This window comes from Nicotiana tomentosiformis, chromosome 12 (assembly GCF_000390325.3).
Source record: "Nicotiana tomentosiformis chromosome 12, ASM39032v3, whole genome shotgun sequence".
Lineage (NCBI taxonomy): Eukaryota > Viridiplantae > Streptophyta > Magnoliopsida > Solanales > Solanaceae > Nicotiana > Nicotiana tomentosiformis.
Window position 1 is genome coordinate 106,277,570 of NC_090823.1, and position 72,089 is coordinate 106,349,658.

Genomic DNA, 72,089 nt, shown 5'->3' on the forward strand with positions numbered 1-72,089 from the left:
AGCTAGTGAAAGAATAAAAGTTTTCTTTTACTTTAGGCAAGGTGATTTCTATTCTTTTATTTTAGGCAAGGTGAATGTTCGGTTTCCTATGGTGGATTGGACCGATGGAAACAACGAGGGTCTGATAGCACTTTGGGTTGCCTTCAATCTGAAGCTTGTGCTTAACACATTATAGTTTAGGCTTTCTTTAGTGGTCAAAGGCAAATTCTTCGATGTTGGTTCTTATTTTGTATGCTTTTCTGATACTTTATGTAACATTTCTCAAATCTATAAAAATTTTAAGACACGCTCAATATAGAATTTAATTTTTTTTATCTTGCCTTGAGTGCATAAAAAAAGAATTATATTTCTATTACGGATTTAAACCCCTTATGATTGACTTTTGAGTTACTTCTCTATTTATAAATAGTTGGATATACTACTAGGTGAATTTTAATAAAGTTAATATTATTAGTTATTAGAAGTGAGTATCATTAAGTACAAGTTAAGTGAAAAAAAAAGAGGGAGGAGGGGAGCTTGGGAGGTGGGGGAGGGGGGACAAGCCTATAACCCATAAAGTGGGCTGTTGGAAGGAAAAAGGCTTAAAGCCTTATACGAAAGTAGAAACAGACACGAAACAGAGGCAGCCTTGCTGCTTACTCACACATGCATCAGGGCCTACGTATTGACTCGAGAAATTTTGACGTGAGTTGATATAACTCTTTACTAAAGTGGTTTAACTCATAAAAGCACGCATACAAGGTATTTGATGAATTACCTAGAAGAGTTAATATGTACTTAATTGGAGCGAGTGAGTACTTATTAACTTAGAGTTGTTTTAGCTAAAGTTTAGATGATTTATTCTTACATATGTGCATAAATTTTCAGAAGTTTGTGTTATTCTTATATGACATTTTCATGTTGAAAATTAATGAAAAAGCAAGAATCTTTAGAAATAATTTTGAATGTTTATTTCATGCTTATGTCATGCTTTAAATTTAAAGATACCAGTATGAGTATGTATAGGTTGTTCGAGAAAAGATTTAATCTTGAATGGTCAAGAAAGTTGAGAAGTTGATTTAGACCCTAGCGAGGCACATAAAAGTTTATTATTAAAGTATTTTTGAGAGTATCCCCTATTCTGAGAAGGGGTCATCGTCCAGCCCGAGGGTCCTGATCAAGGTGTTGACTTCTTGAAACTACTTGTGCCAAAGTAGGGAGAACACGAGCCAAGGTTGTCGTAGCTGAGAATTTGCCTAGCCAGGCTAAGGTATGATACATGGGCGCCGAGAATCACGAAGCGAGTGGCACCTCGTGGATTGGGGCTATTCGATTAGGTTGGGATCGAACCCGTGCCGATCACACGGTGACTAAGACGGGAATAAGTCAGGATAATTGGAGCTCCGGAAGCATAAAGTGAAGTATTTATTTAGATAAGAAAGAAAAAGAAATGAATTTCTTTTAGAATATCTATAAACTGTTATGCAATTATTTTAGAATTGTTCTCAGAAGCCTTATGTTTTTCATGCATTTAGAATCTTTGTTTGTTTATTAAAGATTCGTTCCCTGCTTTAGTGGGGGGTCGTTGAGACTCACTGAGTATAATGGATGCTAATGACGTTCTCTTTTGGGAACCTGCGTTGGTCTGCGGTACAACATAGCAACCGGTTTTGCAGGCTAGTAGTCTACAGGTTAGGACTTCCCTCACTTCGAGTGCTATTGGTGAGCTCCGCTTTTGTTCGCGAAGTATTCCTTTGAGTCATCATTATTTAGCTATTTCTTTGTTTACTTGGAGAACTAGCCAGGAAATCTCATGTCTTGAGCAGTGCGTCAGTTTATCAGTAGAGACTTCGTAGACATAGTTGATGGGTTAAGATTAAGATATTTTTTATAATAACTTTGCAAAATTTCAGTAGTTACCACGAATAAAGTTTTGGAGTTGGTTTATTTTAGATATTCAAATTAATTAAAAGTATTTGATTAAAGTATTGCCTTGTTGCATATAAAGTTTGAAATGATAATAGTTTTGATAAGTGCAGATGGTTCGCTCGGTCAAATTAGCGATCGGATACCCGTCAAGGCTTGTTCAGAAAAATAGGTCGTGACAAACTTGGTATCAGAGCATCAAGTTTATGGAGTCTTAGGGGTCTATGAAGCTGTGTCAGTAGAGTCTTATTTGTGAGTACGAAGTGCGCCATACTTATAAATATGAGGCTACAAGCATTTAGGAAAAGTCTCATTTTTTTCATACTTTAGATCGTGTAGTAGAGCCTACCTCTAAGAAATTATCTAATGTATTCGTTTCTCCAAAAATCGAAGAAATGGCTCATACTCGCAACTCTGACACCGACACTCAGGAAGCTGCTCAAGAAACTATTGCTATTATTGTGGCTTAAGGTAGAACTAAGAAGGCTTCAACTCAGAAAAAGAATGGTAAATCCACAAAGGGGTTCAAGTACCCCGGGTTGAACATGAAGAAGGGGTGGAGCATGATGAGCAAGTAACTCAGGATCCATTGCCACCCCCAACATCAGTTCATGCTCAGACAACTATATTTCCAGAGGTGGGTAAGATGTTTAATGCTGTCAATAGTGCTATGGAGATGTTTAAAGCCTTCACGGCCAACCAGAACTAGAGAAGAGATGAGAATCCGCCTCAATCAAATAGACAGAATAATTCTGAGTCCTCAAGAGTGAATGAATTTTTGAAGTTGAGTCCTCCGTTGTTCCGTGGTACTATAGTTGATGAAGATCCAATGTTGTGGCTTGAGGGTGCTAAGAAAGCCCTTCGAGCGATGAAGGCATTTGATGATGAAGTTGTGGAACTGGCTGCCTACCAGCTTAGAGATGTGGCTGGCGCTTGGTTTAAGATATGGGAACGTGAAAGAGATGAAGATGATGGTCCGCTTACTTGGGAAAAATTTGAATAGGCCTTCATGGCTAATTTTATACCAGACAAGGATAGGGAAGCTAAGGCTACAAAGTCCGAGCAGTTCAAGCAAGGGAATAAAAGTGTGCGAGAGTACTACATAGAATTCATAAGTTTGGCCAAGCATGCTTCTCACATGGTTAAGACAAAAAAAGCAAAGATTCGGAGGTTTGTTGGCAGTTTGGATTACTAGATTAAGGATACGACATCAACTGCAGCGGTAGGAATGACAACTTTCTCTTTTGCTGTAGGTTTTGCCAAGCACTTAGAAAAAGACAGACAACAAAAGAGAGAAGAGAAATAACATAACAAGAAAGCCCGAACAATGGGCGGGCTTAGTGGTACATCTAGTGGAGGAGGAAGGAGTTCCTTCAGCAAGGAGTCATTAGCACCAGCTCAGTCCAATCATTAGTCAGGTGGCCGGTCTACCTTCAGACGCACTCAGAGTTATGGAAAACAGTCTCGCCAAAATCAAATTTTAGGACACCATCCTCATATAGCCAGAGTCATGTTGAGCAACATTCAAAACATCAATGTCTTTGTGGTACATGTAAGCGAAAACATTCATGTCAGTGCAAGCTAAGGTTTCAAGGTTGCTATCATTGCAGAGACAGTGGTCATATAAAGGCAAACTGCCCAAAGTTGCAATGTAATTTTAGTGAGGGATCATCTCGTCCTTCTAGTTCCTCAACTACTACAGTTGCACCACCTCAGGCTCGTGGTTCTTATAATCAGATCGGGCATGGGGTAGGAAGAGGTGCAAATCAAGTTACTCAGGGAGGGGGGACAACCCCGTTTGTTTGCTACACTTGATCATCAGAGTACAGAGGCATCTGCAGAAGTTATTACAGTTATACTTCTAGTCTGCTCACATAATGCTTATGCCATAATTGATCCAGGTTCAACGTTTTCGTACGTGACTCCATACTTTGCAATTAACCTCGGGCTAGAACCTGAACAACTTAGTGAGTCATTCCTAGTATCTACTCTAACTGGTGAGTCAGTGAAAGCCACAAGAGTCTATAGAGGTTGCACCGTTTCAGTCCAAGGTCATAGCACCAAGGTCGATCTCATAGAGTTAGAAATGGTAGATTTCGATGTGATCACAGGTATGGATTGGTTGTCTTCCTGCTATGCCATGTTATATTATCGTGCCAAGATAGTCAGGTTCCAATTTCCAAATGAAGAAGTCTTAGAGTGGAAGGGTAGTTCAACATCGCTTATAGGTAAGTTTATTTCTTACCTTAAGGCACAAAGAATGATCGGTAAGGGATGTCTCACCTATTTGGCTCACATCATTAATCCAGAATCAGAACTACCAGCTATTTAGTCTATGCCAGTTGTTAGAGAATTTCCAAAAGTTTTCCCAGATGACCTTCCCGGACTTCCTCCTGAAAGAATCATAGACTTTAGTATCGATCTCATGCCAGGCATTCAACCCATATCTAATCCTCCTTATAGGATGGATCCAGTAGAACTTAATGAGTTGAGAGAACAGTTGAAAGACCTTCTTGACAAGGGCTTCATCAGGCCGAGTGTTTCACTGTGGGGTGCCCTGGTCCTGTTTGTCGAGAAGAAAGATGGGTCTCGTAGAATGTGCATCGACTACCAATAGTTGAATAAAGTTATTTAAGAAAAAGTACCTACTGCCAAAAATTGATGATTTATTTGACCAACTCAAGGGTGCAAAGTACTTTTCAAAGATAGACTTGAGGTTGGGGTATCACCATTTGAGAATCAGAGAAGAAGATATATCTAAAATAGCCTTTAGGACTCGCTACATGTACTATGAATTTCTAGTGATATCCTTCGGGTTGACAAATGTTCCTGCTGCATTCATGGACCTCATGAACATTATTTTCAAGCCATTCCTTGATACCTTTATTATCGTGTTTATAGACGATATTCTGGTATACTCTAAAAGCAAGGAAGAACATATAGAACACCTCAAGATAGCCTTGCAGACCTTGAAGAAGAATGAGCTTTATGCCAAGTTTTCAAAATGTGAGTTCTGGTTGCAGTCAGTGGCATTCTTAGGACACGTGGTATTTAGTGAAGGTATAAAAGTAGACCCTCAGAAGACAGAATCAGTCAAGAACTAGCTAAGGCCAACAACGCCAACCGAAATCAGGAGTTTCTTGGGGTTAGCTGGCTACTATAGAAGGTTTGTAGAGGGATTTTCCTCACTTGCAGCTCCATTAACTAAGTTGACTTAGAAAGCAGTTAAGTTCCAGTGGCCAGACACTTGTGAGCAGAGTTTTCAAGAGTAAAGAAGAGGTTGATCACTGCACCTGTGTTAACCTTGCCAACAGGTTCGGGTGGGTTCACAGTGTATTGTGATGCCTCCAGAGTTGGTCTTGGTTGTGTTCTTATGTAAGACAGAAAAGTTATTGCTTATGCTTCCAGGAAGTTAAAGAATCATGAGAAGAATTACCCCACACATGACTTGGAGCTTGCAACAGTGGTGTTTTTATAAAAGATATGGCGACACTACATATATGGTGAGCATTCTGGAGTGTTTACAGATCACAAAAGCCTCTAGTACATTTTCAAGTAGAAAGAGTTAAATTTGAGACAAAGAAGGTGGCTCGAGTTATTGAAAGATTATGACATCAATATCCTTTATCACCCGGGCAAAGCTAATGAGGTAGCAGATGCACTTAATAGGAAGTCAATGGGTGTCTTGGCCCATCTTACAGTACAAAGGCGGCCTTTGGGTCGAGAAATTCAAAATCTGGCAAATAATGGAATTATATTGGATGAGGTCGAAGAAGGAGGTATAACTGCTTATGCCTTAGCGCAATCCTCTCTTGTTGCGCATGTTAAGGCTAAGCAAGACGAAGATCCGTAGTTAGTGAAGTTAAAAGAAAGAGTCAAAAACAAAGAAATCAATGCTTTCACTCTAGGAAGTGACAGAGTTTTGAAGTTGAATGATCGGTTATGTGTTCCTGATGTAGATGGTCTTAGAAAGGCCATAATGGAAGAAGCTCGCAGCTCGAGGTACTCTATCCACTCAGGTGCTACCAAAATGTATTTGGACTTGAAAGAGTTGTATTTGTGGAAAGGCATGAAGAAGCAAGTAGCAGATCATGTGGCCAAATGTTTGAATTTCCAGTTAGTCAAAGACGAACATCAGAGGCCTGGTGGCCTGTCTTATGATATAGAGATACCGCAATGGAAATGGGAGATGATTAATATGGATTTTGTAGTAGGTCTGCCTTGCACATACCGTAAGCATGATTCAATTTGGGTTATCGTAGAGAGATTCACAAAGTCTGCCCATTTCCTACCAGTAAAGATGACAGATTTCGCAGAGCAGTATACGCAGTTGTACATCAAAGAAATAGTCTGATTGCATGGTACTCCAGTTTCAATCATATCTAATAGAGGCCCTCAGTTTACAATGCATTTTTGGCAGGCATTTCAGAAAAGATTAGGTACCAAGGTCAATATGAGCACTGATTTCCATCCACAGACCGATGTTCAGGCAGAAAGGACCATTCAGACTCTCGAAGATATGCTTCGAGCATGTGATATAGATTTTGGAGGTAATTGGGATGATCACTTGGCACTTATAGAATTTGCTTACAATAACAGCTATCATGCTAGCATTGGTATGGCTCCTTATGAAGCGTTGTATGGGCGAAGATGTAGGTCTCCAGTGGGTTCTTTTGAACCAGCATAGGTGCCGTTGATCGGTACAGAGTTTGTTTGTGAGGCCTTAGAAAAAGTTCAGCTAATTAGAGAAAGACTGAGAGCGGTTTAGAGTTATTAGAAGTCCTATTCTGACAAGAGGCATCGTGACTTAGAGTTCATGGATGGTGACAAGGTATTTTTGGAAGTTTCACCAATGAAAGGAGTTATGAGGTTCGGTAAGAAAGGAAACCTTCGTCCTAGATTTATCGGACCTTATGAGATTATAGAAAAGAAGGGAAAAGGGGCTTATGAACTAGCGCTGTCCATTGAGTTATCCTCTATCCATTCTGTCTTTCATGTGCCTATGCTTAGAAAGTACATTCATGATGAGTCGCATATAATACATGCCGACACCATAGAAATTAAAAAAGGCTTGACTTATGAAGAGGTACCTATAGAAATTCTCGATAGGCAAGTAACAAAGTTAAGAACAAAAAATATAGCATCGGTAAAAGTTTTGTAGCGTAATCATGATTCAAAAGAGGCTACGTGGGAGGTCGAGGAAGATATGAGAAAGATATATCCTTATTTATTTGAGGGACAAGGTATGTGAACCTAGGTTTGGATTGACATTTATATTTTATTTATTAAATACAAGTTAGCATATTTATGTCCTTTCTAGATTATACTTAGTTGTTGAAATAATTTAGTTTCTGTCAGAGTATATTTAGTTATTAAATAATTTAGTACCATGCCAGAGTACATTTAATTCATTAAAGTGATTTACTTTTTTTGCTGAAGTGTTGTGCTTTAGATTTTGGTTGGTGATTGTGATACCTCCTTACCGGGATGTGCGTAATTAGTTTATGAGTTGTGTATGGTACCTATGAATGACCTGTTATGATATATTTGATTGTTGTTGGTGTAGTTGTGGTATTGGTGACAATGATAACCTTTTTGGATAGTCCAATTTACAGAGGAAAATCTGTTAAAAGTTTTAAAAATTTACGGAGTTAGCCAAAATTTTGACTCCTTTGGGAAAGTGAGTAGTGCTAAGAAAACTTAAGAAGTTCAAGGACTTAAGGAATGACTGTTGACTTAAGAATAAGGCCCTAGCAACAATCGATGACGAATGTTTTTAAGGTGGAAATATTGTAACATTCCTCAAATCTATAAAAGTTTCAAGACACACTCAATATAGAATTTAATTTTTATTTTTTTAATCTTGTCTTGAGTGCATAAAAAAATGATACTTCTATTACGGATTTAAACCCTTATGATTGACTTTTGAGTTACTTCTCTATTTATAAATAATTGGATATACAAATAGGAAAATTTTAATAAAGTTAATATTATTAGTTATTAGAAGTGAGTATCATTAAATACAAGTTAAGTCAAAAAAAAAAGGGGGGGGGGGGGGGGGGGGGGGGACAAGCCTAAAGCCCATAAAGTGTGTTGTTGGAAGGAAAAAGGCTTAAAGCCTTATACGAAACAGAACACTAGTTTTGTTTACTCAGCAGAAGCAGACACGAAACAGAGGCATCCTTGCTGCTTATTCACGCAGGCAACAAGAAGTTCTAGGTTTTTTTACAAATCACTAGTTCTTGAACTCAGGTATATAAAATTTCCTTTAGTGAATTATCCAACAGTAGTAGTGGGCAGGAATTGAATAGTTAATTCCATTCTTTCTCTATATCAACAGAGTTCCATGTTTAGGTGCAAAACTTTGAAATTAATTAAACTGCACTGGTTGTCATAGAATCGATTGTTTAACAAGTAAAAATTGGACCGGGGCCTACATATTGGCTCGGGGAGTTTTGAGGTGAGTTGATATAATCCTTTACTAAAGTGGTTTAACTCACAAAAGCACGCATATAAGGTGTAAGATGAATTGCTTGGAAGAATTAATATGTACTTAATTGGAGCGAGTGTGTACCTATTAACTTAGAATTGCTCTAGCTAAAATTTAGATGATTTATTCTGATATATGTGCATAAAATTTCAGAAGTTTGTTTTATTCTTACAGGCCGTTTTCATGTTGAAAATTCATGAAAAAGCAAGAATCTTTAGAAATACTTTTGAATGTTTATTTCATGCTTATGCCATGCTTTACATTTAAAGATACCAGTATGAGTATGTATAGGTTGTTCGAGAAAAGATTTAGACTTGAATGGTCAAGAAAGTTGAGAAGTTGATTTAGACCCTAGCGAGGTCACACAGAAAAGTTTATTATTAAAGTATTTTTGGGAGTATCTTTTATTCTGAGAAGGGTTCATTGTCTAGGCCGAGGGTCCTGACCAAGGCGTTGACTTTCTGAAACTACTTGTGCCAAAGTAGGGAGAATACGAGCTGAAGGTCTCGTTGCTGAGAATTTTTCTAGCCATGCTAAAGTATGATACATGGGCATTGAGAACCATGAAGCGAGTGGTACCTCGTGGATTGGGGCTATTTGATCAGGTTGGGATCGAACCCGTGCCGATCACACGGTGATTAAGATAAGAATAAGTCATGATAATTGGAACTCTCAAAGCATAAAGTGAAGTATTTTTTTTAGATAAGAAAGAAAAAGAAAGAATTTTTTTTATAATATTCATAAACTGTTGTTATGCAATTATTTTAGAATTGTTCTTAGATGCTTTATATTTTTCATGCATTTAGAATCTTTGTTTGTAATGTATATTTTATTAAAGTTTTGTTCTTTGATTTAGTGGGGGGACGTTGAGACTTACTGAGTACAATGGATGGTAATGATGTTCTCTTTTGGGAACCTGAGTTGGTATGCGGTACAATGTAGCAACCGATTTTGCAGGCGAGCAAGCTACAAGTTAGGGCTTCCCTCATTTCCAGTGCTATTGATGAGCTCCATTTTTGTTCGTGGTGTATTCCTTTGAGTCGTCATTGTTTAGCTATTTTTTTGTTTACTTGGAGAACTAGCCAGAAAATCTCATGTCTTGAGCAGTGCGTCAGTTTATCAGTAGAGACTTCGTAGACATAGTTGATGGGTTAAGATTAAGATGTTTTTTATAATAACTTTGCAAAATTTCAGTAGTTACCACGAATAAAGTTTTGGAGTTAGTTTATTTTAGGTATTCAAATTAATTAAAAGTATTTGATTAAAGTATTGCCTTATTGCATACAAAGTTTGAAGGGATAATAGTTTTGATAAGTGGAGATGGTTCGCTCGGTCAAATTTAGCAATCGGGTGCCGGTCACGGCTTGTTCGGATAATGGATCGTGATACTTAAGAGTAAAAATGATAGGTATTCTATAGGATCTTTTGCATTTTAATTTGGTAAAATACATAAAGACCGCATTAAACTTGTCTACAAAATAGGTTTGAACACTTAAACTACACGGGTGTTCTTTTACCCCCCTATTCTTGTTCATATGAAATTAATGCCTCCCTGTTATACCTAAATCCAATCATAAGTTGAGCAGTGTAGTACACTCGCTCTACATTATCTTCCACGTCAAAAAATCATTAAAAATTTAACAAATTAAATTCCCTTGGCCTAATCTACTTTCTTCCTCACCCCACCCTACCTGTTTCTTCCTCCTCTCCAAAATAATCCACCATTTCCACTCTTCTTCATACAAATCATCACATTTTCACTAAACCACCAACCCCGTCGCACCATTGTCCTCAGTACCTCTCCACCACCGTCCCCCTCCATCTTTACCAAAATCATAATTAACGTTCTCCCATATTTATGAGATAAATTCCACCATAATATTTCACAATAGTACCTATAATGAGGCTAATAGTGATTTTTTCCTTGCATCAAGACGACACGTGCGAGTAAAAAATTGACATAAATGAGCCAAGAAATGAAGCTCGATGAGAAGAAATATAAGTAATACCCAATTTGATTTATACTTCGGTGGTGTTAATGGTGAATATAAGAGGAAGAAATGTGCTTTCAGAAGTGAAAAATGCTGAAAGAAAATTTGGGAGTGGGTTTGTAAGGTGGTCGAGGAAGTGGAGGTTCCGGAGATGGCCATGGCAGTGGTGGAAGTAGTTGGGTGTTGCTGAATTTTGTTGAGTGCAATTTATGGAGTCTGTATCTTAAATTTGGGGCAATTTGGTGAAGGATTTTGGTGGCTTCGAGTTGGATTAAAGATTCAATAATCTATTGCACTATCTGTGAAGAAGAAAGGGACTAGGGGTAAGGAATAAGGAGACAAAAACTTTTTTATTTTTTTATTTTCTGTTATGTACGCGCTTTTAATTTGTCTACTTTTTATTTTTTGCCACATCAGTTGTTAAAGAGGAAAATAATTCACTTCAGATGTGTTTGGGGGTAAAAGAACACCCGTTTAGTTTACGCGTTCAAAACTATTTTTAGGATAGGTTTAATGGGGTCTTATTTATTTTGCCTTATAATTTCTATAAAGTTCTCTCTCATATCAAGTGTTGTATACTCCGATGTCTAATGTCTCCATTTGTTTTGATTTCTTTGGGTCATCCGATGAAAAAAAACAATTTCTTTTCTTTTTTTGTTTGTTTAATACTTAGAGTGGAAACTCGTGATGATTTTAGTGTAAGTAATGAACTAACTAGTTTAAAAGTGTATCTATTATATATATTTCACTTTTATTTATTGTATACGGTTGAAATAGATTTCGGACCTCGTACGTTTGATCGAGTTCAAATGGTAAGCGACCGAAGTAAGACTTTGAGATGAGTTCCGAAGATAGTACAAACAAGCTTCGAGCTCCAATACCGATTGAGGAGTCGGCTCGGTATCATTATCGAGCACATGACCAAATCGAAGACGCGCATGCCTATTAACACTCACCCCGAATGTCGAACTCGAACCAAGGCCGAGGGCTCGACACAATACCGAGCTTGAGTCAGTATCGAGCTCGCAGACAAGAGCCGTTGCAACCGCACTAGGGGAGAGAATCTTGGCGGGAATCGAGAAAGAGACAATTCATCATGGGTTCTCAACTATATATTTTTTTATTGTAAATAAAGTAAGATCTCCCTAATATAAAAGGAGAAATCCTTGTAAGCACAGGAGGTCGGCACATTGTAAGAAAAGACTACTTCTCTTATTGACGAATAAATCTCTTGAGCTTGTTTTACTCAGCATACTCACTCTTCTTATTCAATATTTCATATCCCGTTTTTATAGCCAAGAATATAAACATTTTCACCTCAATGTACGATTTATGTCAAACTATATCACATATCCTTAGAACTACTAATAAATTCAACTATATCTGATTTTCCGGGTAAACAGTTTGGCGCCTACCGTTGGGCTAAGGGTAACAGTGGTTGTTTGATACAAATCTGCAATACACACCAGTTTACAACTTCGAATCAACAATGGCAAACCCTCGATTAATGGATTTACCTATCGACCACGAAGCCGGCCTTCAAGATGGAACCATCAAATTGATACCCAGGGCCGGAAGGCCACTTAATGATGTCACCGAAGCTCGAGTCAAAGTACCGCTAGATATCAATTCACAAGTGGCTCTTGAGGTGAACCAACGTTCCGAACAGGAAAAAAACATTCAGGGCAGTACTCGATCCGTAGCTCGAGACACCCATAACGTGGAGGAGATCGGAGTCAGCCTACGGATGATCTTCGAGATGTTACAAGCCCAGCAAATAGCGATAGCTCAGTTGCAGAGCCAAACTCAAGTACAAAGTAGGCCGGAGCCCAATCCACTTCGAGAAATCACCCAAAGAACGGAGCCGGCCATAGTGAATCCAAACTAGCAAGAATCGGGGACTACTCCCGAAATTACTAAACTGCTCAAGGAACTCACAAAACGAGTCGAAGCCAACGATAAAAAAATAGAAACATATAATTCCAGGGTCGATCAGATCCGGGGAGCTCCACCAATGATAAAAGGGCTGGATTAAAAAAAATCGTACAAAAGCCTTTTCCCTCGAGTGCAACCCCAAATCCAATCCCCAAAAAATTTCGTATGCCCGAAATTCCCAAATATAACGGTACGACCGATCCTAACGAACACGTCACCTCTTACACGTGTGCCATCAAGGGTAACGATTTGTAAGACGATGAGATAGAATCCGTGTTATTGAAAAAGTTCGGAGAGACCCTCTCAAAGGGAGTGATGTGTATCATAATCTGCCACCAAATTCCATCGATTCTTTTGCCATGTTAGCGGATTCATTTGTAAAGGCACATGCTGGTGCCATAAAGGTTTCAACAAGGAAATCAGATCTCTTCAAGGTAAAACAAAGGGGTAATGAAATGCTGAGGGAGTTCGTTTCCCGATTTCAAATGGAACGCATGAAATTGCCACCGGTCACAGACGACTGGGCCGTCCAAGCTTTCACCCAAGGGTTGAACGAAAAAAGTTTAGTATCATCACGTCGGCTGAAGCAAAATTTGATCGAGTATCTAGCAATAACTTGGGCGGATGTACACAACCGATATCAGTCAAAAATTAGGGTCGAAGACGACCAGTTGGGAGCTCCTTCCGAATCCATGCATCAGAATAGGACATCTATTAAAAACCAGAGGGACATCGACAGAGAGAAAAGGTCGAACAAAGACCAATATCAACCATACATGGCAGATCGAATGAACAACGGTTCAACGTGCAATGCCGCTCAGAACAATCGAAGGAATGATCGAGGACAAAGTTCTCGGGGGCTTATGAGCAAGAGTGGATTTGATAAATATGCCGATCCTATAGAAGCACCTCAGCTATCGGAGTACAATTTCAGCGTCGACACATCAGGCATTGTATCGGCAATCGGAAGAATCAAAGATACTAGGTGGCCCAAACCCATGCAAACCGACCCTTCCCAAAGAAACCCGAATTTGATGTGCAAGTATCATGGTATGCATGGCCATAGGACCGATGATTGCAGACAATTGAGAGATGAGGTAGCCCGTCTATTCAATGAGGGCCACCTTCTAGAGTTCCTCAGTGACCTAGCCAAGAATCACTTCAGAGAAAAGGACGCCAACAAAAAAGATAAACAAGAGGAACCTCTGCATATCATTCATATGATCATAGGTGGGGTCGATATTCCATAGGGACCCGTGCTCAAATACGGAAAGATACCGGCCGCAGGGGAAAAACGAACTCGATGTTATGTACCCGAGGGCACTTTATCATTCGAATTTGAAGAAGCCGAGGGCATATCTCAACCTCACAACGACGCTCTAGTAATTTCTATCCTATTAAATAAAGTTCAAGTTAAGCGTGTCTTAGTGGATCCAGGTAGCTCTGCGAATATCATCTGATCTTGGGTAGTGGAGAAGCTCGGTTTACATAATCAAGTCGTGCCGGCAGATCGGGTCTTAAACGACTTTAATATGGCCAGTGAAACAACTAAAGGGGAAATTATTTTGCCCGTAAATGTAGCTGGAACCATCCAAAACACCAAGTTCATTACATAATCAAGTCGTGCCCGTAGATCGGAAGACCATGGATCCACAATATGAGGGCAGTGCCTTCGACTCTACACTAAGTGATGAAATTCCCTACTTCGGATGGCGTGAAGACAGTGTACGGGGAGCAACATGATGCGAAGGAAATGTTTGCGGTCGATGAGATAACACCGATACCAAGGTTATCGACCTCATAAAAGTCAAGCATAAAAGATAGGCGAGAAACCAAGTAGCAATCATAGCAACCAGTCTCGACCGAATCGGTGAAGCAGGAAATAGAAGATGACGAGGAAGAGTTTCCGACACCTCGGGCTCTCATCGTCCCTGACGACTCCGACGCCACCAAGTCAACGATCGAAGAACTGGAGAAGGTTATATTAATCGAACGTCTACTAAGAGAAAGGTATACTTAGGAACGGGGGTTGACCCCCGAACTCAGGCAAAAACTTATTCAATTTCTTATTGATAACATAGATTGTTTTGCTTGGTCCCATTTAGACATGACAGGGATCCCACCATCGATAACAACGCACCAGCTAATCTTGGACCCTAGGTTCAAACCGGTGAAGCAAAAAAGAAGACCTCAATCCGAGGTAAAACATGCATTTGTAAGAGATGAGGTAACTAACCTTCTAAAAATAGGGTCGATTCGGGAAGTAAAATATCCAGAATAGTTAGCCAATGTGGTTGTAGTCCCCAAAAAGGGGAATAAACTTAGAATGTGTGTATATTATAAAGATCTAAACAAATCATGCCCCAAAGATTCTTTTCCACTACCTAGCATCGATTACTTGATCGATGCCACAACCGACCATGAGATCCTTACTTTTCTCGACGCCTATTCCGGGTACAATCAAATTAGCATGAACCCGGAGGATCAAGAAAAAACTTCATTTGTCACTAAGTATGGAGCCTATTGCTATAATGTAATAAAATTTGGGCTAAAAAAGGCAGGGGCTACGTACCAACTCCTAGTGAATAAAATGTTCGAAGAAAAAATAGGTAAATCGATGGAAGTTTACATTGATGACATGCTAGTTAAGTCCCTGCGCGCAGAGGACCATTTGACTCATTTGCAGGAAACGTTCAAAATTTTAAGGAAATATAACATGAAGCTCAACCCCGAGAAATGTGCCTTCGGGGTTGGATCGAGCAAGTTCCTCGGGTTCATGGTGTTGGATCGGAGGATCGAGATCAACCCCGACAAAATCAAAGCCATTGAAGACATCACCGTCGTGGATAGTGTGAAAGCAGTGCAAAGGCTAACCGGACGGATAGCTGCCTTAGGCTGATTTATTTCAAGGTCGTTAGATCGAAGCCACGAATTCTTCTCTTTACTCAAAAAGAAGAACGATTTCACATGGACCCCAAAATGCCAACAGGCACTAGAACAACTGAAGCGGTACCTATCGAGCCCACCATTGCTTCACACTCCGAAGATAGATGAGAAGCTTTACTTATATTTAGCGGTATCGGAAATTGCGGTAAGTGGTGTCCTAGTTTGAGAAGAGCAAGGTACGTAGTTTCTTATTTATTATGTAAGTCGGACCTTAGGAGAGGCAGAGACTAGATACCCACACTTAGAGAAATTGGTTCATGCATTATTAAGAGCCTCTAGGAAGTTAAGACCACACTTTCAGTATCACCCCGTATGCGTTTTAAAAACTTACCCACTTCGAAACATTTTGCACAAGCCCGAACTATCGGGCCGACTGGCCAAATGGGCCATCGAACTCAGTGAGTACGATATTGAATATCAGTCTCGAATGGCCATCAAGTCCCAAATTTTAGCAGACTTCATGGCCGATTTCACACCAACCCTCGTACCCAAAGTTAAAAAGGAACTCTTGTTAAAATTAGGTACATCCTCGGGGGTTTGGACCCTCTACACAGATAGTGCTTCAAATGTGAAGGGATCCGGGCTAGACATCGTATTAAAACCTCCCACAGGTGGCATTATTAGGAAATCCATTAAAACTACTAGATTAACTAACAATGAGGTCGAATACGAGGCCATGATTCCAGGTCTCGAGCTAGCTAAAAGTTTGGGAGCAGAAGTCATTGAAGCCAAATGTGACTCTTTGCTAGTGGTGAACCAAGTGAACAAAACTTTCGAAGTCTGAGAAGATAGGATGCAGAGGTATTTGGACAAACTACAGGTAACTCTACACTATTTCAAAGAATGGACCCTACAACATGTTCCTCGAGAACAAAACAGTGAGGCCGACACACTCACAAATCTGGGTTCGTCGGTCGAAGAAGATAAGATCTACTCGGGGACTGTCGTTCAACTTTCAAGATCTATAATCGAGGGAGGGAATGCCGAGATAAATTCCATAAGCTTAACCTGGGATTGGAGGAATAAGTATATTGAATACTTAATGAACAGAAAACTCCCATCGAACTCTAAAGAATCGAGGGTTCTACTAGCCAAGGCTGCTCGATTCACGTTGGTTGAAGATGGAACATTATATAGAAGGACATTCGACGGACCACTGGTAGTATGCTTGGGACCAGGAGACACCGATTATGTTTTACGTGAGGTCCATGAAGGCACTTGTGGAAACCACTCCGGCCCCGAACCACTAATTCACAAAATCATCAGAGCAGGATACTACTGGGATAGCATGGAGAAGGACACTAAGGAGTTCATTCGAAAATGTGATAAATGTCAAAGGTTTGCACCAATGATCCATCAACCCGGAGAGCAGCTTCATTCAGTTATTTCTTCATGGCCATTCATGAAATGGGGAATGGATATCGTCGGCCCTCTACCATCGGCCCCAGGTAAAGCTAAATTCATTTTGTTTATGACTGACTATTTCTCTAAATGGGTTGAAGCACAGGCATTCAAAAACGTAAGAGAGAAAGAGGTTATAGATTTCATCTAGGATGACATCGTGTGAAGATTTGGTATACCAACAGAAATAACATGTGACAATGGTAAGCAATTTATCAGCGAAAAAGTGACAAAATTTCTCGAAGATCATAAAATAAAAAGGATATTGTCAATACCATATCATCCTAGTGGGAACAGACATGCCGAATCAACAAACAAGATTATCATCCAAAACATAAAGAAAAGATTGAACGAAGCCAAAAGAAAGTGGAGAGAAATTTTGCACGAAGTCCTTTGGGCATATCGGACAACATCTAAATCCAGTACAGGAGCGACTCCATTTTCCTTAGTGTATGGCTCAGAAGCTTTAATTCCGGTTGAAGTCGGGGAACCAAGCGCAAGGTTCCGACATACATCGGAAGAATCGAACTATGAGGCAATGAATACTAGCCTCGAATTATTAGATGAAAAACGAGAAGCGGCACTGGTTCGAATGGCTGCACAAAAATAACGAATCGAAAGGTACTACAACAGAAGAACCAACCTCCGCCATTTCAAGACCGGGGACTTGGTCCTAAGGAAATTCACCATCAACACTCGAAATCCTAATGGAGGGAAGCTCGACCCAAATTGGGAAGGACCCTATCTAGTCCTCGATATAGTCGAGAAAAGGGTCTTATAAACTTGGAGCAATGGATGGAAAACCATTACCAAACAATTGGAATATATCGCTTCTCAAACGATAATATTGTTAAGGTATGATTTTCTCTTCTCTATCATCTATCTACGTATACTCGACACTAACGCATTGCAGGAATTGGACAAAAAAAATCAAGACCTCTGGTTTCAAAGCACGCGATGTACTCTTTTTCCTTAGTTCGTCTTTTATCCCAAATGGGTTTTTCCGGCAAGGTTTTTAACGAGGCAACAACTATGTGCTACCCGAGGACAAATCAATAGTATCCGAGGCTCCTTCATAATCAACCTCGAATACTGGGGGCTACCAATCGGAATAAATCAAGTTCGGTGCAAGAAAGTTGTTTCATATCAAATTCATGTCGAGCATGGTCTCGATAGAGAAAAGTGTAAGGGCTAAATGGTCAAGACGAACCATGCCCACGTAGTTTGGCTCAAACTCTGGCACAAGATACAAACACATGTATAATGACTTATAAAGGAGAACTTCTTTTTTTCCCCCCAGATATCTCACACTTTGAAAAGATCTTCCTGCTTCATGATTCAAACAAGCTTAAAGGCCAACCACCATCAAAAGAATTTTTGATACAAACGGCCATAAAAAGCCTACGGGCTAAGATACTTTGAGTTCGAGTTCGAAACAATCACTCACTCAATTATCAAAGCCTAAGGTCTATCTTACTTCGAGTTCGATCAATCACTCACTCGATCATAAAAAGCCTACGGGCTAAGATACTTTGAGTTCGAGTTCGAAACAATCACTCACTCAATTATCAAAGCCTAAGGGCTATCTTACTTCGAGTTTGAGCAATCACTCACTCGATCATAAAAAGCTTACGGGCTAAGATACTTTGAGTTCGAGTTCGAAACAATCACTCACTCAATTATCAAAGCCTAAGGGCTATCTTACTTCGAGTTCGAGCAATCACTCACTCGATTGTAAAAAGCCTACGGGCTAAGATACCTTGAGTTCAAGTTCGAAAACAATCACTCACTCAATTATTAAAGCCTAAGGGCTATCTTACTTCGAGTTCGAGCAATCACTCACTCGATCATAAAAGCCTACGGGCTAAGATACTTTGAGTTCGAGTTTGAAACAATCACTCACTCAATTATTAAAGCCTAAGGGCTATCTTACTTCGAGTTCGAGCAACCACTCACTCATAAAAAGCCTAAGAGCCATCTTACTTTGAGTTCGAGCAATCACTCACTCGATCATAAAAAATATACGGGCTAAGATACTTTGAGTTCGAGTTCGAAACAATCACTCACTCAATTATCAAAGCCTAAGGGCTATCTTACTTCGAGTTTGAGCAATCACTCACTCGATCATAAAAAGCCTGCGAGCTAAGATACTTTGAGTTCGAGTTCAAAACAATCACTCACTCAATTATCAAAGCCTAAGGGCTATCTTACTTCGAGTTCGAGCAATCACTCACTCGATCGTAAAAAGCCTACGGGCTAAGATACTTTGAGTTCGAGTTCGAAAACAATCACTCACTCAATTATTAAAGCCTAAGGGCTATCTTACTTCGAGTTCGAGCAATCACTCACTCGATCATAAAGGCCTACGGGCTAAGATACTTTGAGTTCGAGTTCGAAACAATCACTCACTCAATTATTAAAGCCTAAGGGCTATCTTAATTCGATTTCGAGCAACCACTCACTCATAAAAAGCCTAAGAGCCATCTTACTTCGAGTTCGAGCAATCACTCACTCGATCATAAAAAACCTACGGGATACGATACTTTAAGTTCGAGTTCGAATCATTCACTTAACTGCTAAGCCTACGGGCTAATTTTATTTTGAGTTTGAGTAAACACCCACTCGACCATTACGCCTATGGGCTACTTTACTTCGAGTTTGAAACGTTCACTCGACTACTAAGCCTATGGGCTACTTTTATTTTCGAGTTCGGGGAAGCACCCACTTGACCATTATGGCTACGGGCTACTTTACTTCGAGTCCGAAACATTCACTTGACTACTAAGCCTCTAGGCTACTTTTATTTCGAGTTCGAGCAAACACTCACTCGGCCATAAAGGCTACAAAGGCCGAATTCGATGAAATCACCTAAATCCTTATAAAAACATCCGCAAGGCATGAATGAAATCTTCACGAAGCAAGTCAGTAAAAGAAAAAGATATTTGTATAGATATACAAATATGGTTTACATGAATAAATGTAACATAGAAGAAGCTAAGGGCTAAGCTTCTAGGTTATCATCGAGAGCGGTCTCTTCTCCACCGGGCTCCCCCCCATTTTCGGACCCGCTCTTGCTATCGTCATCATCATCATCATCATCGCCATCAGAAGCCAAGGCTTCAGCATCATCTTCGAGTTCTTTGGCCATTTTTATCTCTTCAGCAAGATCGAAACCTCGAGCGTGTATCTCCTCGAGGGTCTCCCTCCGAGTTCGACACTTAGCAAGTTCGGCAACCCAATGTGCTCGAGTGTCGGTAGTATCCGCTGCCTCTCTTGCCTCCATTTGAGTAGCCTCGGCATCATCCCGATACACGGTAGGACTTGTCCGCCATGACTTTTGATGACTCAATCTTCGCCTTGGCCTCAACAAGCTTTGTTTCAAGCTCCTCGATCCTCTTGGCCTGAGCCGAACCTTTTTGCTTGACGCTTCGAAGCTGAACATCAGCCGAAGATAATTTGGCCAAAATGGTTTCTTTTTCTGCAGCCAGGCGATCCATAGTCTCCTTCCACCGGTCACATTCGGCCTTGATTTGATCTATTTCTTCCCGAAGCAACCCGATCTTTTCAACCTTTTTGTTGCAGCTGAGATAACGAAGGGTTAGCTTACACAGTTGGGTCAAACCCATACTCTAACAGAACGAGGCTCACCTGCTTATCTAGTTCGACCTCTTCTTCACGAGCCTTAGCCAAATATACTTACAGGTCCTTTATAACCTCGTCCTTTTAGCTGCAAAGAAGCTGTAGAGCATTTCTCTCCCCCAAGACCTTATGAAGCTCAACCTCACACTGGCTGAGGTCGGCTCGAAACTTGCTAATGGCCTACATAGTAGGGAGAAAACACAAGTTAGGTTTAGAAAACATCGAAGAAACCAAGCGCAGTAAAATCATTACCCGAGAAATGAAATGTTGGGCCTCTTTTAGGAGAAGAGAAGCGTCACTAATATCGTAGGCATCATCAACTCCAGTAAAGCAATCCCGAAAAGGGTCTCCTACACTAGAGCCTCCGCCCATATAGGGGGTCTTCAATTCTCGAGCTTCATTTAACGCCTCCTCAGAAAAGGTCGAAAGAGAAGGCAAATAACCCACTATCATGGTCCCGAGCGAATTGCTCGGGACGCTATGATCGAGACTCGGGGTATCGGAACCGGCCCCAACCGATATAACCATCATTGGCTCAGAAGGTCTGGCGACCTCGATAGCTTTCGCAGATCAGATCACCAAAGCCGAAGCATCTTCTTCTTCTCTTAGTCGTTGGACCGAGTCCATCGAAAGAGCGATTGCCTTTCTCCTCACCCTTCGAGTTTTGGGCTTAGGGTCCTCTGACCGAGAGACAACTTTTCACTTTTTATCTTTCCCCGATTTCGGGACAGAGGACTTGGTTTCTTCCTCACCACTCGAAGGCCTTAAAATGACATCCTTGGTTACACCTGCATGAAAGGAAGTCAGTAAAGAATGGAGCATAAAAACATTTCGAAAAACATGAGAAGTGACCCTTACCGTGATTCTTGGCCTCCCATCTACCTTTTCCAAATCACGCCAAGCGCGTTCGGCATAAGAGGATGTCGAGGCTAACTTCCGAACCCAATCCTCAAGGTCGGGTACCGCTTGTGGCATCCAAGGGACAGCTGTATATCGGAGGGAGATATCAGATAGAATCAGAGAAAGATACGAAAAGCAATGCCTTATGAAAATCACTTACGGTCGAAATTCCATTCCTCAGGGAACGACATCTTCTTTTCCGGGATAAGGTCACGGGTCCTCACCCGAATATAATGGCCCATCCAACCCCGATCCTTGTCTTCATCGATGCTCGACATTAAAGCTTTTGATGCCCGACGATGGAGCCTGATTAGTCCTCGAATGATTTGAGGCTGATACAATCGTATGAGGTGATTTAGGGTGAAATCCAGCCCCCTGGCCTTATCGAAAAAGAAGCAAAGTAAGATTACTATACGCCATAAAGAAGGATGAATTTGACCGAGGGAGACCTGATATCTTTTGCAAAAATCAATGATCACTGGATCGACGGGACCCAACGCGAAGGGGTAAGTATAAACACTTAAAACCCCCTCCACATGAGTGATGATGCTCTCTTTGGAAGAGGAAATTTGCAATACAACCTCGGGACCCCAGTTGCAGTCTTTCCTCACAGCCGCGAGATGGTCCTCTGTTATCGAGCACTTGTACATCGACACATTCTCACATCGACCTGGAACCGATGAAGGATTTTTAACCTTAAAATCGATCTTTAGAGTACACGGGCCAGGAACATACTCGTAGGGAGGCGACTCCACCGGCGCCTTATCGTCGGAAGACCGTGAAGAGGAAGCCTTCTCCGTCTGAGGTATGATTTTTGAAGTTTTTTCCATTGACATAAGAAAAAGAAAAGCAAAGGAAGATGAAAGGCTGATGGTACCAAACGCTGGTGAAAGTGGCTCTACGAGTGGTGAAATAGAGGCAGAAAGAGTAAGAAAATTTAGAAGATTGAAAATGTAAAAGTGGTAAATGATAAATGGAGGGGTTATTTATAGGTTTCTACCGTGGCGGTTCAGTATCAACGGTATCCGACCACCATCTAACATGCATTAAATACCTTGAAAGACTAAATCGATGGGACAACTATCACGTACGTCATGATCGAGCCTGGTGAAAACGTTAGCTTATAACCCGATCGAGCCGATGAAAATCATATCGCTTCTCACCACATTCTTCCTGAGAAACGAGGGGACTATCTGTATACAGTCGAAATAGATTTCGGCCCTCGTACGTTTGATCGAGTTCAAATGGTAAGCGACCGAAGTAAGACTTCGAAATGAGTTCCGAAGATAGTACAAACAAGCTTCGAGCTCCAAGACCGATTGAGGAGTCGACTCGGTATCATTATCGAGCCCATGACCAAATCGAAGACGCGCAGGCCGATTAACACTCACCCCGAATGTTGAACTCGAACCAAGGCCGAGGGCTCGACCCAATACCGAGCTCGAGTCAGTATCGAGCTCGCAGACAAGAGCCGTTGCAACCGCACTAAGGGAGAGAATCTTGGCGAAAATCGAGGAAGAGATAATTCATCATGGGTTCTCCACTATATATTTTTTATTGTAAATAATGTAAGATCCCCCTAATATAAAAGGCGGAATCGTTGTAAGCATAGGTCGGCACATTGTAAGAAAAGACTACTTCTCTTATTGACGAATAAATCTCTTGAGCTTGTTTTACTCAACATACTCACTCTTCTTATTCAATAATTCATATCCTATTTTTATAGCCAATAATCTAAACATTTTTACCTCTACGTATGATTTATGTCAAGCTATATCACATATCCTTAGAACTACTAATAAATTCAACTATATCCGATTTTTCGGATAAACATTTATTTATTTGCTTAGTTAATTATTTCATGTACTCCTTTTTTTCCAAGGTCAGCACGAGAACTATTTTGTTGAAGGTCATGACGGTGAAGTTCGAATTCAAAACTCTATCGGCTTTGATACAAAATTTAAGTGTGTGAACTATCGCATTCAAGAACTTAAACAATCATAGATGGGGCATCTTTACTTATTTATTGGTTTCAACAATTTCTAGGTACGGCAGGAATTAAAGTGAAAGCTGGATTAGTCTGGCTTGTGTGTTTTCCGATACCAGATGGTTATACCAAGAAAGAAAAACAAAGTGAGAGTTGGTCATTTGGATGACTAAAGAAAGGATCCTAGTGCCCTCTTTCCTTTTGCTCCTGACTAATGTTTCTTATCAGGCAGGAAAAGAATTAACTGCTCTTTCTCTTTTTCCAATCCTACTCAATTTTCTCTTTTCAAAAGGAGCTGAAAGGTGGATGGTCCCCAAAATGCATCGTGAGATTGCATCAAAACTGCCATTTTTCCAATTTTTTTGGGAAATCGTCCTACATCTGCTCTCTTTCTTCTTCTGAAATGCATGAAAAACACTAAAGACTAAAGTTTTCAATGAATGTTGAATGTTTTATCGTAATGTACGTTTTTAGCAAATGTCGTTTCAAACGTTGGCATTCGATTTATATTAGTAACAACGACATCATAATGCCGCAACATGCAGAGCATTTATCCTTGATGATACTTATAGAAATGATATGTTGTATTTGTATACGGTCGAAATAGATTTCGGCCTTAGCACGTCCGATCGAGTTCGAACGGTGATCTATCGAAATAAGATCCCAAAGGAGGAACGAACTAACCTCCAACCCGGGGAGGCCGATCCGTGTCGAGTTCGATATCATTATCGAGCTCGAATCAAAATCGAACCATGATGCAAAGTAGATCTATCGTTCCAATAATCCAGAGACCAACCAACTTTGACCTCGAATCAATTCGAGGGCTCGAGCCAGGATCGGACTCGAACCAAGGTCATGAGTTCGAGCCGAGATCAAGCTCAAACCAAAATCAAGGGTTCTAAACAAGATCGAGCTCGCAGACAAAAACTATTGCAATCCCACTAGAGAGATTCTTGGCAGAAATTATGAAAAAACTAACTTATCATAGGCCTCCCACTGAATTTTTATTTTATTATGCTTAGAGCCAAATCTCTCCACTATAAAAGGGCTTGGTTACCATTCCTATAAAACAAGTTTTTCCAAGGCTTACATTGTAATAAAAGGGCTATATTCTTCTACAATAAAGAACCGTTCTTTCAGATTTCTTAGATTGATTCTATTTGTGGAATCTTGAGATTCATTGTTCCTGATAACCTTATCTATTTTAGCATTCTCCCCAATCTATATTTATATTTTTATTTATCCTTGTATTTTGTGTTAAGTTATACCACATATCCTCGGAACTGCGTATAAATTCAACTCTATCCATTTTTCGGGTAAACAGTTTGGCGCCCACCGTGGGGCCGAGGATAACAGTGGTCATTTGATACAAATCTGAAAAAAAACACGCCATTGTGCTTTGCACTTATTTCCGAAAACATCTTGAATTTCGGATCAGCTACGAATAACAACCAATCAAATGGCTTCACCGATCGATTACGAAGCCGACCTTCAAGATGAAATAACCAACTTGTCACCCGGGGCCGGAAGGCCAATTAACGATAACTTGGCACCCGAGGCTCGAATCGAAGTACCCGAAATTCGAGCCGGAATACCATTGGATGTCAATTCACAAATAGCTTTGGAGGCGAACCAACGTTCCGAACCGGAAAGAAACATTCAGGGCGGTACTTGATCCATAGCCCGAGACACCCAAAACACGGGAGAAATCGGGACCAGCTTACGTATGATCTTCGAGGTGCTACAAGCCCAACAAGTAGCGATAGCTCAGCTACAGAGCCAAACTCGCGCACAAAGCAGGTCGGATTCCAATCCACTTCGAGAAGTCACCCCCAGAACAGAGCCCGTCATAGTGAAATCTAACGAGCAAGAATTGGGGACTACTCCCGGAATTACTAAAATGCTTGAGGAACTCACAAAACGAGTCGAAGCCAATGACAAGAGGGTGGAAATGTACAATGCCAGGGTCGATCAAATCCCGGGAGCTCCACCAATGATAAAGGGGCTTGATTCGAAAAAATTCATACAAAAGCCTTTTTCGTCGAGTGCAGCACCGAAGCCAATCCCCAAAAAATTCCGTATGCCCGAAATTCCCAAATATAACGGTACGACCGATTCTAACGAACATGTCACCTCTTACACATGTGCTATAAAAGGAAAGGATTTGGAGGACGATGATATCGAATCCGTGTTGTTGAAAAAGTTTGGGGAGACCCTCTCGAAGGGAGCAATGATCTGGTACCACAATTTACCGCCGAATTCCATCAATTCTTTTGCCATGTTAGCAGATTCGTTCGTAAAAGCACATGCTGGTGCCATAGAGGTTACAACAAGGAAATCAGACCTCTTCAAAGTAAAGCAAAGGCAGGATGAAATGCTGAGGGAATTCGTATCCCGATTTCAAATGGAACGCATAGAATTACCCCTGGTCACGGACGATTGGGCCGTGCAAGCTTTCACCCAAGGGTTGAACGAGCTAAGTTCGACAGCATCACATCGGCTGAAACAAAATTTGATCGAGTATCCAGCGATAACTTGGGTAGACGTACACAACCGATATCAATCAAAAATTAGGGTCGAGGATGATCAGTTGGGAGCTCTGTACGGACCCGTTCATCAGAACAAGACAGTTACTAAAAACCAAAAGGATATCGACAGAGAACGAAGGTCGAACAGAGACCGATATCGACCATATGTCACGGATCGGGTGAACAACGGTTCAGCACGCAATGCAGTTCGTAACAATCAAAGGATTGATCAAGGACAAAGTTCTCGGGGGATTATGAGTAAGAGACACTTCGATAAATATGCCGCTCCTATAGAAGCACCTCGATTATCAGAATATAACTTCAGCGTTGGTGCATCCGCTCTCGTGTCAGCCATCGGACGCATCAAAGACACCAAATGGCCTCGACCCATGTAGACTGATCCTGCCCGAAGAAATCCCAATCAAACGTGCGAATATCATGGTACCCATGGCCACATAACGGAAGATTGCAAGCAACTAAGAGAGGAAATAGCTCGTTTGTTTAACAAAGGGCACCTTCGGGAATTCCTGAGTGATAGGGCGAAGAACCATTTTAAAAGCAGGGATTTCAGCAAGCAAAATGAGCAAGAAGAACCGCAGCACATCATCCACATGATCATCGGCGGCATCAATACCCTTCAGGGACCAGCACTTAAACGCACTAAAACATCGATAGTGAGGGAAAAGCGATCTCGGACTCAAGATTACATGCCCATGGGGACTTTGTCCTTTGATGATGAAGATGCAGAGGGGGTCATCCAACCTTATAACGACGCATTGGTAATATCCGTACTCATGAATAAAATTAAAATTAAGCGTGTGTTAATAGATCCAGGTACCTCGGCCGACATCATCCAATTGAAGGTAGTAGAGCAGCTCGGCCTACAGGATCAGATCATACCCGTAATTCTGGTCCTTATCGCGTTTAACATGGCATGCGAAACCACCAAAGGTGAGATAATCCTACCAATAAACGTTTCCAGGACCATCCAAGAAACAAATTTTCACGTGATCGAAGGCGATATGAGATATAACGCCCTTTTCGGAAGGCCATGGATCCACAACATAAGAGCTGTGCTTTCGACCCTACACCGGGCCCTCAAATTCCCGACATCGGGAGGTGTCAAAATGGTGTACGGAGAACAGCCAGCCGTAAAGGAAATGTTCGCCGTCGACGAAGCTAAACCAATGTCCTCACTTTCGCCGATAAAAGGATCGGGCCCGGAAGGAGAACGGGACACCAAATAGCAATCACAGACATCGGCTTCGACTCAGCCAGACAACCAGAAAATAGAAGAGGATGATGATCAAAGGGTCCCTCGATCTTTCGTGATTCCCGATGATTTCGATGCCACCAAATCAACAATCGAGGAGCTAGAGCAAGTCATATTGATCGAGTGTTGGCCCGAGCGAAAGGTATACTTGGGAACGGGGTTGAGCCCCGAACTCAGGAAGAAACTCATTCAATTTCTTATCGATAACATTGATTGTTTTGCATGGTCCTATTTAGATATAACAGGGATCCCGCCGGACATAACAACGCATCGGCTAAGTTTGGACCCCAGGTTCAGACCGGTGAAGCAAAAGAGAAGACCCCAGTCAGAGAGAAAACACGCATTCATAAAGGACGAGGTAACCAAGCTTCTCAAAATAGGGTCCATTCGGGAGGTGAAATATCCCGAATGGCTAGCCAACGCAGTTGTAGTCCCTAAAAAAGGGAACAAACTTAGAATGTGTGTGGACTATAAGGATTTTGACAAAGCATGCCCCAAAGATTCCTTTCCGCTGCCTAACATCGATCGCATGATTGATGCCACGGCCGGCCACGAGACCCTCACTTTTCTCGATGCCTATTCCGAGTATAATCAAATCCAGATGAACCTAGAGGACCAGGAAAAGACTTCGTTTGTCACCAAATATGGAACGTATTGTTATAATGTTATGCCCTTCGGGCTAAAAAACGCAAGGGCTACTTACCAACGCCTAGTAAATAAAATGTTCGAAGAGCAAATAGGAAAATCAATGGAAGTTTATATTGATGACATGTTAGTTAAATCCGTGCACGCAGAGGACCATTTGACCCATTTGCAGGAAACGTTTGAGATTTTAAGGAAATACAATATGAAGCTCAACCCCGAGAAATGTGCTTTCGGGGTCGGTTCGGGCAAGTTCCTCGGCTTCATGGTATCACATCGGGGAATAGAGATTAACCCCGATAAAATCAAGGTCATCGTAGACATCGTCGTTGTGGACAGCCTGACGGCCGTACAAAGGCTAACAGGTCGGATTGCAGCCTTAAGCCGGTTCATCTCAAGATGATCTGACCGAAGTCACAAATTTTTCTCTCTACTCAAAAAGAAGAACAATTTTGCTTGGACCCCGGAGTGCCAACAAGCATTAGAGGAACTAAAGCGATATCTATCAAGCCCACCACTACTTCACACTCCAAAAACAGACGAAAAACTTCTTTTGTACTTGGAAGTATCGAAAGTCGCCGTAAGCGGTGTCCTAGTTCGGGAAGAGTAAGGTACGCAATTCCCCATTTATTATATGAGTAGAACCTTAGGAGAAGCGGAAACTAGATATCCTCTCTTATAAAAATTGGCGCTTGCACAGATAAGCACCTCAAGAAAGTTAAGGCCGTACTTTCAATATCATCCCATATGTGTGTTAACCACTTACCCGCTTCGTAATATTTTGCACAAACCCGAGTTATCAGGCCGACTGGCCAAATGGGCCGTCAAACTCAGTGGGTACGATATTGAATATCAACCCCGCACGGCCATCAAGTCTCAAATTTTGGCAGACTTCGTGGCCGATTTCACGCCAACACTCGTACCCGAAGTCGAAAAAGAACTATTGAAATCAGGTACATCATCGGGGGTATGGATCCTTTTTACGGACGGGGCTTCTAACGTAAAAGGGTCCGGGCTGGGCATAGTTTTGAAACCACCCACGGGTAGTACTATTAGGCAATCTATTAAAACTGTCAGGTTGACTAATAACGAGGCCGAGTATGAAGCCATGATTGCAGGTCTCGAGCTAGCGAGAAACTTGGGAGCAGAAGTCATTGAAGCCAATTGCGACTCCTTGCTGGTGGTGAGTCAAGTAAACAAAATCTTCGAAGTTCGATAAAGTAGGATGCAAAGGTATTTAGATAAACTGCTTGTCACTTTGCACCATTTCAAACAATGGACTTTACGGCATGTACCACGGGAACAGAATAATAGGCCGATGCGCTTGCGAATTTGGGGTCGTCGGTCGAGGTAGATGATTCGGGGAATGTTGTTCAACTTTCGAGATCGGTAATCGAAGAAGGTCACGCCGAAATAAATTCTACAATGTTAACCAGGGATTGGAGAAATAAGTATATTCAATACTTGGAGAGCGGAAAACTCCCATCGGACCCTAAGGATTCCAGAACCCTACGGACTAAAGCTGCTCGATTCACATTGGCTCCGGACGGAACGTTGTACCGAAGAACGTTCGATGGACCGTTGGCAGTGTGCTTGGGTCCGGGAGATACCGATTATATCCTACGGGAAGTGCACGAGGGTACTTGCGGGAATCACTCTGGAACAGATACGTTAGTTCAAAAAATAATCAGAGTAGGGTATTATTGGGTCGATATGGGCAAAGATGCGAAGGAATTTGTTCGTAAATATGACAAATGCCAAAGGTTCGCACCGATGATCCACCAACCCGTAGAACAACTCCACTCGGTCCTATCCCCATGGCCATTCATGAAATGGGGAATGAATATCGTCGGCCCTCTGCCATCGACCCCAAGTAAAGCCAAATTCATTTTACTTATGACAGACTATTTTTCTAAATGGGTTGAAGCGCAGGCGTTCGAGAAAATAAGAGAGAAAGAAGTTATAGACTTTATTTGGGATCATATCATATGCCGATTCAGGATTCCTGCCAAAATAGTATGTGACAATGGAAAACAATTCATTGGCAGCAAAGTAACAAGATTCCTCGAAGACTACAAGATAAGAAAGATACTATCGACGCCATACCACCCCAGTGGGAATGGGCAGGCCGAATCAACAAACAAAACTGTCATTCAAAACTTAAAGAAGAGGTTGGACGACGCTAAAGGGAGATGGAGAGATATCCTGCCCGAAGTCCTTTGGGCATATCGAACAACGTCAAAATCCAGTACAAGGGCGACCCCATTCTCCTTAGTATATGGATCTGAAGCATTGATACCAGTTGAAGTAGGTGAACCCAGTGCCAGATTTTGATTCGCGATGGAAGAATCAAATAACAAGGCTATGAATACAAGCCTCGAACTATCGGACGAAAGACGAGAAGCTGCTCTCGTCCAATTGGCTGCCCAAAAGCAGCGAATCGAAAGATATTATAATCGAAGAACCAAGCTCCGCCATTTCATGCCTGGGGACTTAGTGTTGAGAAAAATTACCATTAGTACCCGAAATCCGAACGAAGGGAAACTAGGACCGAATTGGGAAGGACCATATCAGGTGCTCAAGAACATCGGAAAGGGATCGTATAGGCTCGGCATTATAAACGGCAAACAGCTATCAAGCAGCTGGAATGTATCACATCTAAAACGGTACTACTGCTAAGGTACAACCTTTCCATATCTGTTTATATCTAAAAAACTGACTCCTGCAGAAGTCCGAACAAGGGCTAAGACGGGTCTCTCTCTTGGAAGCACGCGTTGCACTCTTTTTCCCTTAGATTGGTTTTATCCCAAATGGGTTTTTCGGTAAGGTTTTTAATGAGGCAACCATTGATCGTACAACATTTACAACAATGTCCGAGATCTCGCAAGAAAGTTATTTCACAACAACAGGGTTTCAATAGGAAAAATTGTAAGAGCCAAATGGTCGAAACGAACCATGCTCATATAGATTGGCCCGAACCCAGGCATGTAATAACGTGCGAAGAAAGTTCTCTTCTTTATTGGCGTCTTATATCCAAGGAAAATTCCTCTATTTTAAGATTTATTAAGCAATCAGAATTAAGATAAACTCGACGACTAAGCCTACAGGCTATTTTTGTTTCGAGTTCGAGCAAACACTCACTCGACCATTAAGCCTACGGACTACATTACTTCGAGTCCGAATCATTCACTCGACTAAGCCTACATGCTATTTTTGTTTCGAGTTCGAGCAAACACTCACTCGACCATTAAGCCTACGGGCTACATTGCTTTGAGTTCGAATCATTCACTCGACTAAGACTATGGGCTATTTTTATTTTGAGTTCGAGCAAACACTCACTCGACCATTAAGCCTACGGGCTACATTGCTTCGAGTTCTACTCATTCACTCGACTAAGCCTACATGCTATTTTTATTTCGAGTTCGAGCAAACACTCACTCGACCATTAAGCCTACGGGCTACATTACTTCGAGTTCGAATTATTCACTCGACTAAGCCTACGGGCTATTTTTATTTCGAGTTCGAGCAAACACTCACTCGACCATTAAGCCTACGTGCTACATTACTTCGAGTTCGAATCATTCACTCGACTAAGCCTAGGGGCTATTTTTATTTCGAGTTTGAGCAAACACTCACTTGACCATTGCACTTACGGGCTACATTACTTCGAGTTTGAGCTGACACTCACTCGACCATTGCGCCTACGGGCTATATTTCTTCAAGATCGAATCCTTGACAACTAATAAGCCTAAAGGGCTGCATTGCCCCAAGTTTTGAGTAAGCGCTCGCTCGGTTACAGAAGCTACGAAGTCCAAATTTGATTAAGTTGTTTAAATCATTGTGAAAAGCAGAAGCAAGTCGGCAAAAAGGGAGATATGTCTATATACAAATTTATCTGCATGGGAGATTACAACGTAAAAACTAAGAACTAAACTTCTCAACCAGGAGCGGTCTCTTCTTTATCAGGCTCCCCCCCCCCCAATTTTCAGATACGCTATTGCTCTCATCGTCATCGCCATTTGAAACCAAGGATTCAGCATCGTCTTTGAGTTCTTTGGCCCTTTTTATCTCTTCAGCGAGATCAAAGCCACGAGCATGGATCTCCTTGAGAGTTTCCCTTCTGGATTGGCACTTAGCAAGTTCGGCGACCCAATGCGCTCGAATATCGGCGGACTCGGCTGCCTCTCTTGCCTGGACTTGGGTAGCTTTAGCATCGGCCCGATAGACGGCCACGAGCGCATCCACATCGGCCTTTGCCTTTTTGGCATCGAATTCGGCCTTGGCAAGTACAGAGGCCAACCGAGCCTCAAGCTCCTCAATTCTTCTTGCTTGAACCAAGCCTTTTTCCTTTATCTTCTGAAGTTGGGTTTCGGACGATGATAACTGGGCTCGAGCAATCTCTTTTTTTGTAGCAAAGCGCTCCATACCTTCTTTCCACCGCAAAGACTCCGTTCTTATCACGTTGACCTCCTCACGAAGCTTCCCGATCATCTCGATTTTTTGCTGCAGCTGTGAGATCGAAATGTTAGCTATCGTTCCGGTATCAAGCCCATAGGCCTTCAAAAGTATCATTACCTGCTCAGACAAATCGGTCTGATCTCGGTAAGCCTTAGCCATCTCAGCACAGAGGTCTTTTATTTCCTCCTCTCTCTGCCCTAAGGAAAGTCCAAGGGAGTTCCTCTCGTCAGTAGCCCGTTGTAGGTCGGCCGCGTATCGATACAGCTCGTTCTGGGACCGAGAAAATTATTCTCGATGAACTGCTGCTGCCTACAAAGAAACAAGAAGCGAAGTTAATGAAAAATGAACATGAAGATAGTACCGACAAAATAGTTTTAAAAGCTCACCTGATTCAAAGCCTGCCACAATCCGTGAAAAAGATCTGATTCATCACCAGCACCGGCAATATCCTCAATGCCAGTAAACAGGTCACGAAAGGAATTTTCTCCATCGTGAGGCCTGTCTAGATCGAGGGCTCCTAGAGCTTGAGCTTCCCGAATCACCCCTGCGGAAAAAGCGGGAAAGGTAGGCGAATTCTCGATTGCTGCTGCCCCAAATGGCTCGCCTGGAGCATTCCCCTTGGTTCGAAGAGGTTCGAGGGGCTCTTCGATCATATCCCCTGCTGGTTGATTCCGATGAGACGCGTCTTCTATATCCGATAGTTCGGGGACTCTACCCGAATCTTTCTTCGGTATATCTTCAGTTCGAGGCGGAGCCTCATAGAGCATCATCGATCCAGCCGGCGATGAGGCATCGGTGGTTCTCTATGTTCAGACCGCCAGAGCGCACTCATCGTTCTCTTCTTCTTCTTCTTCTTCTTCTTCATCTTAATACCTTAGACACAGAACGGATTCCACGGTCAAAGGAATGGCATTCTTGTTCAGCTTATGAGCCGTCCTCTTCTTCAGTTTTGGATATTCGGGAACCGAGGCTCTCTTCCTTTTATTTTCCTTCACCGGCTTTGGGACAGAGGCCAAAATTCCCTCTTCATTGGGCAAGGGCTTCAAAACCGCGTCTTTACCCAAGCCTGCATATGGGAACCCTTAATAAAATATTTTGAAAACCGCCTCGTTCGGATCATCAAAGAGTCCAAGAAATGAACTTACCGTGATTTTTGGCCTCCCACCGACCCTTTGACAAATCACGCCATGAGCGCTCGGCGTATGTAGAGGTCAAAACAAGGGCTCATACCCAGTTCTTGAGATCGGGAACTGCTCCGGGCATCCAGGGAACTGCTATATCACAAAAAAAAGATGAGTATCGATGAGAGAATAAATGAAAGAACAAAATAGAAGTAACAACAAGATCACACTTACGTTTCATATTCCACTCCTCGGGAAAGGGCATCTTTTCAATCGGAATCAGGTCTGAAGTCCTTACTCGAACGAACCTGCCCATCCAACCCCGGTCCCTGTCCTCGTCAATACTAGAGAACAGAGCCTTGGTAGCCTGACGCTGGAGTTTTATTAACCCTCCTCGAAAAAGTCGAGGATGATACAATCGGATAAGATGATCGAGGATGAACGGCATCCCCTCAATTTTGCTCACAAAATATCGGATCAAGATAATGATCCGCCACAAATAAGGATGGACCTGGCCTAGGGTTACCTGATATTATTGACAGAAGTCAATAATGACGGAATCGAGTGAACCTAAAGTGAAAGGGTAAGTATACACATTCAAAAACCCTTTCAAGTAAGAAGTGATATCTTCGTCAGGGGTAGGAATTATTATTTCTTTTCACCCCAATTGCAATCCTTCTTTAGCTGATCGAGGTGCTTCTCGATTATTGAACACATGTACCTCGATACCAGCTTACACCGGCCAGGGACCGATGAACCTTTATCGACCTTAAAATCTGAAGCAAGGACACACGCCCCGGGAACACACTCCTCAGGCTGTGGTTCTGTCGGTGTCTCCTCGGCGGCACACTATGAAGATGAAGCCTTCTCTTTCTGAGGAATGGTTTGCGATGTTTTTGCCATTTTCGAATTCAAAGGTGAGGAATAGAAGAAAGTGACAAAGATTTGGTAGAATTGAAGAGGGGTTTTTCGCGGAAAGAAATCACAGATTTACTGGTAAGTTGGAGAGTACGAAGAAGAACTTGGGAAATTTGGAAGATAGAAGATGTAAAAGTGGTAAAAGATAAAAGAAAGGGTTATTTATAGGTTCAAGCGATGGCGGTTCAGTATCAACAGTGGCCGGCCACCACCTGACATGCATTAAATGCCTTGAAAGACTAAATCAATGGGACAGCTACCAGATGCGTCATGATCGAACTCGATGGAAATGACATGGTATAATCAAAAGACCGCATAGCGCAATTGATTAGCGCGTTTGACTAAAATCATATCGTTTCTCGCCACATTCTTTCTAAGAAACGAGGGGACTATCTTTATACGGTCGAAATTGATTTCGGCCTTAGCACGTCCGATCGAGTTCGAACGGTGATCTATCGAAGTAAGATCCCGAAAGAGGAATGAACTAACCTCGAACCCGGGGAGGCCGATCCGTGTCGAGTTCGATATCATTATCGAGCTCGAATCAAAATCGAACCATGATACATAGTAGATCTATCGTTTCGATAATCCAGAGACCAACCAACTTTGACCTCGAATCAATTCGAGGGCTCGAGCCAGGATCGGGCTCGAACCAAGGTCATGAGTTCGAGCCGAGATCAAGCTCAAACCAAAATCAAGGGTTCTAAGCCAGATCGAGCTCGCAGACAAAAGCCGTTGCAATCCCACTAGAGAGAATCTTGGCAGAAATTATGGAAAAGCTGACTTATCATGGGTCTCCCACTGAATTTTTATTTTATTATGCTTAGAGCCAAATCCCTCCACTATAAAAGGGCTTGGTTACCATTCATGTAAAATAAGTTTTTCCAAGGCTTACATTATAATAAAAGGGCTATATTCTTCTACAATAAAGAACCGTTCTTTCAGATTTCTTAGATTGATTCTATTTGTTGAATCCTGAGATTCATTGTTCCTGATAACCTTATCTATTTTACCATTCTCCCCAATCTATATTTACACTTTTATTTATCCTTGCATTTTGTGTTAAGTTATGCCACATATTCTCGGAACTGCGTATAAATTCAACTCTATCTATTTTTCGGGTAAACAGTATTGTTATTTATTACTTTCCGTTCCACTTTATGTGACATGGTTCGAAGTATGAAAATTCAACTACCTAATTTTCAATGTGAATTTAAACATAGAATTATCACGTTATATGAAATAAAATTTACTTAGAAACTATATAAAAATTATTATAAGTTACAGTATTTAACAATTCAAAATAATTAAAAAGTATTTGAAAAAATCATAGTAAAAAAATAACTCATTTGACTTTCAAAATAGTAATTGTGCCACAAAAGTGGAACAAGGGGTATACATGTTAAATAAAAATAAATCTTATATATTCAGATGTTGAGATAACAAACCTATCTTAATTATTGATGACACTTAGATACGCATCCAAATATTCAAACATCTTAACCTTTAACGAAAACAAACGGCGTCGAAGATTCAATTTTGATTTGGGCGGCTTTGGCATTGACAGCTTCTCCTTGATTGTTATTTGTTTCTACTGATTGCGTCATCTTGATTGTACATATGTATGCAGGCCATATGCTTAGTAGAGTAAAAGTTTAAATCATAGTAAAAAGTAGGTGGGTAAATTTTGACATTTTTTCCATTCCATATGCTGTTAAAGTAAAAAAAAAGTACTAATGATAAAGGTATGAATGACACGAAATGTAACAGTAGATATAAAATTAAAATATTTCGTATAATAGTAAAGAGCAAATATGGATTTTTCTCAAAATATTAATCCGACCAGCTTATAAAAGCATGAGAGATCAAGGGTAGAGCTCAATAACAGACCTCAAACCCAGAGTCTGGTTAATTTTGTAGCTACTAAAACCAGCATCTAAGAAAAGTTTCTCCCATTCTTGCTTGTTCCTTTCTTTGCTACCTAAGAAAACCATTATCACCATGTCTATCAAGAGTTGTGCTTGGACAGATTCATCATCCATCTCTGGATTTTCCATCACCATCTCTATAATGATAGCTTTTCCCCTTCCTGTTATTGCCTTCTTGGAGTTTTTCAAAATTCTCACACACTCTTTGTCATTCCAATCGTGCAAAATTGACTGCTCAATTAACATGTCCGAAGTAGTAATAGAAGAAGAATGTATTGAGACATAATATAATTAAATTATTAAAAGTGTGCTCTTTATCTCTAACAGTTTAAACTTTAAAATGAATTGGTCACACTCTTCGGTATGTATGGTATCAAAAACCGCTACTCAAAAGTTAAAAAATTACGTGTTTGACACATGAAAAATAATCACGTTCACACATGAAAATGTGTCAAGACCATATATGGAGAAAACATCGCTCAACCAATGTGGGACAGTTAATAGTTGCGTATTGCTGAATGTACCAACTTACCTGTTAGAATACAGATCAAGACTAATGCTTGTACATTCCATTGTTTTGAAAAAAGTTTAAACATCAATTGTACAAAAATTGATGAAATAGGGGAATTATTAGGCAAAGTCCATACTGAATATTTACCTTGAGTAAGACAGCATTAGCTGGGGGAATTTTCTGGAACATATCTGCTGCTACAAACTCCAAGTTTTCGCTTCCCTGTAAGTTAGCCACCAGACGTGGAAGATCAAGTACTGTGCATTTCATGTCAGGGAAAGTTTTGGCTATGGCCATTGCAACAGTTCCAGTCCCTCCTCCAACATCCACTATAGATGTCAATCCGTCGAACACATCTTTATACTTATATTCCAATAACACTTTCATGAATGATCGCGATTCTTTAGCCATGATCTCGTTAAACCAATTACCAATGCTCGGATCTCTTGAAAGTTTATCCCAGAAAAGGTCTCCATATGCAGTGTAAAACGCACTTGGATCCTCATTCTTGAACCAATCACTCATAGAATTCCATGCTTTTAGAAAAAATGTATCTTGCTCTTCCATCAATTTCCAGGTTGCATTCTTCACTGCATAGCGATCAGCTGTTGCAAGTGAATAATACCCTTCATCATCATTTTCATTGTCGCGACCTTCAGATTTATGTAGAATTAACAAGCCATAATGAACTAATATTCGTGTAAGGCGGTGAAAGTAGTGAGATTTAGAAGGATTGATAGGGAGGGCAGCGATAAGTTCGGAAAGAGTCATTGGTTTGCTATGTTTGGTGATGGCATTAGGTATGCCCAATTGAAGTGCACACTTCAATGCTACAGGTTCTATGAAGTAATAAAGCTGGTTCCACGAATGAGCTTCAGCTCGAAGAAGTTCACTAGGAGTAAGGTTCTCATTATTATCAGCCATGTAAAGTTTCAATTAGTTTGTGATCTTTTAGATATGCTATGCATTTATATCTCAACTTGTATAAATCTAACAAGAAGTAACTTAACTCCATATGGAGTATTTGATTGTCCTTACTTTCTTTTGGAATTTATGAAGTGGAATATTCATGCAACTGTTGTGCAGAAGATCCAACTCCACAAGTAATATACTATCCTATTATTAATAGATATTCTAACCGTCCGCCAGCAGCAGAATCTTATTTAATTTTTGAAGTTTTCTCTAATCCGAATTGGCCGAGCAAGAGCTTGACCCCTTCATGAATTTTGTTGTTATTGTAAGTTTGGGCTAAACAGTACTCCTATTATATTGTTAATAGTTTAGAAACATCAAGTGCTTGTATTTGAAGAGTTGATTTGATACGTGATTGATATTCGGCTTAAAGTGGAATCAACCCTGCCTGAGTTAGAGTGCCAAACATGCTCAAGAACTGGGCAAGAGTCTCCTGAAGTGCAGGGTAGTAACAGGCATCTCAGGTGCCTGTTCTCCAACTAGAGCTACTGGTAGTTCTGATGCAGCAGCTCGTGCAGGTGCTCTGGCTGCACCACGTAGTCTTCCTCAGCCTCTGGCACGGCCTCTGCTCCGGCCGCGTCCTCTTGCGGCTCCAACAAGGGGCATGGATATCTGATCATCAGATCCAGTTGTGTGTGTCCTCACCATCTGTGAGAAAATAGAAAGACAAGAGTTTATAATTTTGAAGTCAACAATGCGCACTATAAGGAATCAAAGAAGTGAACATTTTCCTAACAGTTCCATAGCCTCCCGAAGATAAATACAGACGTCTCCGTACCGATCTGCGAGACTCTACTAAACCTGCTTGTGACTCATAACACCTATGAACGTAGAGCTCTTATACCAACTTGTCACGACCCCAAATTCCCTCCGTAGGATGTCGTGATGGCACCTAGTCTTTAAGACTAGATAAGCCTATCCATGCGGAATAACTGAATATAAATTGAAATTTAATCCTTAACAGTTGAACAAATAAGAACTGCAAATTTAACAATTTCAACTCCCAAAACCCTATAGGAATAAGTCACAATCTTCTAAGAATTTATTCCCAATGTCTCTATACATCAGAGTCTAAAGGAAATAAGGAAGACAACATAATAAGATAGAAGGGGACTCCGAAATTTGCGGACACTGATAGATATACCTCGAAGTCTTCTCGTACGGCTAATTCACTGATGCCTGGTCTGATAAGATGTACCTGGATCTGCACAAAAAGATGTGCAGAAATATAGTATGAGTGCATCACAACGGTACCCAATAAGTGTCAAGCCTAAACGCAGTAGAATAGTGACGAGGCCAGGTTAGAACCTACTGGAATAATAAAAGAAAGGGAGAAAAGTTTAACTATATAATAAGGCCAAATACATATATATAACCCCTTAAACTTACACCAATTTTTACCTAGGCACTTTAACTAAGACAATTTCCCATGAAACATTTTATCTATATTTAAACTGTCCGATTAGACACATTAATCTGATGCGGCACAATGCGTGTACCACGCTTCTTGTAATAGCGTGGAACACCTATATTTTGTTGTTCAATATTTTTCTCTCTCCTTCCGCCCCTCTCTCTCCCGTCCACTGATCTCTCCACCTTCACCATTATTACAGCTATCACCTCCATATTAACAACGAAACCACATGAACAAATTACTCTCTTTCTGTTTAATCCTTCTAGAAAGCTTCGAAAACCTCATATTTTAGGACAAAAGGCACCAATTTTCAAATTTACTTGGCAATATGATGGACCTTGGATGCAAGAGCTACAAAAATCAAACTCCACCACTTCCAGTGCAACTCCCAGAGGAAATTCCAGTGATGATATCTAATCGGACGGCGTCAACTTGCAGCACCGTGCTTTGAAAGTTTAGGCGGCTCGAAAAAATAGACGCCTCACCAAGACTTCTAAAACGTACCGCTGATTATTTCTCTAACGCCGTGAAGCCCTCATTGATACGTTCCGTTCTAACTTCACCATTACCCCGCCATTTTTCTTACAGTCGTGAATGTAATTTCAGCACTGTTTATCGAAAAAATCGGATAACGTTAGATTTTGTGTATGGTTCTAAAGATATGCGATACAATTCAATATAAATCGTGTAGAGAAATAGAGATACGTATATTCTTGACTATGAGAATAAAAATAGCGGGCAATAAGAATGAATGAGATAAAATAAAGCAAACACAAAGGGATATCTTTTAATCTGAGAAGTGATTTTTTGTCTCTGCCCTTTAGCTTACAAGGATTCCCCTTTTATAGAAGATGGTCATTACAAAAAATAATAAAATAAAACATATAGTGGAAGGCCCATGATAACTTGTCTCTTCCTTGATTCCCGCCAAGATTCTCTCTCTTGGTGCGGTCACAACGACTCTTGTCTGTGAGCTCGATACTGGCTCGAACTTGTTACTGGGTCGGGCCCTTCGGTCTTGGCTCAAGTTCGATCTTCGAGATGGGTGTCGCGCATTTTCGACCTCGAAGCAGTGCCTTGCGAATCGATTCGGTCACGGGCTCGATAGGGTTATCGAGCTGACTCCTCGAGCGACCTTCGGGCTCGAGGCTCGTTAGTACCGACTTCGGAGTTCACTCCTAAAATCTCATTCCTACTTTTTAACACTCGAACTCGATCGAACGTAGGAATGCCAAAATCTATTTCGACCGTATATAGATAGTCCCCTCGTTTCTCACGAAGGATGCGGTGAGAATCGATGTGATTTTGGTGGTTCGATCGGGTCATAAGCCGACGTTCTCACAGGGATCGATTATGACGTATATGATAGTTGTCCTATCGATTCAGCCTTTCAAAGTATTTAATGCTTGACAGATGGCGGTCAGCCACCTGTGATATTGAACCGTCACGATGCGAGCCTATAAATTGCTCTTCCATATATCATTTACTTCTTTCACGCGTTCACTCCCCCAAATTTTCTCATCTTTTATTCCTTTCTTGTTGCTACCAGAGTTTTGGTGTCGTTAATTTTTCACTTTTCTTTATCTTTCTTCCTCCCATATTAATGGCCAAGACTTCGAAAACTGTGCCTCAGAAGGAGAAAGCTTCTTCTTCATGGTCGTCCGGCGACAAGGCGCCAGTGAAGCCGTCCACCTATGACTACATTCCCGGCCCGTGTACTCTAAAGATCGATTTTAAGGTTGAGAATCCTTCATCCGTCCCGGGTCGATACGAGCACGTGTCGATGTATATGTGCTCTATAACGGAGGGTCATCTCGAGGCCGTTAGAAAAGACTGCAACTAGGGTTCCAAGGTTATGTTGCAAATTCCATCCCCCGAAGAGAGTGTCGTCACCCATGTGGAGGATTTTTTAAGTGTTTACACTTATCCCTTCACATTGGGTCCGGTCGACCCGGTGATCATCGATTTTTGCAAGAGATATCAGGTCACCCTTGGTGAGATTTTTCCCTTTCTGTGGCGTATAGTAATCCTACTTCGCTTCTTCTCCACCAAAGCCGGGGGGGACTGGATTTTTCCCTGAATCACCTCATACGGTTGTATCGACATCAAATCTTTCAAGGATTAATCATACTTCATCGTCGGACATCGAAGGCTTTGATGTCGAGCATCGACGAAGACAAGGATCGGGGTTGGATGGGGCGTTATATTCGGGTGAGGACCCGTGACCTTATTCCGGAAGAGAAGATGCCGTTCCCCGAGGAATGGAATTTCGACCGTAAGTTGTTCTCATAAGACGTTGCCTTTTGTATTTTTTTTATGTTTCTTCCCGATATACAGCTTCCCCTTGAATGCTACAAGCGGTGCCCAACCTCGAGGATTGGGTTCGGAAGTTAACCTCGACTTCCTCTTATGCCGAACACGCTTGGCGTGATTTGGCTAAAGGCAGATGAGAAGCCAAGAACCATGGTAAGGTTTTACTTCTCGTTTCCTTCGAAGCGCTCTTTGTGCTCCATTCGTTACCGATTTCCTTTCATGCAGGCGTAACCAAGGATGCCGTTTTGAGGCCTTCGAGCGGTGAAGAAGGAACCAAGTCCCCGGTCCCGAAATCGGGGAAAGACAAGAAGTGCAAAGCTGCCTCTCGATCAGAGGGCCCTAAGACCGAAACTCGAAGGGTGAGGAGGAAGGCAATTGCCCTTTAGATTGACTCGGTCCAACGATTGAGAGAAGAAGAAGATGAAGAAGAAGAAGAGAAAGAAGGAGGTGCCTTGACCTTGGTGTCCCGATCTGCCAGAGCTATCGAGGTCACCGAAGCTCCTGAACCGATGGCAGCTGTACCGGTCGGGGTTGACTTCGGGATCCCGAGTCTTGATCGGAACGCCCCGAGTGATTCACTTGGGACTATGACAGTGGGTTATTCGCCTTCTCTTCCCACCTTTTCTGAGGAGGCGTTAAAGGAAGCTCGAGAATTGAAGACCCCCGATATGGGCGGAGGCTCTAGTGCAGGGGATCCCTTTCGGGATTGCTTTACCGGAGTCGGTGATGCTTCCGATATCGGGGACGCTTCTCTTCTACTGGAAGAGGCCCAACGTTTCATTACTCGGGTAATGATTTTACTATACTTGGTTTCTTTGTTCTTTTCCGAATTTGACTCGTGTTCTTTCCCTACTGTGCAGGCCATTAGTAGATTTCGGGTCGACCTTAGACAGTGTGAGGTCGAGCTACAGAAGGTCTCGAGGGAGAGAGACGCCTTGCGGCTTCTTTGCAGCCAAAAGGACGAGGCTATAAAGGACTTCCAAGCGGATTTGGCTAAGGCTCGTGAAGAGGAGGCCGAACTTGACAAGCAGGTGAGCCTCGTTCTGTTAAAGTATGTGTTTGACTCGACTGTGGAAGTTAACCCTTTGTTGTCTCAGCTGCAGCAAAAGTTTGAAATGATCGGGTCACTTCGGGAAGAAGTCGATCAAATCAAAGCCGAATGTAATCGGTGGAAGGAGACTATCGATCGCCTGGCTACGAAAAAAGAGACCATTTTGACCAACTTATTATCGGCCGATGTACATCTTCGAAACGTTAAGCAAAAGAGTTCGGCTCAAGCGAAAAGGATCGAGGATCTTGAAACCCATCTTGCTGAGGCCAAGGCCGAGGTTGAGTCGTCGAAAATCTTGGCAGATAAGTCCATTGCCGTGTATCGGGCTGATGCGAGGCTGCTCAGATGGAGGCACGAGAGGCGGCGGATACTGCTAACACCCGAGCACATTAGATTGCCGAACTTGCCAAATGTAGGTCTCGGAGGGAGACCCTCGAGGAGATACATGTTCAGGGTTTCGACCTTACTGAAGAAATAAAAGGCTAAAGAGCTCGAAGCTGAAGCTCAAGCCTTGGCTTCTGATGGCGATGATGATGACGATGACGGTAGCAAGAGTGGATCCGAGGGTGATCAGGAAGCTTAACTCATAGTTATGTTTGTAATCATGTAGAAATTTTTGTATATAGACAACTTTGGCCGATTTGTGAAGACTTTATGCGTGCCTTTACAAATGTTTTCACAAGGATCTTAACAATTCAACCAAATTTGGATTTTGTAGTCTCTATTATTGATTTGTTCAATGTGATGTAGCCCTTGGGCTTACTAGTTGAGTTAGTGATTCGAACTTGAAGAAATATAATCCATAGGCGTAATAGTCGAGTGAGTGCTTTGCTTGAACTCGAAGTGAAAGTAGCCCGTAGGATTTAATTGTCGAGTGAATGATTCGAACTCGAAGTAATGTAGCCTGTAGGCATGATGGTCGAGTGAGTAATTGCTCGAACTCAAAATAAAAGTAGCCCATAGGCTTTAGTCGTCGAGTGAATAATTCGAACTCAATGCAATGCATCCCGTAGGCGTAATGGTCGAAGTAGCCCATAGGCTTAGTGGTCGGGTGAGTGCTTGCTCGAACTCGAAATAAAAAGTAGCCCGTAGGCTTATCAGTCGAGTGAATGATTCGAACTCGATGCAATATAGCCCGTAGGCATAACGATCGAAGTAGCCCGTAGGCTTAGTAGTCGAGTGAATGATTTGAACTCGATGCAATGTAGCCCGTAGGCATAATGGTCGAAGTAGCCCGTAGGCTTAGTGGTCGAGTGAGTGCTTGCTCAAACTCGATGCAATGTAGCCCGTAGGCATAACAGTCGAAGTAGCCCGTAGGCTTAGCAGTCGAGTGAATGATTCGAACTCGATGCAATGTAGCCCGTAGGCATAATGATCGAAGTAGCCCATAGGCTTAGCAGTCGAGTGAGTGCTTTCTAGAACTCGATGCAATGTAGCCCATATGCATAACGGTCGAAGTAGCCCGTAGGCTTAGCAGTCGAGTGAATGATTCAAACTCGATGCAATGTAGCCCGTAGGCATAACGATCGAAGTAGCCCGTAGGCTTAGCAGTCGAGTGAGTGCTTGCTAGAACTCGATGCAGTGTAGCCCGTATGCATAACGGTCGAAGTAGCCCGTAGGCTTAGAAGTCGAGTGAATGACTCGACCTCAATGCAATGTAGCCCGTAGGCGTAATTGGTCGAATTTAACTTGATTATGTTTGCATAATAAATCTCCAAATAGAGGAATTTTGCTTGGATATAAGATGCCGATATAGAAGAGAACTTTCTTCGCACGTTATTACACATGTGTTCATGTTTCGCGCCTGGGTTCGGGCCAATCTACATGAGCATGGTTCGTTTCGACCATTTGGCTCTTACAATTTTTCCTATTGGAACCTTGTTGTTGTGAAATAACTTTCTTGCATCTGAACTCGATGTATTTGAGGGCCTAATGCCCCCTCGATATTCGAGGTCAATTGTAAAGAGGCCTCGGATATTGTTGTAGGTGTAGCACGATCAATGGTTGCCTCATTAAAAACCTTGCCGAAAAACCCATTTGGGATAAAACCGGTCTAAGGGAAAAAGAATGCAACGTGTGCTTTCAAGCGAAAGATCCATCTTAGCTCTCTTTCGGACTTCTGCAGGGGTCAGTTTTGAAATGTAAATGAATATGGAAAGGTCGTACCTTCGCAGTAGTACCGTTTTAGATGTGATATATTCCAGCTGCTTGATAGCTGTTTGCCGTTTATAATGTCGAGCCTGTATGATCCCTTTCCGATGTTCTCGAGTACCTGATATGGTCTTTCCCAATTCGGTCCTAGTTTTCCTTCGTTCGGATTTCGGGTATTGATGGTAACTTTTCTTAACACTAAGTCCTCGGGCTTGAAATGGCGGAGCTTGGTTCTTCGATTATAATATCTTTCGATTCGCTACTTTTGGGCGGCCAATTGGACGAGAACAACTTCTCGTCTTTCGTCCGATAATTCGAGGCTGGTATTCATAGCCTCGCTATTTGATTCTTCCATCACGAATCAAAATCTGGCATTGTGTTCACCAACATCGACCGATATCAATGCTTCGGTCCCATATACTAAGGAGAATGGGGTCGCCCCCGTACTGGATTTTGACGTCGTCCGATATGCCCAAAGGACTTCGGGCAGGATTTCTCTCCATTTTCCTTTAGCGGCGTTTAACCTCTTCTTTAGGTTTTGAATGACAGTTTTGTTTGTTGATTCGGCCTGTCCATTACTGCTTGGGTGGTATGGCGTCGATAGTATCCTTCTTATTTTGTGGTCTTCGAGGAATCTTGTTACTTTGCTGCCAACGAATTATTTTCCATTGTCACATACTATTTTGGCGGGTATCCCGAATCAGCATATGATATGATCCCAAATAAAGTCTATAACTTCTTTCTCTCTTATTTTCTCGAATGCCTACGCTTCAACCCATTTAGAAAAATAGTCAGTCATAAATAAAATGAATTTGGCTCTACCTGGGGTCGATGGTAGAGGGCCGACGATATCCATTCCCCATTTCATGAACGGCCATGGGGATAGGACTGAGTGGAGTTTCTCTCCGGGTTGATGGATCATTGGTGCACACCTTTGACATTTGTCACATTTACGAACAAATTCCTTCGCATCTTTGCCCATATCAATCCAATAATACCCTGCTCTGATTATTTTTTGAACTAATGTATCGGCCCCAGAGTGATTCCCGCAAGTGCCCTCGTGCACTTCCCGTAGGATGTAATCGGTATCTCCAGGACCCAAGTATACTTCTAACGGTCCATCGAATATTCTACGGTACAATGTCCCGTCAGAAGCCAATGTGAATCGAGTAGCTTTAGTCTGTAGGGTCCTAGAATCTTTAGGGTCCGATGAGAGCTTTTCGCTTTTTAAGTATTCAATATATTTGTTTCTTCAATCCCAGGTTAAGCTTGTAGAATTTATCTCGGCGTGACCATCTTCGATTCCCGATCTCGAAAGTTGAACAACATTCCCCGAATCCAAGTCATCTACCTCGACCGATGATCCCAAATTCGCAAGCACATCGGCCTCATTATTCTGTTCTCGTGGAACATGCCATAAAGTCCATTGTTTGAAATGGTGCAAAGTGACAAGCAGTTTATCTAAATACCTTTGCATTCTACCTTCTCGAACTTCGAAGGTTTTGTTTACTTGACTCACCATCAGCAAAGAGTCACAATTGGCTTCAATGACTTTTGCTCCCAAGTTTCTAGCTAGCTCGAGACCTGCAATCATGGCTTCATACTCGGCCTCGTTGTTAGTCAACCTGATAGTTTTAATAGATTGCCTAATAGTGTTACCCGTGGGTGGTTTCAAAACTATGCCCAGCCCGGACCCTTTCACGTTCGAAGCCCTGTCCGTAAAAAGGATCCATACCCCCGATGATGTACCTGATTTCAACAGGAGTTCTTTTTCGACTACGGGTACGAGAGTTGGCGTGAAATCGGCCACGAAGTCTGCTAAAATTGGAGACTTGATGGCCGTACGGGGTTGATATTCGATATCGTACCCACTGAATTCGACGACCCATTTGGCCAGTCGGCCTGATAACTCGGGTTTGTGCAAAATATTACGAAGCGGGTAAGTGGTTAATACGCATATGGGATGACATTGAAAGTACAACCTTAACTTTCTAGAGGCGCTTATCAGTGCAAGTGCCAATTTTTCTAGGAGAGGATATCTAGTTTCCGCTTCTCCTAAGGTTCGGCTCATATAATAAACGGGAAATTACGTACCTTGCTCTTCTCGAACTAGGACACCGCTTACGGCGACTTCCGATACTGCCAAGTACAAACAATGTTTTTCGTCTATTTTTGGAGTGTGAAGTAGTGGTGGGCTTGATAGATATCGTTTTAGTTCCTCTAATGCTTGTTGGCACTCCGGGGTCTAAGCAAAATCGTTCTTCTTTTTGAGTAGAGTGAAAAATTTGTGACTTCAATCACATGATCTTGAAATGAACCGGCCTAAGGCTGCAATCCGACCCGTTAGCCTTTGTACGGCTTTCACGCTGTCCACAACGACGATGTCTTCAATGGCCTTGATTTTATCGGGGTTAAACTCTATTCCCCGATGTGACACCATGAAGCCGAGGAACTTGCCCGAACCGACCCCGAAAGCATATTTTTCGAGGTTGAGCTTCATGTTGTATTTCCTCAAAATGGGTCAAATGATCCTCTGCGTGTAGGGATTTAACTAGCATGTCATCAATATAAACTTCCATTGATTTTTCTATTTGTTCTTCGAACATTTTATTTACTAGGCATTGGTAAGTAGCCCCTGCATTCTTTAGCCCGAAGGGCATCACATTATAACAATACGTTCCATATTTGGTGACAAATGAAGTCTTTTCCTGGTCCTCCGGGTTCATCTGGATTTGATTATACCCGGAATAGGCAGCGAGAAAAGTGAGGATCTCGTGGCCGGCCGTGGCATCGATCATGCGATCGATGTTGGGCAGCAAAAAGGAATCTTTGGGGCATGCTTTGTTCAAATCCTTATAGTCCACACACATTCTAAGTTTGTTCCCTTTTTAGGCACTACAACTACGTTGGCTAACCATTCGGGATGTTTCACCTCCCGAATGGACCCTACTTTGAGAATCTTGGTTACCTCGTCCTTTATGAATGCGTTCTTTCCCTCGGACTAGGGTCTTCTCTTTTGCTTCACCAGTCTAAACCTAGGGTCCAAACTTAGCCGATGTGTCGTTATGTCCGGCGGGATCGCTGTTATATCTAAATGGGACCAGGCAAAACAATCGATGTTATCGATAAGAAATTGAATGAGTTTCTTCCTGAGTTCAGGGCTCAACCCCGTTCCCAAGTATACCTTTTGTTCGGGCCAGTGCTCGACTAATGTGACTTGCTCTAGTTCCTCGATTGTTGATTTGGTGGCATCGGATTCATTGAGAATCATGAAAGATCGAGGGAACCTTTGATCATCATCCTCTTCGATCTTCTGGTTATCTGGCTGGGTCGAAGCCGATGTCTGTGATTGCTATTTGGTGTCCCGTTCTCCTTCTGAGCCCGATCCTTTTATCGGCGAAGGTGAGGACATTGGTTTAGCTTCCTCGACGGTGAACATTTACTTTGCGGCTGGTTGTTCTCCGTACACCGTTTTGACACCTCTCGATGTTGGGAATTTGAGGGCCTGGTGTAGGGTCGAAGGTACAGCTCTCATGTTGTGGATCCATGGCCTTCCGAAAAAGGCGTTGTATCTCATATCGCCTTCGATCACGTGAAAATTTGTTTTCTAGATGGTTCCGGCCACATTTATTGGTAGGATTATCTCGCCTTTGGTGGTTTCACATGCCATATTGAACCCGTTTAGAACCAAAGTTGCGGGTAAGATCTGATCCTGTAGGCCGAGCTGCTCTACTACCTTCAATCAGATGATGTTGGTCGAGCTACCTGGATCGATTAACACATGCTTAATTTTAGTTTTATTTATGAGTACGGATATTACCAGCGCGTCATTATGAGGTTGGATGACCCCTTCTGCATCTTCATCATCGAAGGACAAAGTCCCCATGGGAGCGTAATCTTGAGTCCGAGATCGCTTTTTCCTCACAATCGATGTTTTAGTGCGTTTAAGCACGGGTCCCTGAGGGGTATCGATGCCGCCGATGATCATGTGAACGATGTGCTGCGGTTCTTCTTGCTCGTTTTGCTTGCTGAAATCCCTGTTTTTAAAATGGTTCTTCGCCCTATCACTCAGAAATTCCCGAAGGTGCCCCTTGTTAAATAAGCGGGTTATTTCCTCTCTTAGTTGCTTGCAATCTTCCATTCTGTGGCCATGATATTCGCACGTTTGATTGGGATTTCTTTGGGCAGGATCGGTCTACATGGGTCGAGGCCATTTAGTGTCTTTGATGCGTCCGATGGCCGACACGATAGCAAATGCACCAACGCTAAAGTTATATTCCGATAATCGAGGTGCTTCTATAGGATCGGCATAATTATCGAAGTCGCTCTTACTCATAAGTCCCCAAGAAATTTTCCCTCGATCAATCCTTCAATTGTTCCGAACTGTATTGCATGCTGAACCATTGTTCACCCGATCTGCGATGTACGGTCGATATCGGTCTCTGTTCGACCTTTGTTCTCTGTCGATCTCCTTTTGGTTTTTAGTAGCTGTCCTGTTCTGATGCACGGGTCCATACAGAGCTCCCAACTGATCATCCTCGACCCTAATTTTCGATTGGTATCGGTTGTGTACATCTGCCCAAGTTATCGCTAGATACTCGATCACATTTTGTTTCAGCCGATGTGATGCTGTCGAACTTAGCTCGTTCAACCCTTGGGTGAAAGCTTGTACGGCCCAATCGTCTGTGACCGGTGGTAATTCCATGCGTTCTATTTGAAATCGGTATACAAATTCCCTCAGCATTTCATTCTCCCTTTGCTTTACTTTGAAGAGGTCTGATTTCCTTGTTACAACCTTTATGGCACCAGCATGTGCCTTTACGAACGAATCTGCTAACATGGCAAAAGAATCGATGGAATTTGGTGGTAAATTATGATACCAGATCATCGCTCCCTTCGAGAGGGTCTCCCCAAACTTTTTTAACAACATAGATTCGATCTCATCGTCCTCCAAATTGTTACCTTTGATGGCACATGTGTAAGAGGTGACATGTTCATTAGGATCGGTCGTACCGTTATATTTGGGAATTTCGGGCATACGGAATTGTTTGGGGATTGGTTTCGGTACCGCACTCGAGGGAAAAGGCTTTTTTATGAATTTTTTCGAATCAAGCCCTTTTATCATTGGTGGAGCCCCCGGGATTTGATCGACCCTGGCATTGTATGTTTCCACTCTCTTGTCGTTGGCTTCGATTCATTTTGTGAGTTCCTCGAGCAATTTAGTAATTCCGGGAGTAGTCTCCGATTCTTGCTCGTTTGATTTCACTATGGCGGGCTCTGTTCTGGGGGTGATTTCTTGAAGTGGATTGGAATCCGGCCTGCTTTGTGCACGAGTTTGGCTCTATAACTGGGCTATCGTTACTTGTTGGGCTTGAAGCATCTCGAAGATCATACGTAAGCTGGCCCCGATTTCCCCCGTGTTTTGGGTGTCTCGGGCTACGGATCGAGTACCGCCCTGGATGCTTCTTTCTAGTTCGGAACGCTGATTCGCCTCCAAAGCTATTTGTGAATTGACATCCAATGGTATTTCGGCTCAAATTTCGGGTACTTCGATTCGAGCCTCGGTCCCATCGTTAATTGGCCTTACGGACCTGGGTGCCAAGTTGTTGGTTTTATCTTGAAGGTCGGCCTCGTGGTCGATAGGTAAAGCCATTGCTGATTTGAAGTTGCAAGCTGGCATGTACTTTAGATTTGTATCAAACGATCACTATTACCCTTAGCCCCACGGTGGGCACCAAACTGTTTACCGAAAAAATCGAATAACGTTAGATTTTGTGTATGGTTCTAAGGATATGCGATACAATTCAATATAAATCGTGTAGAGAAATAGAGATACGTATATTCTTGACTATGAGAATGCAAATAGTGGGCAATAAGAATGAATGAGATAAAATAAAGCAAACACAAAGGGATATCTTTCAATTTGAGAAGTGATTTTTTTGTTTCGGCCCTTTAGCTTACAAGGATTCCCCCTTTTATAGAAGAGGGTCATTACAAAAAATAATAAAATAAAACATATAGTGGAAGGCCCATGATGACTTGTCTCTTCCTTGAATCCCGCCAAGATTCTCTCTCTTGGTGCGGTCGCAACGGCTCTTGTCTGTGAGCTCGATACTGGCTCGAACTCGTTACTACGTCGGGCCCTTCGGTCTTGGCTCGAGTTCGGCCTTCGAGATGGGCATCGCGCATTTTCGACCTTGAAGCAGTACCTTGCAGATCGATTCGGTCACGGGCTTGATAGGGTTATCGAGCCGACTCCTCGAGCGTCCTTCGGGCTCGAGGCTCGTTAGTATCGACTTCGGAGCTCACTCCCAAAATCGCATTCCGACTTTTTAACACTAGAACTCGATCGAACGTAGGAAGGCTGAAATCTATTTCGACCGTATACAAGCACCTGTTTTGTTGCAGAGCAAGAAAACTCTGAAAATTCTAAAAAATAGTGAATGGGCCGGCGAGAGTTTTATATATTTATTTATTTTGTTCAAAAGTTTTTGAGTCAAAATCCATGTGGCGTTTTGTCATTAGTTATTTTTGCCAAGTCAGCACGTGTGAAGTTCACGCATTACATTTTGTGCACTGATTAGTCCTGGGGTGTTGAATTGTTACTCCCTCCGTTCCAATTTATGTGAACCTGTTTGATTGGGCACGGAGTTTAAGAAAAAATGAAGACTTTTGAAATTTGTGGTCCTAAACAATTCAAAAAAGGGCCCAGAGTATTTGTGTGGTTATAAAAGCTTCTCACTAAGGGTAGAATTGAAAGTTTAAGCAAAATTATTTCCAAATTTAGAAAGGGGTTATTCTTTTTGGAACGGACCAAAAAGAAAATAGGTTCACATAAACTGGAACGGAGGTAGTACAATTTATTGAAGTTAGAGTGTCTAATAGGAACAAGCTATAGTTAAAGTGTCTAAGCGAAAATTGATGCCAAGTTTAAGGGGTTGTCTATGTATTTGGCCATATAATAACAATAATGACAATGGGGATAAATCAAGTAAGTAGTATATCACAATTTAACTACACAGAATAAGGGCAATTAACACCTCGCGGAAGGGAAACAAAAATTTACAACTTTAAAAAAAATATCAAAAATAACCAAAGGCAATGCAGCCATAAAGAAATATCAACAAGGGCACTCCCGAGGTACTGCCGCGTAGTCTCAAATCATAAATAAATTTACAATATCTCATTTTCTTATATCACCGTGGGAGCCTTCACATTTAATTTTAAAGAAAATATTTTTCCCGAAATAGCATCCCGCGTTTTAGCCACCCTTATCACACCGCATGACTTCTAGTAGTTCCCCTACTAGCCACGCATATCAAGCCACTCTTATCTCACCGCATGCGTTTCAACACCCAGACCTTATACCACCGCATGCGTATCAATATCACAATATATCACAATTTGCACCTCAAGTTCCCAAGTATTTCAACTTACCAAAATAAATCAACAACAAGAATATTTTTTCACAATAAGGAGCTCACGGCTCAATCGCAATGAGTACAAAGTCTCACAAAATATTCAGCAAAATAATATCCATTATTTCCACAATACAGAGCTCACGGCTCAATCACAATGAATACAAAAATCTTCACAAAATATTCAGCAAAAATAATATTTCACAAATTTAACATCTTGACTTAACATCAAATTTTTAAATGTAAAATACTTCATTTTTAATAATATTAAAATTAAGAAATCCAACCTTCAAATAATGCACGGAATAAAAAAAATAGAGTTTCAACTAAACAGGTAAAACACTTAGCAGGAACAGGTCAGGCAAATTTAAAATACGAAAATATATTAATGATGATGAATATAACAGAATAAAATAATTTAATTAATATGCAACAATGCTCTACAAAATTTAAAGAAATAATCTTCCACATTTAGCCCATGTACACACTCGTCACCTCATGTACACGACTTTCAACACATCAACATTTTCATATCAATACCAATCCTAAGGAGAATTTCCTCCACACAAGGTTAGACAAGTCACTTACCTCAAACCACGCTCAATCAGTCAAGTAGTATGCCTTTTTCTCGATTTTCCAACTCCGATCGGCTCGAATCTAATCATAATTAATTCGATTCAATCAATACATTATTGGAATTTATTCCATATGAAAATATAAATTTTCCAACAAAATCCGAAATTTAACTCAAAAATCGCTCGTGCGGTCCACGAGTCCAACCATACTAGTTTCACTCAAATCCGACTCCGAATCGACATCGAAATCTCAAAAATTCATTTTATGAAAATTTTACAATCTTCCCCAAATTTTCATCTCAAAATACTAATTAAATGATGAAAACAATGATATATTAATGTATATTGACCAAATCCGAGTTAGAATCACTTCCCCCGATGTTTTTTCCTTGAAAATCTCTAAAGAATCGCCTCTCCCCAAGCTCCAATTTGTCAAAAATAAAAAATGGGACGAAGTCCCCTTTTTATAACTTAAAGTTTCTGTTCAGGTGCTTCCCTCGATCGCTGCCCCCGATCGCTGCCCTCGATTTCCTGCCTTTATTTCCTGCCCCCATTTTCCAACAGAAAAATTCCAGCAGCTATTTAAGTCCAAATTTTGATCCGTTAACCATGTGAAACTCACCCGAGACCCTCGAGACCTCAACCAAATACACCAACAAGTCCTAAAACATAATACGAACTTAGTCAAAACCTCAAATCACATAAAACAATGCTAAAACCATGAATCATATCCCAATTCAAGCTTAAGGAACTTAAGAATTTCCAACTTCTACATTCGATGTCGAAACCTATCAAATCAAGTCCGATTGACCTCAAATTTTGCACACAAGTCATAAATTACATAATGGAGTTACGAAAATTTTCAAAACTGAATTTCGACCCCGGTGTCAAAAAGTCAACTCCCCGGTCAAACTTTCCAAAAATTCAACTTTCGCCATTTCAAGTCAAATTCCACTACGGACTTTCAAATAATTTTCCGGACACGCTCCTAAGTCCAAATCACCATACAGAGCTATTGAAATCATCAAAACTCTATTCCAGGGTCGTTTACACATAAGTCGATATCCGGTCACTATTTCAACTTAAACTTTAAACCTTGGAACTAAGTATTCTAATTCATTCCTAAAACCTCACCGGACCCAAACTAATCACCCCGCTAAGTCACATAACAACTGTAAAGTATAAATTGAGCAGTAAATGGGGGAATGGGGCTACAACTCTCAAAACGACCGGTCGGGTCGTTACAACTACGAGTAATATTAACCCTGTCAATCAATAAACCAGATAAATTAATTAAACAATTTAAGTGAAAAATTCAATAGGATTGTTAGCTAACCCATAACTCTAGAATATCGTCTCTCATTGAATTCGTGTTTAATATCGCCAACTTGTTCCTTTAATTTCTTAGTTTGTTACTCTAGATTAATTTGAGTTAATTATTTATACTTTAGGATTCGCTTGAATAGATTAATTATTTGGGTTTAATTTAGTTGATAGTTAATCACAAGTCCCTGTGGGTACGATATCTGGACTTACAATCCTATATTACTTGTACGACCACGTATACTTGCATGTGCATTTGGGAGCAACAAGTTTTTGGCGCCGTTGCCGGGGACTTTGAAATTGACTGTTTTTCTAGATTAGATTTTTACTTTTTATCTATTCAAGTTTTAATTTTAGTTTAGTGTGGTACTTCTTTAATTTATTTTTTTACATGGCATCTTGGAATGAGAATTGGTCAAATATTGGTTATTCTTATTTTGGTGATCCCTGTCCATATTATGGAGGACCACACTTGTGGCAAAATTATAAATATCAATCTTTTACTTGGAATATTTGTAATGTGTGTGGTTGTCAAGGTGGCCATTGGGATGATTGTCCTAATTATTTTTACCCTTCCCTGAGCCCTTATTATGATATTTCTAATAATGTTTATGTGTTTGATAGGAGCAATGAAGTGGAGGATGTGGAACGTGTTACCCGTATTATGGACATGGTGAGGCAAGTAGCCAAGCAACAAGATGAAATTCACAAAAAAGACTGCCTTAGCGATAAAAGGACTGTAGACTAGAATGGAAGAACTAATGGCCAAGTTTCAAGAAGAACCTCAAATCGATGAAGAGAGCGAGTTCCCACAAGAAGATAACTTTGAAGAAGCAGATATCGTGAGCCAGTCTTGGCTAGAGGAACAAGCTCAACTGGCTCAATTGAATAAAAAGGTTGAGGAGTTTGATGCCCTACAACCAATTTTTGTGAATACTGGCCAGCTTGTGGAGTGGAAAGAAGAATTCCAACTATTTGACAAAAATATTATTAATGATGTCAAGGTTGAGGAAGTGTGCAAAAGTGAGGATGTCAAAAGTGAAGCAATTTTAGAGTTTGAGCGTATTGGACCTCATTTTAAACACTTTTTAACTTTGTGCTTGGTTGGTGACATGAGAATTGATCCATTCGAGCCTATGGAGGAGTCAATAGATGGGGGACAAAGTGCATATATTCTGAAACTTGCAATGCCAAGGAGACAAAACAACATCCCTCACTTAAGGGCCAAGAAGTGCAAGATGTGATATCTATTGCTTAGTTCCTTTATTTTCTTCACCACCGGCCCAGGAATATGACAGAAAAATGGATGCATAATTGGGGGTGCAATTCATATCCTCAAAGTGAAAGGAAAAGTGGTAAACGTGATAGAGTCGTGCCACGACTATAAATAAGGTGTTTGTTGGGAGGCAACCCAATTCTATTTTTTTCTTTGTAATTTTGTTTATTTTTTTGTGTTATCTTTGTTATGTGTTATTTTTGTGCTTTGTAGGAGTAAGAGCATGGAATAAAGCTATTAGGCATGTGAAAAATCGAGCAGGTGGTTAAATAAGTGTGGAGTGTCTGTACAAAGAATCATACCTGGGAGAAGTCTAAGTATCCCGTGAGCTGCTAATGGTTCGGCCTTTGGCCTACCAGGGAGTCTTTTTTACCCTCTTGTTATTTACAGTGTGCATTGAGGACATTGTACAATTTTAAGTGTGGGATAAGGAGATTGTCTAGGTAATTTTCTGTGCTATCCTAGCTTAATTGTAGTATTCATTTTTAGTGTAGTATTTTTTTGTCATTTAAAAAATAAAAATAAAAAAATAAAAACGAAAATTGAGAAAAGAAAAAAAAATCAGAAAAAAGTCGAACTTTTTCCGACGATGGATCTTTTGGACAATTTTCTTGAGGGATTAAAGTACGATTAAAAAATACCAAAAAGATTTTTTCTTAGGATAGTTAAGTAGGATATCTTGGTTTTTCTTTGGGCGCTGGTTCTTTTTCAAGGGTGTAGCTCAAACCGGGTACTTTATTTATTTTTAGGAATAGGATAGGAAGAAGTTGAGTTGCTCTGAGGTACCTATTGACGTGTTTGGTGCTGCCACATTAGGCTATGGCATGAGCCCTGTCTTACCATATATTTGATTTGAATTGTGATGCCTAAGTAAAATAAATAGCCTACTCTGTGATGCCTTTTCTCGGTTGTTTGACTTGTATGCCACATATTGTAATATTCCTTAAAATTTCTCAACTATATGTGCTTATTTGACATGGGAGTTGAACATAACCGTCTTGATTGAGTCATGTACAATGTGTGTGTGAGGATTTGTGATTTTTTGTGCTATCTTGTGTAGTCTAGAACTTGCGCCGTATGTTAATCGAAGCGAAATCGTTAAGTTGTGCTAGTCTAGGAAATGACATAGGCGTTTCTTGCTTGATCATAGATGTTCTTGTCACTTAAAAATAAAATTTTCCGTTGCTAGCCCCTTTGAGCCTATAGACCTTTTTTTTTGGCACCCACATTACAAGCCGCACCACTATTTTGTTCTTAATTTGAGATTGTTGAACCTTTACCTCCTAAGTCACTTAGTCACTAAAAGAAGTAAGGTGAGAGATTGGGGAGTAACTTTCGAGTAAAACCATAGAAGGGCTCTTAAGGTGCACTAAGGTTGTGAAAAGAAAATCACTAGCCAATGAACCTTAATGTATGGAGTATGTGTAGAAAAGAAAAAGAGAAAAAGAAGAAAAACTATTTGCAAGAAGAAAAAAATGGATAGTTCAAATAATGTAGAGAAACACACACCTCCTAATCTTACTAATTCATATTAGTGGGAGTATAGACGTGCTTAATTGAAAAAAAGGGCTATATTGTTTATGGTTTGTGGCGAGTTAATTGGTTGAAAAGAAGATGTGCTCGATTTGTGAGTGTAGTATATTAAAGTGCTTAGGAGGGTTAGCCACTATTCCTAAATATATCCTACACGTCCCTTAGCCTACATTACAACCTTAAAGTCCTAATTGATCCTAGATTTGGCTAGCTTAGATTAGAAAAAATGTACACTACGGGCAAGCTTATGGTACAACCACGAGATGCACATGAAATTCTTTATGAGAGTGAGCGAGTTTTGTTCAATTGTGTGATGTCCTTAATTTATGTTCAAAGGCATACTTGAATGTGTGGACTATTCTATATTTACTCTTTTGTTTGTTGGTGAGGGCACATGATCTCATGAAAGATTGATAATATTGTAAACTTCTCTTGTTGGGTGAGTGCGCGAGTTGAGGGTGCTTAGTGGTAACGAGTCGGCTCTTGAGGTAGGGTGGTTAAAGATAGGTTGTTTGAATTGATTGAATTGAAATGGTTATACTTGGGCAGGTTTGAAACGGGAAGAATGTGAAATTTGTATGTTCATGCTTGATTGTCGGTATCGATCATAGTCAAGGGTAGAGTGTATGGTTAAAAATTAAAGTGCTCCTCTCTAGTTGAGATATGTATGTTGTTGGGGTGTAGTTAATAGTCCCATTGCTCGAGGGCGAGCGAGAGTTTAAGTGTGGGGTATTGATATTCGGCTTAAAGTGTGTGTGTGTGTGTGTGTATATATATATATATATATATATATATATATATATATATATATATATATATATATATATATATATATATATATATATTTATTTATTTATTTATTTATTTATATGCATATTGCCTCGCATTTTACTCATGTTTCGTAAATATCGGATGTGTAATGTTATAAATTTTGTTAATTCGTAGTATTTTAATGTGTAAGAGTCATCTGGAGGTAATGCGGGACAAAAGTGCACGAGTTGAAGCAAAAATGGAACAAAACGAAAAATTGGGACAATGTAGCGCCACAGGTAGCGTGGGGTGCTACCTGTGACATAGTTTCCAGAACCTCGAAAATCCCAGCGCCAGGGCTAGCGCCCCACGCTACCCTGGGTGCTGGTGATGGAAAGGTTCTCCTAGTTCATCCGGGACAAGGTTATTTGGGCCCAAGACCCCCCTAACGCTTATAAAAGCAAGTCTAAACCTATTTTGGAGGGGGGACACCACTTTGAGAGGGAAATACACACACGGAACACTCGGGAGCAAGGATTCTCAGTATTTCTTTCTCTTCCCTTCCTTTAATCTCATAGTTTATTAGTTCTAGAGTTTTGGGTGCTACATGAACATTATAGTTTGAAACTTGAATTGTTCTTATTATTTTATCATATTGGTTTATTTATTCAATCTTGCGATTAATTATTTGATTGCTTGATCACCAATTGAATACTATCTACGAATCTAGGATTCAACTCGGGAGAGGGAATTCTAGATTGCATATAAGATTGAGTAGAGCAAGATCTTGAACTCGAGCATTGGGAACGGATTTGTGGTTAGGATAGGGATATATCTAATCGCCTTGCTTGGTTACTATACATGAATTATTAATGTGTACTTGTTAATCCTAATTCCATAGGAATGTAGGCATTAGGTTAGTTTGAATATGCGAGCAATACTTCGGGAGAAGGCTACGAGTAATATTAACTCTGTCAATCAATAAACCAGATAAATTAATTAAACAACTTAAGTGGAAAACTCAACAGGATTGTTAGCTAACCCATAGCTCTAGAATATCTTCTCTCACTGAATTTGTGTCTAATTTCACCAACTTGTTCCTTTAATCTCTTAGTTTGTTACTCTAGAGTAGTTTGAGTTAATTATTCATACATTAGGATTCGCTTGAATAGATTAATTGTTTGAGTTTAATTTAGTTGATAGTTAATCACAAGTCCATGTGGGTACGATATCTGGACTTACAATCCTATATTACTTGTACGACCACATATACTTGCGTGTGCATTTGAGAGCAACAAGTTTTCTTGATCATTCAATTGGACAAAGAACATTCTTTTTTAATGCAAAAGAATTTTATAGTCCATTATTTTTATCGATTTCAATAGGTTAGTATCGTTTTTTCCAAGTTCTCCGCACATGGTTACTAACAAATGTCTCTACTTAATTGTTAAATTGTCTTATTGTACAAAAAATTTATACTGTGAGTGAATATAAATGAAACATGATAAAGCAATTCAAGATCAGTTCCTTCGGATCAATGAAGCTGCAATCCCACCAGCAATAAGTCCTATAACAGTTGCTGTAATTCCTATACCAATGACAACATCTGCATTGCAGAGAACACAAATGAATCCCATTTTGTATAATAAGTATGCAAAACCAAACGAGAAGGGAAGAAGTCTCTTGTCATTACCCTTAGTAATTCTATCTTCAATATCCTTCTTAAGCGACAACGCCCGTCTCCAATCAGGCGCAATCTAGCAAAGCAAGAAAGAGGTTTTAGAAACTACAGAAAGAAACAGAACTAAATAAGGAGGTCAAATTTTGATTGTCTTCAAACGCTGGATAAATGACAAGATCCAACTACATAAAGATTAGGAGCAGACCTCCAAACAGTGACCTGTTAGCTCTCTGCTCCTTGAATATTCCCCACTTCTGTAATATCCAACAGCTAGAAGATAAAGCTTTTCTCGCTTCTGTAGTGAACTATTTGAGCTGGCAAGTGTAACTGCAAAAAAGGAAAAAGAAACAGAAAAGATAATGATTCTCATAAATTGAACACTCAAAGTAATTAGCTATTCAGTAGATACATAAATATCCAATATAAACCAACCAAAGATAAAAAGGAAATCATATTTTTGTTGGGAAAATACTAGCATTCTTCAAAATAAGGAGTATTAATTTTACAACGGTTCAGCGTAACGTGATTCTTAATTCGTAAAACCATTTATACAGAGCAGTATAACATTGTTACAGCTTAGGAGTGAGACCTGTTTCATTACTAGAGAAACTACAAGACTGTCTAACAATGTCCTTCAAGTATGTGAAAAGAAAAAAGTAACTTCATGAAGAGAAGAAGATCACGCATTCTTCGAGCTCCCCAAAAGGTGTTTCTATGCAGGACTTAGAAAGACAGTGAAGGACATAATGCTAGTAGATAAACAACAATAAAAAAATTAGCTGCTGCTAAGATCATTATGCCTCTATGTCCATGAATATTGAGACTTAAGGAAACTAGGAGTTAAACAATGTAACAAGATAGTCGGTGGTAGTATCAGAAATTCAGAAACGCTTGTAAACTAGATATTATGAAATACATAGAAGCTAGGGAATCAAAAGACAAGTAACATAAATGGAGAAGTAGATCTGACAAAATTTCACCCTCAAGCATAGCTATCCCTCGTCGCACATCTTCAGGTTGTTTAGAATGGACAAGCGCCCATGACAATCTCATAATACTCTCATTCTTTCCTTCATCACTGGCAGCATCTGCAGCTTCTCTTTCACAGCCCTATCAAATATGCATAGATACATAAGACTAAGCATCAAAAGCAACATAGTGCAGAATCTCACCAATTGTGGCTTTGTTAATATACTAATCAATTAGTTCAACAGAATCATTTGATTCACTAACTAGTAGTTAGAATTATAATTGTTCCATTTACAGCATTGAGTTATGTTATTAGCCAAGTCTGCAAAGAACTATCCAGAACCTCTAATTTGATAATAAATTCAAGGTAAATCACCTCCATGCTGGTGGCCTACAGACTTATGCATGGGCATCCGTCCACCTTATTAACACTCCAGAATTCAAATTTACACCTTTATAGCTTTAATGCATAAACATTTTTGCCAGTAACTATTTCACGAAATTTCAATTTCGTGTAGGGATTTCAAGCTTTATGCTCTTACATTTTCTTTTTGTGAGACAAACATTAGATCAATCATGTTTTATTGTTCCCGGTAAGGCTACTAAGGCATGCTAATATAAGGAAAACACCAACTGAAACTGTATTATAAATTTAACAGATTGAAATGCCTAGCATCTCTACTGCAACAGCAAAGATTACAATTTTTACATTGAGAGACGTCATTCTCGACAGCTCAATCCTTTTGCTGTTAATAAAAAACTGATCTTTCTTCCAAGTTCACGCAACATCAGCATATTTCTAATTAATACTCTTCAATCCCAAGAACACAGTCTTTTTTTTTTTAATGTTAAAAAACATAGTACTCCCTCCGTTTTAATTTATGTGAACCCATTTGACTGGGCATGGAGTTTAAGAAAAGAGAGAAGACTTTTGAATTTGTGGTGTAAAATGAAGCACATATATTTTGTGTGGTTATAAATCATGGCATAAAGGTAAATTGTTTCCAAATAGGGAAATGGGTCATTCTTTTTGGCACGGACTAAAAAGGAAATAGGTTCACATAAATTGAAACCGAGGTAGTATTAACTTTCTTCAAAGTTCCTGCAACGCAAAGCAACATATTTCTAATTAATACTCGTCAGTCTCAAGTTTCAAGAATACATTTTAGTTATAAATAAAAACATAACTTTCTTAATTGTTCCTGTAACCCAAAGCAGCACTTTGCTTACACGAATTGTCAAATCTAGCCGAAGCTCGTATAGTGCATATTCCCCACAACAAATAAAAATACTTTGTGGTAAAAAGTCGAGAAAGAAACAATATTGCTGAAAATAACTCCGACTATATCCCACAATTACGCATTATCAAGCAAAATGATAAATATACCTGAAATTAGTCACTCATACCCTAAAACATTAAAAACATCAAACATGAATGTAAAAAACCCATTATGAAAATTATAAGTAATGGAAGAATGCGTACGAGAATGACGTCAGGAGAGCACCAAGGAAGTTGGTCACCAGTACCACCATTGAAGAATGTAATAATGCACTCAAAGAATTGGTTGATCTTCGCCTCCATGTTCTTAACTGCTGTCCTCTGTTTTCAGAATTCAAAATCCACCAATTACTCAAATTTGATAGGTTTTGCCTGTCGCATTGGCGAATTATATTTGGGATGAAACTGTTTGAATATTATAGTTTATTACGCAAATATTTCGGGATTAGATTAACTTTATTGGTTCTAATTTGAGGCATCATGCAGATAAAAGTGTGGTTCAACCATCAGAAAGTTGATGCTATAATTCGTTATATGACACAATAACAAACTCTGACATAACATCAAGAAAAGTATAAAATGCTTCCTAAATTTTACTGTAAGAAATAGTAAGTGATATCAGTAGTTAAAAAGAACCGACAACACTAGCTTTTGAAGTTTTTCTTTTTACTTCTTCATTTTAATTTTAACATTTTGGTTCGTCAGTGATATTAAATTGTACATCGGAAATAGTGTGTTAAGTCTTAAAATAATTAGTTAGATGGATAAGAAATTTAAAAGGATTAATTGTGTGATAGTTTTTTATTATACTAATTAACTTGTATAAGAACCCGCGCGGTGCGCAGATAATTTGACAGAATATTAATATTATAAAATTATGATATAATATATTATATTAACTTAATAAATATTAGTTATATTTTATTATTTAATATAGTGTGGAGAAATATAACACAATCTATACAAAATTAAAGGATACATATCATATAGTAATCAAATAAATTGTTTGATCCTTTTTATTTTTATTATTGTATTAGCAAGTACTTAGTACTATTGATAATTTTCTTGAGTGTTATTTATTTATCTTTCATTTTTTAACTAATTTAAACTATAAATATCATAAAATATCTCTATCCCCCTCTTTTCATACATTCCTTTCTACTGTAATACTTATTTGATTAGTTTTCAAATTTTGTAGTTTATTAAAAATTTAAATAATGTAATATTTTTTTACTAAATTATAATTTTAAATTCAACCAAAGTATAAAGAGATAAGCATTTATATATATAATATACTTATCTTATGTATAATATCCTAATAGTATCTCTCTCTCTCTCTCTCTATATATATATATATATATATATATATATATATATATATATATATATATATAATATGCTTATTTTATGTATAACATCCTAATAGTATCTTTATATTTTTGTATTTATCATTTGAATTGAAAGTTTCTTTATTTTTTTATTTTAAAATAATTCTACAACTCCAACTTGAAACTATTCCACAATTTGAATGGATAATTTTATTATATATTTTCATTTTTTAATATAATTTTATATTTGTTTTTGAATGGGCAAAAGTACATGTAGTTAGGGTTTACTAATTGCACCATCTACGATGACTCATCGGAAAAGACAAGGGACGACGACCCCTACCCCTACCTCACCTAAATCACAAGCAGTAACGGCTAGGCAAATAACCCCTCAATCTGGTATTCCATGGAGTCTAGCACCTCTATAGCTGACTCAATGGATGACATGAATGGGGAGTGCACCAACGATTTTGAAAGGGAAACCTTCGACATCGGAATTAGAGAGTCTATCAGAGAAAATTGGAACAAAGAGTGCCCCAATTATTCTGCAAAAGGTCCTTATGATGCAAGCACCAGAAGTATTACCGGAATTGGAAGCTAATGCCTCGACGATGGCGAGGAAGTTATCCTTTTCAGCTAAAGGGACTGCTGATACACCTACCATGGCTGACATTGTCAAAGGAAATAGAACTAAGCAAACGGGTATGAAAATCAATTAATTCCCCCCTGTTTTAAAAAGATGGAGTCAAAATGGCTAGGTTAACTTAGCAGAGATAGAGGAACAAAGCAAAAAATGGCAATCGACTTTGATTGGCTATGTTATAGGAGGTAATCCTTCATTTAAGGAGATGCTGAAATATGTTTATGGAGTTTGGAATTTTGTCTCTACTCCACAACTATTTCTGCATAATGATGGTTATTTCATCTTCCGATTTGAGAATGAGGAAGATAAGAGCACATTCCTGAAGTCTGGACCCTATACGTTCGATTACAGACCCCTGATATTGAAGCAATGGGACCAAGATTTTCTAATGGAGAATGAACCAGCTCAGGTCATCCCTTTGTGGGTCACTTTTCCTAATTTTCCAATTCAATATTGGGCGACATAGAATCTAGGAAGATTGGCCATCTGTGTGGGAAAACCTATATGTGCGGATAAGCTAACTTCACAAGGGGCTAGGGTGTATTATGCTAGGATATTCATTGAGGTTGATGTCTCCCAACCCATACCTGATGAGATACCAATCGAAATTCCTAACAAAGGGGAAAGAATGCAAGTTGTGGAGTATGAATGGCGACCTCTATATTGTCAAGACTGCCTGCAAGTTAGCCACCAGACAGGAACTTGCAAGACAATACCTGCAGTTCATGACACTATGGAGAAAAATAAATAGACTAAGAAGAAGGGGCAGAAGAAGCAGGAATGGAACCAAAGCAACCAGTACAACCTAAGGAGCCTGTACCAACAACCGTGATCCCAAAAGTGGTAAACCAAGTAGATCAGTCATCCCCCTCTTCAATTGAGGATGAACAAGGTGTAATCCAATTGGAAGATATAGGGAAAACAAAGATGGATCAAATTCAATAGCCTTTACAAACTGAGACTATGGTAAGGATATTGACTAAAAATAGGTTCAGTGCTCTTAGAATTCAGTCAAAAGTAATCACTAATACAGTGGGAGGGACATCCACTTCAATGAAAAAGAACCCCCCCCCCCCCCCTATAATTTTTGGATCATGGAGCATTAGGGGGCTGAATAGGCCCTTCAAGCAGAAGGAATTTAAATCCTTCCTGCTTACAAATAAAGTGGTTCTAATAGGATATCTAGAGACTAAAGTTAAAGTTAAATGGGTTGAAAGAGTAAAGAGGAAGCTAGGAACAGAGTGAGAAATTATAACTAATTACATCTCAACTCCAAATGGAAGAATCTGGGTATGCTGGAAGCCATCAGCTATAGAGGTGAAAATCCTAATGACCGGTGGCCAAATTGTCCATTATCAAGTTAAGGACAAAGGGTCACAGTTTAGATACCATACCACCTTTGTATATGGTTTCAACACAATGTCAAGTACAAAGGAAATCTGGCAATATTTGAGGTTAATCAATACTACTATGACTGAACCGTGGATAGTATTAGGAGACTTCAACACAATTTTGACAACTAATGATTGAATTAATGGGGCACCTATACAACAGGAAGAGATGCAAGACTTCCAGGATTGTGTTGAAGATATAAGACTTGGTCAAATATGTAGAAGAGGGTGCAAATATTTCTGGTCTAACAAGCATATTCATGAAGATAGAATTTACAGCCTCATAGATTGGGCATTTGGTAATCAGTACTGGTACAAAAAATACAACTCCCTTATGGCACATTATCACCAACCAGGATGCTCTGATCGCTCCCCAATTCTAACATATACTAAGGTGACTAAACATACACTGCCTCGACCTTTCAAACTCTTCAATGTCCTGAACAGGAAGCATTTGCAGCAGCCACTCAGTCTATTTGGAGACAACAAGTACCTGGTCACACTATGTATGGAATATGCAAGAAGCTGAAACTCCTTGAAATTGCTTTGACTCAAATGAATAGAGAAGTGTCCAAGTTGGACCACATATTAGAGCAGCTACATGGCAAGCTTCACGCTATGCAAGAGAAGCTAGAAACTGATCTATATAGTCCTCTCCTCATTAAGGAAGAAAAGGAAGTCCTACTCTGAAAAAATTATCAGATATTCATGAAAGGGTACTTAGACAAAAATCTAGAGCTACATGGTTAATACAAGGAGACTCCAATACAAAGTTCTTTTATTAACAACTCAAAGCAAGACATGCCAGGAACAACATTACCACTATTTGTGACAGTCAAGATGTGACACTAACTGACCCTGACAGAGTGCGAAATGAGTTTGTCAATTTTTTCCAAGAGCTTCTGGGCACTAGTGCTGTAGAACTACCAAGTATTGATATCTACATTGCAAATGATAGACCCTGTCTCACTAGAGTACAATAGTTGGAGCTTATAAAGCCTGTCACTAGTGAGGAGATCACTCAGGTCCTCAAAGACTTACCTAATAATAAAGCCCCGGAAATTGATGGTTTTACTGCTGAATTCTTCAAGGAATATTGGGGCATTGTAGGGGATGATATAACACATGCAGTAGTGAAATTTTTTGAAACTGGCAGGCTACTAAAAGAAACTAATAGTACTACAATCACATTGGTTCCAAAAGTAGCCAATCCTACATTTGTGAAGGAATTCCGACCAATTACCTGTTGTATAACTCTTTACAAGATAATAGCAAAAGTCCTTACTACTAGACTCAAACTAGTTGTGGACTACTTGGTTGGATCATCACAATCTGCTTTCATAGTAGGGAGGAATATCTTAGATAATGTCATAGTGGCACATAAACTTGTCAAAGGATATTCCCAGAAAGGTTTATCTCCAAGATGTCTGGTTAAAGTGGATATAAGGAAAGCATATGATTCTGTTGAATGGGATTTTTTAAAAGCAATTCTGGTAGAGTTTGGTTTTCCAGGGAAGTTTATCAACTTAATCATGGAGTGTGTTTCCATAGTGAACTACTCTATTATGATCAATGGGGGCCTTACTCCTAAATTCAAGGCAAAGAAAAGACTAAGACAATGGGATCCAATGTCCCCCAACCTGTTTGTGTTGGCAATGGAATATCTAAATAGATCTTTGAAGCAATTGAGGCACAACCCTGACTTTAATTACCACCCTAGATATGGTAAGCTAAAGTTAGTGCACATTTATTTTGCAGATGATATGTTAATGTGTTGTAGGGCAAATGAAATTTCTATAAGATTGATGCTTCAAGCATTCAATCACAGGTCTTAAAGCCAATCAAGAAAAGAGTTCCTTGTATGTAAATAGAGTCTCACAGGCACTGAAGGAGCAAATTTTATCTGAGACGTAGTTCTCATTAGGGGAGATCCCATTCAAATACCTTGGAGTACCTCTATCCTCTCGGAAGATCAACATACATCAATGTCTTCCACTGGTAGAGAGGACGACCGCCAGAATCAGATGCTGGTCAACAAAATTCTTATCATACAGTGGTAGAGTGCAGTTAATCAAGAGTGTGCTATTTGAAATACAAACTTACTGGGTTCAAGTATTCCTACTGCCCAAAAAAGTGCTACAACTATTCACTAGTGTTTGTATAACCTTCTTTTGGACTGGGAATGCTCAAGCATCTAAAAGAGCATTAGTGGCTTGGAAAAAACTATGTATGGCAAAATCTGTCGGGGGTATAAACATTATTGATTTCTTCACATGGAATAGGGCAGCTATATGTAAACTGCTTTGGGCAGTAGCATCATAAAAAGACACCCTTTGGGTCAAGTGGATCCACAACTTTTATATAAAAGGCAAAGAACTGAGTAGTATGAAGACTCCACAACAAACATGCTGGATTGTAAGGAAGATAATTGATGTTAGACAGTGGCTCCTAGGTGGTGACCCTCAACATGAATTGCAGAAATTTGTCCAAGGAGGAAAGTTTAGTATCAATAAGGCATACCTATCTCTCACCCCAGCACCAGAAAGTAGAATGGAAATGTCTGATCATGAAGTCAATGCTGATCATGAAGCCAATGCTACCACAACATCAATTCATTGTTTGGCTTGCAGTACAACAATGCTACCACTTGAAAAATATTTTATCTTAACAATGTCACTTGACTTTTTGTATTTTTATTTGAATTGAAAGTTTTTTTATTTCTTTATTTTTATTTTTTTATTTTAAAACTCCAACTTGAAACTACTCCCCATATATAATCAACACTTAATCCATATACCTAATAAAAAAAGTAAACAATGAATATACTGTCCTAGTGTCGAGGGCCAGGATCGAGGGTCAGAATCTAGGTCCAGGATTGACGCCCATGATCGAGGCCCAAGATCGAGGAACACGATCGAAGGCCCAGGATCGAGGCAGGATCGAGGTCTGTCTGGGCAGAATTATAAAGCAAGGGACTTCGTCCCATTCGCCATTTTTGACAAATTGGAGCTTGAGGAGAGGCGATTTTTGATAGATTTTCGATGAAAACTTAAGGTAAGTCCCTTGTGATCATTTTTACTCAATAATATTGAATTATCATCGAATAATCCGACTAGATTACATGTTTTTGAGGTGTAAATCGAAGATTTGAACTTAGAAATTTGGAAATAAGATATGATGATTTGGAGGTCGAGTTAAGGTCGGATTTTTGTAAAATTAGTATGGGTAGACTTATGGTGGAATGGGCTTTCGGTTTTGTAATTTTTGTCGGGTTCCGAGACGTGGGTCCCACAGGCGATTTTTGAGCTAAATTTCGGATTTTTATGAAAAATTAGTATTTTCTTATGGAATTAATTCCAATAAATTTTATTGACTGAAAAGAATTATTTGTGATTAGATTCGAGGCATTCAGAGGCATATTTGCGAGGCAAAGGCATAGCAAAGTAAAGAATTTCACGTTTTAAGGTAAGTAACAGTTATAAATTTTGTCCTGAGGGTATGAAACCCCGGATTTTTGTGTCATGTGATTATTTTGGAGGTGACGCACATGCTAGGTGACAGGCGTGTGGGCGTGCACCGAAGGGATTGTGACTTGGTCCGTCCTGTGAAACTGTAAAGTTGAATAACTTGTTGTTAGCTATATGCTTTCTTTGTGTTGAAGAAATTTGATTGTAAATCATGTTAAAAATCATACTTAGGCTATGTGATAGTACTGTTGGGACCCACAGTAGTCGCGTACTTGTTGAATTATTTGCTAATTGCTGTCTTATACTCGGTCATGATTTTACTTGTACATCATACCTCAGTCTTTCTTGATATTTGTTGATTCACTATGTTATATTTGTTTGGGCTGATCTTTGTGATTTCCAAGAGCCCGAGAGCCTAGAGAGGTTGAGGACTGAGTAAGGCCGAGGGCCTGTCGGTGAGGTAAGGATATCATAGCATGTGAGTTGTCCGTGCAGGATATTATAGCACGTGAGTTATTTGTACAGCACGTGAGTTGTCCGTGCGGATTATGGAGCTTGGGCTGTAGGAGCCCCTCCGGAGTCTGTACACCCCCAGTGAGCGTGGGTACCCATTGAGTGTGAGTGATGAGGGCTGAGAGCCGAGTGGTCGAGTTGTTGTGACGAGTTGAATGACTATTGCCTCGAGAGGCCGTACTTGCTTTTCATTTGTTGTTGCATTTAGTTGCTATCTGTCATTGTTGTGAAATTCTCTGAAAGATTCTACATCCGAATTACATGAACATGAACTGTATAAAATTGATTTGACTTAAACTGCTGGATTTAAAAGCATGTCTATTCTTCGCCGAAATTACTGAAAGTGAACTATAACTGTGTAGTTTGTCACTATCTTCAGTTCTTTAGTTATTATTGTTACTTGCTGAGTTGGTTGTACTCATACTACACCTTGCACTTTGTGTGCAAATCCAGGTGCTTCTGGACATAGCGGGTGTTGATTCTCTCGTACAGTTGATCTTTCGGAGATTCAGAGGTAGCCGTCGTGTTTTGCAGACCTTGATTCTCCTTCCATATCTCTTTATTTACCGTATTTTGGTCTTAGGCTATTATAGACCATATTTTTCCAGACTTGTATTCATATTAGATGCTCATGAACTCAGTGACACCAGGTTTTGGGAAGTGTTCATATCAGTATTTGTGAAATTTTGTATTGTATTAAAATATTATATTTTCAAACTTAAAAGAAATTGTGGTTTATTGAGATTGTCGGCTTGCCTAGTATTGAGATAGGCGCCATCACGACGGGTGGGATTTTGGGTCGTGACAAGTTGATATCAGAGCCTAGGTTACATAGGTCTCCCCAATTTGAATGGGCATTTCTTTTATTTATATATTTCCTTTTTTATTATAGCTAATTTTACTTTTTTATTTGTTTTTTTATTTTAATATATTTTTAAAACTCCAACTTGAAACTACTCCCCAATTTGAATGGGCATTTCTTTTATTTATATATTTTCTTTTTTATTATAGCTAATTTTACTTTTTTATTTGTTTTTTTATTTTAATATATTTTTAAAACTCCAACTTGAAATTACTCCCTAATTTGAATGGGTAATTTTCTTTCGATTTTTATTATAGCTAATTATAAGATATCAATATTTATTAATTCAAATAGAGTAATCAATTAATTCAAAAGATTTTTTAGTTAGAAAGGTAGTTTATTTTGTCTTAAAACTCCAACTTGAAACTACTCCCAAATTTAAATTTGCAATTTTTTAAATTTTTTTCAATTTAATTTTTTATATTTAAAATAATTTTAAAATACCAACTTTGTTGGAGCTTTATCCTAAAAATCTATTTCTGAATTTTTATTTCTTTATTTTAAAATAATTTAAAACTCCAACTTGAAGCTATTTCCCAACTTGAATAGATAGTTTTTCTTTTATTAATATTTTTGTTTTTTAATTGTAGATAATTTATTTTATTTTATTTTTTTCTTGACAAGAGTGGGTTGCTCTAGTGGTAAGCATCCTCCACTTCCAACCAAGAGGTTGTGAATTCGAGTCACCCCAAGAGCAAAGGTGGGGAGTTCTTGGAGAGAGGGAGCCGAGGATCTATCAGAAACAGTCTCTCTACCTCAGGGTAGGGTAAGGTCTGCGTACATACTACACTCCCCAGACCCCACTAGTGAGATTATATTGGGTTATTATTGTTGTTGTTGTTGTTGTTGTTGTTATTATTTTCTTATTTTTTATTTTTTAATTTTAAAATAACTTTAAAACTCCAACTTGAAATACTCCCCAATTTGAATGAATAGTTATTATTTTTGTATATTTATTTTTTTAATATAGCTAATTATAAGATATTTATAATTATTAATTATTAATTCAAATAGAGTAACGAATTAATTCAAAATTTAAAAAGTTTTTTTTAAGTAAAAAAGGTAGTTTATTTTGTCTTAATAATGCCACTTGGCCTTTTGTGGTTATGTCACTTATTTTAATAACCACAAAAAGCCAAGTGGCATTATTATATTATATTTTATATATATATATATATATATATATATATATATATATATATATATATATATATATATATATATATATATATATATATATATGTCTTTTTACTATACGAAATTGAGCACATTTGCCCTTCGTTAATACTTTAGCTCAAATATGCCCTTACCGTCACATAGTTGATCCATATATGACCTTAGAGTTACACAGTTGGCCCATATATGCCCTTTTTGAAATGGAATTCACCAAAACTAATTAGCTCTTTCTTTAATTGTATTAAAGTGTATTACAAACACTATTTCCTTTTTATTAGTACTTTTTTTTCTTTACCTTTCTCTTTTCTTTCTTCTTTTTTCTTTTCTTTTCTTTTCTTTTTTCCTTTTTCTTTCTCCCTTATCCGTTTCCTCCATTACTGATGTCTTCTCTATTTTCATCACTAATTTCACTTGGCAAAACTCATAAATTCCAATTACTAAGAAAATTCTCCCATAAGGTAATCAAGTTCCAATTTCACTGGCCCTCTAAATAAATGAAATGAAATTATTCCAAAAATTATGGTTTAAACTTTAAAATAATAAAAACATCTCAACCTTTAACAATACTCAAAAGACCAAAATATTTAAATTGTTTCCAGAAAGATAATTTAATTATTAAAACCCTAGAGTTCAAGTTGTAGTGTTATAAATTTGAGTTGTTAATCTTTTTTAGCTGGATATTTTTTATTTTTTTTTATTAACTATGTAAATTAAGGGTGTACATGGAACGAGTTGGTCCGATTTTTATCAAAAATCAAACCAAACTAATTATATCGGTTTGGATTGTTCGGTTTTGTTAGATTTTTGGATTTTTTGTTACATAAATATTATTTTAATCTTACGTTGTTAAATTTTTTAGAACTAAATATATGTTTAGTAAAAATTAAAAAAATATATGATCTATAAAAATATTCTTATGGGAGAATTTTCTTAGTAATTGGAATTTATGAGTTTTGTCAAGTGAAATTGGTGATGAAAATGGAGAAGACATCAGTAATGGAGGAAACCAGATAAGGAAGAAAGAAAAAGGAAAAAAAAAAGAAGAAAAGAAAAAAGAAGAAAGAAAAGAGAAAGGTAAAGAAAAAAAAGTACTAATAAAAAGAAAATAGTATTTGTAATACACTTTAATACAATTAACGAAAGAGCTAATTAGTTTGGGTGAATTCCGTTTCGAAAAGGGCATATATGGGCCAACTGTGTAATTCTAAGGGCATATATGGACCAACTATGTGACGGCAAGAGCATATTTGAGCTAAAGTATTAACGAAGGGCAAATGTGCTCAATTTCGTATAGTATAAGGGCATATTTGGACCTTTTCCGTATATTATATTATATATAGATAGATATTTGAATTTGCAATTTTTTTTTCAATTTCGTTTTTTATTTAAAATAATTTTAAAACACCTACTTTGTTTGATCTTTATCCTAAA

At 39.8% G+C, this 72,089-nt stretch overlaps 3 protein-coding genes across 3 annotated transcripts; all 3 read right to left on the bottom strand.

Annotated features, from left to right (window-relative positions):
• Window positions 1–31,558: 31,558 nt before the first annotated feature.
• LOC138903176 (uncharacterized) lies at window positions 31,559–32,254 on the bottom strand. The gene has a single exon (XM_070191103.1). The coding sequence runs from the start codon at window positions 32,252–32,254 to the stop codon at window positions 31,559–31,561; it is 696 nt and encodes a 231-aa protein (XP_070047204.1).
• A 3,435-nt stretch (window positions 32,255–35,689) lies between these two features.
• Window positions 35,690–37,497, bottom strand: LOC104110491 (trans-resveratrol di-O-methyltransferase-like). Its single transcript, XM_009620004.2, has 2 exons — window positions 36,721–37,497; window positions 35,690–36,293 (listed from the first exon to the last, which is right to left on the bottom strand). The coding sequence occupies exons 1-2, from the start codon at window positions 37,495–37,497 to the stop codon at window positions 36,000–36,002; spliced, it is 1,071 nt and encodes a 356-aa protein (XP_009618299.1). The 3' UTR covers window positions 35,690–35,999.
• A 21,182-nt stretch (window positions 37,498–58,679) lies between these two features.
• On the bottom strand, window positions 58,680–61,772 carry LOC104089705 (mitochondrial fission 1 protein A-like). Its single transcript, XM_009594669.4, has 5 exons — window positions 61,483–61,772; window positions 60,011–60,140; window positions 59,236–59,357; window positions 59,043–59,106; window positions 58,680–58,955 (listed from the first exon to the last, which is right to left on the bottom strand). Exons 1-5 carry the CDS (start codon window positions 61,579–61,581, stop codon window positions 58,870–58,872), a joined length of 501 nt encoding a protein of 166 aa, XP_009592964.1. The 5' UTR covers window positions 61,582–61,772; the 3' UTR covers window positions 58,680–58,869.
• Window positions 61,773–72,089: the final 10,317 nt, after the last annotated feature.

What these genes read in the sequence shown, in the direction of transcription:
- LOC104110491 (XM_009620004.2), bottom strand. Translation starts at nt 37,497, where the DNA reads ATGGCTGATAATAATGAGAACCTTACTCCTAGTGAACTTCTTCGAGCT. An exon ending in CTAATGCTGTCTTACTCAAG is followed by an intron (nt 36,294 to 36,720) that starts GTAAATATTCAG and finishes TTAATTGAGCAG; the next exon opens with TCAATTTTGCACGATTGGAA.
- LOC104089705 (XM_009594669.4), bottom strand. Translation starts at nt 61,581, where the DNA reads ATGGAGGCGAAGATCAACCAATTCTTTGAGTGCATTATTACATTCTTC. An exon ending in TAACAGGTCACTGTTTGGAG is followed by an intron (nt 59,107 to 59,235) that starts GTCTGCTCCTAA and finishes TTGCTTTGCTAG; the next exon opens with ATTGCGCCTGATTGGAGACG. An exon ending in TGAAGATAGAATTACTAAGG is followed by an intron (nt 58,956 to 59,042) that starts GTAATGACAAGA and finishes TCTGCAATGCAG; the next exon opens with ATGTTGTCATTGGTATAGGA.
- LOC138903176 (XM_070191103.1), bottom strand. Translation starts at nt 32,254, where the DNA reads ATGGCTAAGGCTTACCGAGATCAGACCGATTTGTCTGAGCAGGTAATG.